Raw genomic sequence first — 71585 nt, forward strand, 5'->3', positions numbered from 1 at the left:
TTGTTTTCCACAAGTTGAAGAAACTTATTAATAAAGAGTCAGAGAAAGAGTAGGTGGGTGAAGAGCCAGAAGTGAAAAGAAGACTCCGACATGAGAGACATAATGACACAGGGCGAGGACATGCAGTCAGAGGCAGCTAAAGAAAAAGACAAAAAAAAAAAAAAAAAACCTGACAGTGTGGGAGAAGACCTGTGGGGCCGACTCGCTGCTTTTCTATTCAGCTTAAGCTACACTGGTTTTTGGCTTTGTCTCTGAACGCAGACATGTCACAATGACATTTTTTTTTTAAAAAAACCACCAAAACAAAAAAAGAGAAAAATGATCATTCAGCAAAACCTGGAACATCTATGAGTGTTTGTCTTTGGTGTGTCTTGGGAGGTAATTAAACATACACAAATTCAGCTGTTAAGCAGTGATTCCAGTGCCAGACATCCATCTTTCTGAGACAACGGTGCTCAAATCTCTGCTGCTGACGGACTAATTACACAACTCATATTTGCATTTTGTATTAGCGTTGAGTAAAAGAGCAAACTGACTTAAAATTCCTACCACTATGCAGAGCAAATATTTATTTGATATGCATTCTAACGGTTTCAACTGTTTAACTGGGAATAGGCCTGACACAATAGCAAATTTTGCTGGCCGATAAATTGCTCCTGTAATTATTGCGATAAAGAATAACATTGTTGTTTTGACTATATTCAAGACAGCTAATGGTATAATAATGGAAGTTAAACCTCTAAAAGATCAGTAAACTTTAATTTTGGAAAGAACCCTTAACACTGGAACATATTCTAAATATCCCAACTAAAACATAACAACCAAAAACAATAAAAAACTGAACTAAAAATTACGCAAAACAGAGACCATAAGTAAAATGAAGTTTGAGGTCTCTAAACAAAAAATATTAATCATCAGAATGGAAATGATCCGAGTTCATTTTAATTCATCTTCCGATTAATTTGTGAAATGCTTATTGGGACGAGCCGTTACTATTCAGTTTATTTTTTATTTTATTTTAGAAAACGTGCAAAAACTGCTAAGCCATTATATTGAAATGGTGGCAATTTTAGAAGCAAGTAAAAAGTGAAAATATGACCGAGATGCTCACATTGGAAGATGTGTTTGAGTATCACTCACCTGCAGAGCCTCTAAGAAACGAAAGGAGCCCAGCCTTCGACCCCGAGGAACCAGACAGAAGGTGGAGTTGTACAGCATCTCTCTGTAGTCATACCTGCACAACAATGGAGAAAGACCAATTATAGACTCACAAGACAAAAAAAAGAAAACAAAAGAAAAACATAGTAGAGTTCCAGAACGTTGATTGAGCACAGAATTCCTAGAAAGCATCCGTACTTTTAGCAAAAATCCAATCTCAGATGTCGATTGTTCTCCATGGTCGCCCTCTCACCCGCCCGTCTAAAACCTGCATGCTTTTCCTTCTCCAATTCAGCCCTCAGTCAACACCGGCTCTGATTAGGAAAGCTGCTTGGAATTCCTTCCCCCCTCGATAATGTATGTATGCAGGTGAGAGGAAAGGTGTTCTTTTTCTGTTCTGCCTTGTTGGGTTTTAGGTTGGGGTTCATTTAGTAGGACCGAAAATTTGAAAGTGTAATTTTTCCGAGTCTTATTTTGCCGCCTCCCGCCCACCCCCCCAACAGCCACACATGCAAATGTGTGCTGCGAAGTGAAGCCGCAGTCGCATTTGCAAGACATAACGAATGTAAAAGTAAGGAGCAAGCAGCTAGAGACACACTGCAGACTCCTTGAGCCATTTTTCCGAGCCTCTCTTACCTGATGTTTGTTTATGCAAACTCCAAGCCCTTATGCACCGTGAAAATGTCATGCTGTTTGCTCCTAGCACATCTCAGATAGTCGCAACTTCTTTCATGTTTTAAGGCTCGATCGGTTTACGAAGAGGCAGCATTAATTATGCCACTGAAACACTGAAGAGAAAGTAGACATTAAACAGCAAAACTGTTGGATGTTTATCACGGCTAATGTGGTGTGTGTAGTGATTCTGACATTTTTCCAGCAAGTCAAACATTTTAAGGACGCTTCTTCTGTCAGAACGTCTTCAGAGCTGATGTGACTCCACTCCAGTCGGCGTCAACATCTGGATATTTCTGTTAAAAAGTATAGATTGTGCAAACACGATTTTTAAATTCAGATATCGTTGCTGGATAGTTTAAAAATCACTCAGAGTATTGAAAAAGAAAAAGTTAGCGTTTTCATAAATTCATCGTAATACTCCTTGAAGGAAAAAAAAAAACCCCATGAGGTTATTTTTTACTTATTCTGATCATTTTTGCAGTAATCTAGCCAACCCAGATTGATTGCTGGGTTCTACATCAAGGTGTCTCATGTTTTTCCAGCTACACAGCGGTCTGAGCTTTGTAGAGAAGCGGATCACTGTGGGCAAGACATCAATTTAACATCAACTCGAGGAGCATTTATTGGCTTAATATATTGGTATTAATATCGTATCAGCTGATTTTAACAAATCTGTATGAGTCGTGTGTGTAAAATTGAAGTGTTATTGCGGTTTACGTTTCTGGACGGGAAGGAGGTGGGTTATGCGACAATGATGCTGTGGTTGTTTTTTTAGCTGATGTCAGTGGTGTGGTTGTTTTCTTAATGTTGAAAGGGTAAGGAAAATAACAAAAAAGATAAATATTGGCCACAACTGGAATTTTAATATTTTATCAGCCTGTATTTCCATATCGGTGAAACCCCAGTTCAAATCTTTAGTTTCTGAGCTGATGCTGAACTCTGCGATGTCCCACTTTTAAAGTTTTTATTTCTCTCATGCTGCATCTGTTGAGACACATAATTAAGCTTGCCAATAATTTTTCAACAAAAGGTCTAAGAGCCAAAGAATCAAACGATCAACTATTGTTAGAGACAGCACTACTGAATCTCTGCCACAGAGAACCACCAGGGAAACAGGATTCACCGCACAGTATGGAGACATTTCTGCAAATGCTCCAGATTACAGCTCCAACTTTCAAAAGAACAGAATCAGCAGGGGAGATTGTTGGAAACAGAGAGAAAAAAAAAAACATGTAAAATTAAAGCAGTTTGTGTAGCGGAGATGTTGCACTGGAAGACCGTGTGCACCGCTCTCGGTGTGGTCCGACATGTGAGAGAAGAGAACGAAAAAAAAAAAGGTTTTATCAACTCAACTGAAAACATTAAAAGGGCTGCAAACCTCAGAAGCAGCATGAGGACTGAACTGAACAGGGATGGATGCATGATATAATTGTTTCACTGCTGCCTGCAGGATTAATGTTTCTCTCTCCCGTTTTCTGCAGTAAGTTTAACACGTTTATTTTTATTTCAGTCGTGTGAACAATTTGTTAAATTCCTTAATCACAAAGTTCAGGAAAACAAAAATCATCAACTCAAAGTAGAAACATGTCAGTTGGTGATCAGTATACGTGGACAATCTCTGCAATACCCAAACTAAACTAACCATCCAAACTAAACAAACACAGATTTAGATCCATTTCTGGCCCAGATTTGTGATAAAACTCAAGAGTTTGTCGATGCAAACTTGGACAGGACCAGATGTTCCCCCTCATACAGTATGCTACTGTATGTCAGTGGAGATATTAAAGGCATATGTTCAGAACCCATTTTCCACTGGAGCCACATCCAGTACCTTCGGCTCCATTTTCCCCACTCACTGCAGCTCTTATGTCACACACATAAAAAAAATAAAAAATAACAGATGTCAGTGAGGATGTTTTCGTACACTATGCGTCTCGCAGTCATGTCGGATGTCGGCAATTAACACTGCATCGTATGAGGCAAACCCTGCCTCGTCCCATATTTTCGGCACGGCAGCATCCAGATGGTCGCTAGCGAGTGCAGGAGCTTTACAGCGCCCAGCTAATCACACTGTAATCACAAACTCTTTATGATCAGCTTATGCATTTGTGCAACTTTCATTTTAGGACATTTGTTTTGCTACAATCATTTTTATAGGTGGAACAGTAATGGAAACAGTGCCATGTTACATTACATGAATTTATAAACTAGAATAAACAAACTACTTTGTGGCACATTGTGAATGCATTATAATCTGAAGAAAGAATACATTATTGGTGAATATTTTAAGTGTTTTGAGGTACAAGTCTTGAACTCTTGCAACAGCAGAGCTGCTGCTGTTCGGTCTGCGGTGCTTCATTCAGCGTGACGGCGTGTGGTGAACATTCAAACCCCACTGAGGTTTAAACCCAGACCGACTGTCCAATCAGAGTGACCACACTGTGGACTTTCTTTGACCATCCAGCAGCTGCTGACTGGCAGGGAAACTGAAGTGCTTTTATATGACTGCTTCCTTTGTGCAGTAAGTGACAATTTAATGAGGGGGTGAGGGGGACCGGGTAAAAAAGCAAACTATAGCGTTCTGGTTGTTTAACTGATAATCAAAGCGATGATCGTTAGGTTTTCAGAGTTTTTTTCACGCACTGGCTGCAAATAAAATCAACGATTTGGGTTTGTAGAAATATAAATTTAATCAAGGTTTTGTGTTAAAAGAGCACTGCTGTGTGCAATACACTCCTGTTCAAGCTGTGAAACGTATCACTGAAATATTGATGCGTGACACACAGCAATCCCCAAGAACTGCTTAGATGCAATATTTGGTAGGACATAATATTTTAAGTGCCATGCATGCATATAATGCATGTCAATGATGTACTCGACATCTTGTAAAGACTTTAACTGCCATATTTGAGGTGTCGTTTTTATGACTGAGATGCTAAAACCTACAAAGGAGTGATAAATAACATGCAGCGCTCATATAAGCAATCTAAGCTCTAATGAAAGAAATAAAAATCAACCAAGTTTCCAAAGAGAGACAAGACAATCAATTTTCTACAACTACAAAAGAACAGATGTGTACATTCAGCTAGTGCTGCTTTTTAATTACAGCAAATGTAGGTTGGGTCAATAATTAAACAGTCCAATGCTGGAACACGTCTCAATCTTGTAGCTCGCTCTCCGTGAAATAAAGAATAAAGTTCTATTGGCAGAAAATGAGCAAATCTTCACATTTAATGCACTGAGGAACTTATATTAGGCTAGTCATTCATCAACAGAAGCAAACGGCTTTCCATACAGAAAAAGCATCAAGATTCAAAGAGAAAGGAACAACAAAATGAGCCGGGTCAAGAAGAAAAGAAAAAAAAACATCAAGCAGTATCCTAGCAACAAGGATGAATGGTGTGAAAAAGCAAATGCGTGGCTCACTTTGTCCGTTGGAGGAGACTCAGAGGAACAGTGTTGGTCTTCTATGATCTCTGCAAAGGACCGCACACACACACACACACACAACCCAAAAACTGAGAGGGAAGTGTTAACCAATGAGGCAATGCCACTTCTAATGAGCTCCAGGTTTGAGATGGATGAAGTTTTGGTGTTAAAAGTGAAGCCAATGCTGGAATACCTTTGACTACCTTTAAAGATGGTGAGAAAATAACATGAAATGATTCAATCACAAGTTTGTCTTTGCACAAATAAACTGTATTTTTGATTAGCTCAGATTAAAGACCAAGTGGTCACAAACTGTAAGATCTGAACATTTTTTAATCATCAAACATGCTTGCAAATGGACTGCTGTGACTGCGATAAGATTCAGGATTTTTTAAACACTCTTCAGTGTGGACGCCATCAATGAAGGAAGAAAAAAAAAGATAACTGTTTCAGTATGATGTTTAAAATATCAAGCAAAGAATTGGGATGGGTGATGCTGTCAAAAGCAACCAGTTTTTTACTCGCCATCGACTCATCATGGCCAAACGCTCCTGAATCAAATGGCAAAATTACTGCTTCACTCTGTAGTAAGAAAGTCCACCTAATAATTTACTTTTGTCTTAATGCAGAAAGGCATCTCAAACACTGAAATATGTGGCATCTGTTCCACAACCATTGTAAAAGAAATGCTTTACACCAACAGCTTTCCTCACAAAACAGCATGATTTTTCTGCCTCCAATATAAATATTTGACCACTCACAACAAGAAGACCATAAATATTTTCAATGCCGTTCTTATAGATTTCTATATCCTCCCTCTAAGAGAGAAATCAGACTTGGCAACGCAAAGCTTAAAATTTTATTTATTTTTTTTCCTAAATCAGAGATTGGCGCGATGTTTTCTGATCGGTGCAACGCTTTTAATCGCCATTAAAATACCCATTTAAAAACAAAGAAGCAACAGATATCACTAACTTTTATCCATGGTGACATTTTTACTTAAATATAGAAATAAAAATAGGTTGGAAACAGCATAATATTAACCACAACAATGCTGGTAATAATCATCTCCCGGCCTGGGATGAGTTTCAGAAATACTAAAGTAAGGAAAATGTGTTGGCGATTTATGCTCCTCTAATCTATTGTACATCTCAGGCAAGTCCTGATCATTTCAATTCACTTAACCACTCAATCTGCCACATATATAAATGTAATCAGGAACAAATCAGTTTTGCAGCAGCCATGTATCCGCAGCTCTGATCCGCCATATCTTACAAGAACCCAGCTTTTTTTTTTTTTCTTTTTCTTTTTTGCAAAATTACTTTCATTCCAGTTGTCAGATGTGCATTAGCTACAGGTATGATTTAGTCATTTTTTTCGTCTCTTACCAGACGTTAAGTTCAACATCCCTATTGCTTGATGTTGTACAGAATGTGCAAATGAAGTATGGTGCGTTTGTTTAAAATGACAACTCTCATAAATCGTAAACAAAGACTAGCTTTCCAAGATGAACTTAGTTCCCAGTAGGAAAATTACAGCAGCTCTAAAACCAGCTTCCTCTCTTTCCTTCCCCCTATTATTTCAGAGTGACTTCACATTTAATTTTATGCTCCCTCTTTACTGTCACAGTTACGCTACATTGATAGGCTGTTGCCAGGAACACGAGCTTAAGCCAGAGGAATTTCAGGCTGAAAGCCACCAAGTGAAAGTGAGCGTCATTAGATTAGGAAGGGAAGGAAGGGGAAAACGGCAGCTGAGAAATGTACACTGGATCCAAGTTAAGAAAAGCCGGGAGGCGTCTCTGGTGAGAATGTCACAACTCAAACACACGGATAGAGCTTTATTTCGGTCCAAGCCTGCATCAGAGCAACTTAAATTATTCAAGAATCCCCATTGATGTAGCTGTTGGAGCCAGAAATCAAATCCAACAAACTCACGAGGTAAAACTTGTGCTTCCTTTCCAAACGAATTTGAGCACTTCTTTAATTTACAAATCACCACAAGACAATTTTCGAGAGCTAGTGCTAGCAAATAGAAAGGTCTCCGTTCTGGTTTGGTCCAGTCTTTCCAAAGAAGAAAGAGCATCAGGTAACTGTGGGCAGCAATTCCTGAAAAATGTGAAAACGTGATACACAAGCCAAGGTTTTATAGGGCTTGCAGAGTCCTGGATTCCTCCTATAGGAGGCTCAGTTGTTGTCAGGATTCAAATTACACTGGGAGACTAGGTCTGGCAATGCAATCCAGCTGAAAGCTGACATAGGAGCATATAATCTTTAACGGTAAGAATGACTGTGGCTGCTATGACGCTTAAAATAGTTGGTAGCCTGAAGGTGGCATATCACAGATTAATGAATAAGGCCATCGTAATGAGCTTCACTCCACTATTTTGTCTTAATGGTGTACTTAATCATGGCTGTTTCACCTGCAGCTATGGAATTTTTTTTCTCTGGCATTTTATAAAATGACTTCATTATTTGAATTGTATGGCAGAACAGCTAAGGGTTAAAGAAAACAGTGAATCATGTTGATGAACCTATGAAAGGTTCCGACTCATTTTTCCATTGGTAAACATACTTTTCCAGATGCAAATTACAATTTTTTTTCCCATAGTTTTTAAGACATTCAGGGAATTTCAAGTAGAAAATGTTAACTTTGAAATTCTAATCTTACCTTTTGGTTCCATAAATCATGAAACAAAAAATGCTGCAACTGACTTCTGATTTTTTTTAAGTTTGGTATAACAATATGTCAGTAATGATTTTTGTTCAAACAATCTTAAAAACTAACTCTTGTATTACATTTTTTTTTGTCTGGAGATCCAGACAACAGTTAGTTTCAATGCTTTGCCAGTTTTAAGGACCAGTTCAACCCAAATATAAATATAAAGTGAAGTGTTTGGGAAATAGTTCCCTTTTAATGTTTGAATTCTGATATTCTTGAACTTTTCCAATCACTGCTAAGAGGTTTAAAAAGCATTACCCAGACTCAAATCAGAAGAGGAGCTTAGTACCAAAATAGCTGTAGTAAAAAATATATATATATATAAAAAACTTTACTCATTTCCTCAAGGTACCTTGGACTTACTCATCTCCCCGTGGTTAATGAGTTCAAAGAGAGCTTCATAAAACATTTATCAACACACAGACAGGGTCTACATCAGAACCACATTACCCGACCTCAGGTTAATTCAGTGGAATATTATTCTTTTGAGTCTTTTATCTCTCTACTTTATTCTTGCTTTCAAATCTCCATCCATTTTAAGCTCCCACTAAAAACCAGAAAAAAGGAAAGTCCTTTCCCCCTACAAGGCCTCAAACAGCCAACAGAGATATTGTACAACTAATCAATCACTTTTACACAATTGTTAAAGTACGGTATATAAAAAGTTTAAACTTAACATATGAATTTGGGAATGGCGACATTTAAGGGGGTGGGGAAAAATCCTGAATGTGAAGTCTTTCTAAATATCTCCCAAGTTTATGTCTGAATGGAACTTAAAGGGCAAAGTTCAGAGGTTATTTACGAGTGCAGAAACGTATCTGTCCAGGTCACGTTCCTTAGAGCTCAGAGGGTGGATGGATGGAGCGAGAGATAAACGGCTGCAACGTTACGTAATGAAAAATTTAGATTCAATGACAGAGGGAAGCCACACAGAAAAAGGAATGTCCTGCATGTATAATAGAAGAGACGAGGAAAAAGGAGGAGGCGGGATGCAAAGAAAAAATGAACGACAAATGACGTAGCATAAAGGCAACAAGAATATCAACATTATAACAGGAAAACAGAAGAAATAACATAGATTCATGTAAAACATTTGAAAATTTATTAGCGGAGACGGGGAGAAAGAAAAAACAAATAAAGTGAAATGTATTTCTAACCACAAACAGCAACATATTGATGTGTGGACGGCTTCCAATTAGTTTTTCTTTTGTTCATTGATCAGAAAATCTCATTCCAGTCAGCCTCCGCAGAGACGGTCTTCCTCCTCTAATGAAAACAGCAACCGAGACAAAAAGGAGGGTCGGGGAGACGGACCCATCTTAGATCAGACGATGGAGCCTTATCAGCCGAGTCTGCTATCAACGCAGCATCAAACCTGCGAGCTGCGTCTGATCCGATACTCATTGTAGGGACATGAATAAAGCCAACGCCAAGCTGCAGGGGATGGCATTTCTCTGGACTAACTTTCCTTTGTAACATTTCGTGATTATTTGTTGGAAAATATGCAACACAGAATGCTTTGGCATTAATTTTATATTTGTACGTTAAATGTGGTTCTAGGGAAGATTTTTTTCCCCCCTCAATGAAAGAGTGCAGATTTCCATAATAGTTTTGGTGAGAGACATAAAAACGGCTGATATTAGCTGTGTAGATTAGCTGGCCTGCACTCCGCTGCTTAACACACACATCACTTTAGCTTTATAGCATCCCAACTTAAAAACAGCATAGAATTGTACCATGAAAAAACAAGAGAGATGCTTTTATGTCACTAGCCTTATGTCTATGTCACTCAGACATAGAACATAAGGCTATTTAGCTTAAATGATTTCAGCTTTCATCTGTCAATATTTAGAAAAGAAAATTAGTTTAACCTTTCAGGGAAGTTGTACTTCTAAAGAAGGGGTGTACACCTCATTTTCTATAGACGTATAAAAAAACACCACTCTTAAACGTGTGAATAAATATCATTTTTATTTCATCACGGATACAAAAGAACATTTTGAGAAGCACATCGAACTTATAGATAACTGCGACGCCTCTAATGCTCTGGCAAGGCAGCAAAAGTAATCCGAAGAGGAGCTTCATTTTGCTGCAGAAAGTGTAAATTAGCGTCTTGCCAAGTCGAGCTGCCAAAAATGAAGTGTAAACACAGTCTTGTAACTCTCAAGAGGGAAAAGATTATTACTGTGCAATTACGAGACCACAGAGAGGGAAGCCCAACTGCTTCAGTGGCAGAAAGCGAGATTACAGGGTGGAGGCAGCACAACGATGATAGATAAAGTGAAAAATGCTGCCGTTTTCCCATACAATGTGAACAAATTGCAGGAGCTAGCAGAAATCGGTGGCACTTTGATCATATGTTGGCAACGCTCTTCAATATAGAAGATAAGGAGGGAGAGGAGAGGATGTGTTGGGTGTGTTATAAAAACTCTTCAAAAATATTAACACCGTTTTGGGAAAGTTCAACATTCTTTTGCTGTTGCAGCCACTTCAGAAACTTTTTAAATTATTAATGAAAAGGCTGGAGACAATCGTACAAGGAAGACATCAGAATGAGTCGGTGATTTTATTGTCAGTATATTTAAATAGGTCTTGCTTAATCAGCAAGACTTTTAATAGTTATACGTTTTAGTGATTAAGAATGTACCCAACAGACCAGTTTTTACACTCAGTTTTACTTTATGAAAATTAAAAAAAAAAAAAAAGTTTTCTCAGGAATAGGTTTGATTATTGAAGACTCTCTCTAGATTCTGAAAATGTTTATTCACTATTGTTTAGGTCTTCACAAACAAAGAACAAAAATGACTGTTTAGCAGAGACTACCTCAACAGTTACATACAGTTATTGATGCCATACAATGCAGCAGTACATGGCCAGCCCAGCACATCCTCCATAAACTCAATGTGCCAGACAAGCACAAGGTTTGAAGATCATACACAGTACAGCATTACTCCATAGAGTAGCCAAAAGCCTTTATATTACCTCACACACTGACCTGGAGCTAGATTTTATCAATCGATAATGAAATCTATTGTCACGACTGCTGCATGCTCATGTGAGCAGCCTGAATCACTATCAAACTGTGAGTCACAGCAACTAACACCATTCAGTGATAGCGATAGGTGTGTGTGTGTTTCCCCCCCTCGAGATAAAGCTAAACATGAAGTTTTAGTGAAAACTGCATCAGTGAAGGACAAATGAAGACATCAGACCATGATATATTCAAGGTTATCATTTGTGCTAGAGATTACCTTCCTCACACCGTGTTGGTTAAAGCCCTTATCTGACAAAGTGCTGCACAAGGAGGACAGCAAAAGATACCAAATCTGTGTGTGGATATATTTGTGTGCTGGTTTTATCCAAGGATTTAAAAACCACAACTCAGCCAAGAGCTACTAACAGAGTGGCTGCTTATTTCTCTCACTGCCTGGTACAGTTTCCAAGGCAGAATAATGATGTGTTTTCCAACTACTTTTGACAATCAACAGAGATAGTAAATCTATCTCCGCTGACATCAACTTTTGTAGCACCAAGTTTCATCTCTGTGCTATCTCCTCTACCACAGCAACTGAGGGATTACAATCCTACAAGCTTTGCCTTCGAGCCAGTCTTTGGTTCTGCATGTCGTGCTCACAACACACTTCGTCGTACATGGCCAGATAAGCCCAACTTCAACGATTCACTGATGAGTCAGCGCCATTAAACTACATCTTTGACCTTAAAGGCTCCATTTGCAGCACTTCTGATGATGAAGGTGGAGAAAGCTATGAAATATTAATAAATCTATCATTTTGAGCCCTTCGTTAATGCCACTAAAGGCATTTTACTTTGGGATGTTGGCCAACTTCATTCTAGACACATCAGCTAATTCCTTCACTCACATCATCGTGAAACTGAGGCAGACCACAGTACCTTGTGCACCGGTTTTAGGAAACCTGTCTTTACCAAATTACTCCTCTGTTCCCACACCTGCTTATTTTCAAACAATCTTGGCATGGCTGCCGTCTTTGAATTTGACAGTCTTATATCTTCTTGTCATGAAAAGTACAGAGATAAAAGCCGTTTTACATCATCTCAGCTTTTAACTATAAAGTTCCACCTTGGGAAAAAAAAAAGATAACGCTCCCTGTACAAGAGATTAACAAAGTTAAAGAACTGAACAACAACCCTAATAAATTATGTCACAAGCAAATTACAGACAGCCCCTCTCCCCCAAGTAAACCACGTTGGCCGACTTGCTGAGTAACATGCAGCCCCTCACCTACTAATACCTTTAATCCAAGAAATCCAACAAGCCAGCAACAGTTTAAAGAGACAAACCAGACCATCGCGAAAACTGCATCCAGTTTTAAAGCAAATACATTTAAAAACATAAGAGCCAATAGGAAGCTATAGTAGTAGCTTTTATTGAGGAGTTGCAAAGTTCAAAACATGACCAAAAAAAAAAGAGAACCCTTGGCACTTCTTGTTTGAAATATCTCCACTGTTTTTGCACTATCCTTTACTCTTGTCTGCAGTGAAGTCCCTGAGGCACTGAATTTGATGGCTAATCATAAAAAACTGCACTTTTTTTCACTGGCATAATGATTGAAAACAATTTTACCATCACGGCAACCCTTAAAGTCATTTCCCACTTCAATATTTACCTCATAAATAGACATAACTATACAAGTATCTAAACTACTGATCATTCCCAGAGGCTGGGCAGCGCACCAATATAGGTTTATTAAAAAAAACAAACGTCTGGTCTGTGTAGAGTGGTTTTGTGGTTTACCAGGCGTCTTCTATGCACGCTGTATCATTTAGCTCTGTGTAGAAAAGGCAGCTGGTGGGGTTATTGGAACCATAGCAAAGATACATAGGACAGTAGCTGGAAGGGCCAAGCTAAAGTAGTAATTAATGACTGTTGACTGAAGGGGTCATTTTACAGCTAATCTGACAAAAGACTGCATTGGTTACACTGGAAAAACAGGCATTCAGAAGATGATCTTACTGGCTGAAGAGACTGGAACAAATTAATGGATGGGTCTCAAATTTGTTTAAAGACTATCCTTTGAGTTTTGACAGCCACACAGATCAGTTTTATAGGAGGAAAGTCACTGAAAAATTATGACAAAATGACCAAGTACATTATAATCCCTTTTAAAAAATGAGAAACACACAAAAAAAAGAAAAAGAAATGCTGATCCAATGTGTTGGAAATATAGATAAGATTAATGGGGGGGAGAAGGCAGATATAGTTCATGTGCAGGAACTTAGATCAACTATTCCCCCCCATGGATTATCATTTTCCCCAAGCTTGTAAAGCCCGCATCAGGTTGGCTAGCAGCCCTCTGCCAGGGGCTTTGGCCAATACTGAGGATTAAAAATCCTCCAAGGCTATAAATATACCTAGCAGACTAACGTCAGCAGCCTGCCAGCTACTGCGCTCACCTCGTACGGCAGAATAGATGGCCATGTGTTTTTCCTCTTTTCTGCCTTTTATTTTCAATCTATCTCGTCACTTCTGAGAGGCCTTGTTTCCTTTGTGCTTCCATTTTCCTCCCCAACTTCCACTTGCGTCTCAGTCTTCTGAGACTTAGCTCCCCGCCAACTCCTCTACCCCCAATCTTTCACTTTATCCCATTCACGCTCTTGCACTTGGTAGTGCCTCCTAATTGGAAACAAGCTGTGAGAGGGCTTTCAGTCTGAGGTTAAAATTGCATCTGATCTGCCTCCTGCTGGATCTCCCAGCAACCTCTCTCCTCTTCTCTCCCAGCAGCGTTACAGGCTTGTGCACAGAGGCAGAGTACAAATATAAAAAACAAGTAAACGGAGATGAGGGAAGGAAACTGTTGACTAACTGTTGACTTTGCAAGAGATGCTGGCAGAGACGTAAACAAGTGGATCGAGGTCTCAGGTTTGCACAAATCATATTGAGGAGACTGAACTTTGTACTTCAACTGCTGGTAACTTAATTTCAATGAATAGCAAAGAATAAAATGATTCCCAGAGTGGGGAGCACAGTGTGGTATCTTCATGTAGCAACAACCAGTCAATCTATGGCGCATCAAAGTCTCGATTGAAAACTGACATGAATTTGACATGGTAATTATTGTGAGGGCTTACATTGACTCTATCATAACTTCCTTTTTTGCACTGTGAGAGGATAAGAGGGATTAGTTGCACAAAAGACCACAGCCAAGCACAGAAACAATTACTTCCTCCCAGTTAGATGCCAGACTGCACTGTTGGGCCCAGAGGGCCGTATAACAGGCCGCAGCAACTCTGTTGCAACCAAAACCTTCACAGAAAAAAAAATAAATGAATAAAATGGTGGGAAAGAAATACGCTACATATTTAGGTTGTTCTACATCTGATCTCCGCTTAAAGTAAGACCAAAACACAGGAACGCCGACCTAAATCTGTTAAAATGTAGGTTTTACACTGAACTATTTATGTTAATAGAAAATTGGAAATGGAAACATGTCAAGTTGAAAAGATGCACTGAATGACTTAAGGTAAAATCTTATTGCATAGACTGAATAATGTTGTCAAAGGTCCAGTCGTAAAACATCATGAAAATTTGAAGAAAAAAAAGACATAACAGTGCCAAATGTTTAATGACTAAGTTAGAGAAAAGTATGTCATACATAAGTTTAGCATAACAGCACAATATCAAATACAAAAACTCCAAATTGGTGTTTGTCATTGAAGCAACAGGCAGATGTCAAACCCTAAATTATTAATAAGGTAAGAAAGAAATACACTAAATGAGAATCCATCAGCGGACATGCAACATTTCAGTTTTTCCAACACCCAACAGGTGGAGTGGAGATTACGATCAGTTTTAACAATGTTGGCATGTTTTCAGAAAACAATCATAAGTGGGTGGCCTTCTACATTCCAACTAAAAATAACAATGTCATTATGTCAAAAACATAATGAAGTATCGTTGACCACATTGTTGCAGTCATGCACAACAAACACTACAAAGAAAATTCCCTGGAGAGAGTTGGTAGGCTGGGATGTGTGTGATGCAGAAAAGGTGAGACAGAGCTCTTTGTAGGTTTAAGTTGAAAGTCTAAAAAAAAAGACAACAACAAAAAAAAAAAGAAACAGGTGCCACAAATAAAAACAGGCAACAACTGCAGCTCTAGCTATGATGTGAATAAGATTCCCTGTCTGCCAAAAGACTTCAACTTCAGATCCATATGTTTGCATCGGCCATTTCCTGTAAAGCTAGATGCAGAACTGAGGTTTGTTCAAGTCACTGGTAATCAATGACGCCGTACGTCATGTGCTCTGGACAATCTGGGGTAGAGGTCGCCCAACAAGAGGACCACCGGTTCCAACATTGGTATCAAAGGTCTAAAGGATGTAAGTAGATATAAACGCAAAGCTTGGCAATGTCCAGTAGCCACATCTGCAGAGTGCGGCCATTCAGAAAACATGGATACATGATACTGTCAAAACAGAGTATTTTGAGGAGACACTTCAGGACACTGCTGAAGTGTTTGTCAAAATGCCATTCATACACTTCAAACTTTAGTCATCAAGCATGCTCTGGCGACCAGAGTCTGTGTGAATTTTGTTATTTTAAAGCTGTAGCAGTGGCAGAAAAAGGCATGACACAAAATGATATAAACGATTTGGTATGTTTCAAAAATGTAACATCGCATTGGGAATCAAAGTAGAACCACTAGTCAGGTTTAAAGAAGGCACACCGAGTAAGAAGCACTTACTCTGGCTAAACAATGCAATTAAGCTGGATTGTCACACATTAGGAATTTATATCTTAATTGCTCCCAAATGCTTCTTAATGAAATTAATTGTCATCTGAGTTATAGATAATATTTCTACATGAATTTTTTTAAAGGAAAATGGAAGCTTGATTCCCAATCATGGTATTTGCTGCTCTTCCCTTCTGTCTCTACCCACTTCATGTCTAAACACAGCAATTAAAGGGCACTTAAACAAAAAATAAAAATACAGCATAAAGTCAAAAGATAAATCATTACCTTTTGGCCCCCCCAGCATGTTGGGGTCAATCAGGACACTGGTCAGAGCCAGTGCATTCCTAGCTAATGCAATTGGGCTCGTCTGGGAAATGATTGAGCAAACAGAAGCCAGAGTGGCTTCCCCTCACTGGCACCAGAGCTTTGTCACTGCTAATCCAGTCCAAAGATCTCCAATCAAACACCACCAGTAAAAACATGGCACAGCCCTGGCCGACAAAAACTCAATCCCACTGTCCAAAGGTGGATCACAGAGTTTGTTCATCAGATTTGAGCTCAGAAAATGACCTGGCTGACACCAGGAAATTATTCCACAGCTGCACTTCTGTTCTATGGAGTATTCTCTTCATAAAAACAACAATCCTGCTTGCTCACAGGATTATATTGGTCTAAAAAAAAAAAAAAAAGAAAAGCAAATTTAAAGAAGTCACTTGTGCATCACCAGAACAGGCAAGTAGCAAATTAATATAAACTCAATAAAATCTCTAATAATAGAATATTTGTACAGGAAATGACAAAAATAATGGAAAGTCAGGATACAGAGAACACAGAAGCAGAGTCATCAATGACTGAGTCAACAGATCGACATATTGACTGAATGACTGTAATACTGCAGTGCCTCTGGCTGACATTAATTTTCTCATCAGTGCCTCACAGGCCTCCACTAAAGGTCCATAAATGAGTAAATGATGCGAGCAAATATTGGGGAACTGAACAAACAACAAACCCTTGTGGCGTTACAGTATCTTTAGGACATTCCTGGTCTGTTTTTTTTTTTTTTCTTATAACAAAAAACCTAAAAGACAGTCTTAAGCAATCTAAATTATACAGAAAAATAATTATGGGAACATTAATAAACCAAATATTTTGCTATTTTAATTTATTTTTTCACAATATTTGTTATTGCAAAGAAATGAAGTTAAACCAGAGGTGGGCATTTATCATATTGTTTATCATGAAGAGTTTTGATTCATTTATAATTTTGATAAATTTATCACGGTTAAGATAAATTTCACTTATTGATGATAAATAAATAAAAAAAAAAACTGACAGTACCATTGGAAATGTTATTTTTTGCTATTTTTTCCACCGTTTGTTCCATAAAGGCGTCCATAAATATTAGTAAATTTGGCAACATGATTAAATCAATTTACTGTGTGCAGTTTACTGATATAAATCATACTTTCTTTAAATAAGTGGTGACTTGATGAAGCCCATTTTAAATAGGAATGTTCTTCAACAGCAATATTCGTGCTTGTGGTGCTGAATGCAGTGCAGTCACAGCCATACAGTTAACTAAACAAAACAAACAAAAAAATGAGTAATACATTTATTTTTTTTATCACATTCTTTATTGTTATCGCAATACTACCATAAAGTATCGCGATAAAATTCTAAGTCCATATTATCCGCCCCTAAGTTAAACCTTCACGATCAGCAAACTGACTATTTTAGTGCAAGTTTTTCTAAAAGCACCAAATGAGACTGTAAGAGGGAAGAAAATAAAAATTATCTGAAAACTTAATGACAGAAAAGTACTCACTTGTCGTACTCTGCGTTGTCCTTATCGCAGCGTGCATCCTTGTGCTTCTGCCAGTCCTTCCCGTGCTTACAGGTGGTGAGGAGGACCACGTCCTGTGAGTTATGCACATGGTATAAAGCATTCCTTGTGTCTGACCCTATTCCAGTCAGGTACCTCTTCCCCTTAAAAACAAGCACGTACTTCCTGTAAGGGGGGATCGTGTTATGTCTCAAATAGCCCCTCTCTCCACCTGTCCTGGGGTGCTCCTTCGAAAACAGGGGGATAGAAACATCAAATTGAGGCCTGAAGTTTTCCGTACTTATGCTGGCTTTGGCCAGCATGGCAAAGCCAATGTCAAAGCCGAGATCTTCTGTGTAATCTGGCCATGTGCCGGAATATAAATTGAAGATTATGTGGTTTTTGCCCTCGTTCCAGAGAGGAAGGCTTTGGATTTTCGCCTTCAGGTTGTGCACGTACTGAGGTGAAAGCTGGTCCCGATCCAGAGTGTCCAAGCTCAGGACAAACAGGCAGGCCTGTGCTGGGTCTGGCGTGTAAAACCTGGAGCCCTCGATGGAGGTCAGAATGTTTTGATAGCTCTCCGAGATCTTTTCTCCTTTCTGCTGCGGATACACGTAAACCTTAAATCCGTTCCTCTCACACAGAGAGAAGTCAAAGCAGGACTCCATTCTGCATCGTTTTCCAGTGTACAGGAATGAGTTGGTGTCCCTCTTTTGCCTAGGAGATATGTGTTCGCTGAGGTCATCGCTCCGATCCTTCTCAAAGGTGCTGAAAGACTGCAGGTATCCCTGGAGGCGCCGCCACCGCGCCCCGGGGTGATAACCGGCGAGGCTGCGGTCATCACGCCGGCTGGGACCCCGTCGGGACAGCGGGACTTGTATCCCCCCGAAACACAACAGCAGAATGAGACAGGCGCCGGCGGAGAATAGGATTAAGTATCGTTTTTTGGCCTGCATGTGTCCGGCGATCGGAAATAAGGTGCGCGTCTGTGAATCCGACAAGTTGCGAAGTTTGGGTCTCACCACCTCCTGTGGGAGAGCTCCGCCATCTTCCCCCGGGCTGCAAGGGCTGCGAGCTTTCGTCTCCCTCCTCCTGCTTCAGTTGCCTTTCACAAGTCCGGGAGCTGATCCAACGCATGTGGGCGATTTTTAATGTCCATCCACCTCGTCTTCCTCGTCGGTCGTGATGCTGCTGATAAAATGACAGCTTTTCCCAAACTACCGGATGGACTCAAATCTGGACATCCTAAGTCGCACTCTACTTTTCTTTGTGTAACGCCACCTTTGCTGAGCCACAAGGGTTATTTTGCCACGAACTATAGTTTCTATCTTATCCGGATATTAACTAACAATATGAAATACGAGTACATAATTGAGTTGAAGCAGGAGAGTGAGCTAGACTTGTTGCCCAGACTGTTAACTATTGTCTGTACTCCAGTCTTAAGGTTTCACTGGAGATTATAAGCCAAACTAGTACAGGAGCTTTAAAACATTCAACATATCATAGGAGATATTACGCCAGTTTGTTCATATAATGCCTCTAATACCGGTTCCAACATTACAACAGATAAACCGAGACAATACATTTCTAAAACCGACGTTCGCTAGCTTGTTAGCAAGCTAACTATACTAGCTTATCTGTGAAAACAGTTCCAGTTAGCTTGTTAGCTAAGCGCTCGGCATCAGAGATCTATACCGCTGGCTGGAAAAGGCAGCAAAACCAAATCTGTCTCCTTCCGCAATAAAAACAACCTCTTTCCTCGGATGGGAAACGTGTCATCTACCTCGAAGCCGGTAAATTAGCATCTACCTTAATTTTTCCAGTCATGTAAAGTGCTGAAGTGGTGGCTCATGCACTCACAAACAGGAGGAGTGCGGCGAACGAGACGAGCCAAGCAGCTCAACACGGCTGGGCCGTCCCACTACTGTGACCACCAGTACCCATTAGATGACGTTCCTCCACGGCGCACGGTGCCTTCCCATTGGGTGCCGTCACATCCGAGGCGGGCGGGGCTTCCACCACTCTTTTACTTTCAAACACGTACAGGTGCGGCTCAAGAGTATAGAAATTGTAAAATATTATATATTAAAAAAAAGTTTCATTATTTCAACAGTTATGATCCAAAAATAAAAATATTTATTATTGTTTAACTAAATAGAGAGCGATATATTACATATGTTATCTATTTCTGATAGAAGTTTTAATGGAGAAAGTGTATGTAATGTACGTAATCAAGTGGAAGATTTCTGTTTTGACTGCCCATCAGACAGCCACTGACACACTCCTACATATTTGTAGGTAGGCCACAAATATAAATTTCTATTTTCATTACTTTTACATTTGAATTTTGAGGTTTGTCGAATTTATTGAGCTCTAGCTGTACAATCTATACTAAAGTCATGTGACAAAATTTTGGCAGGTGCTCTTACTTTTACTGGGATAAGGCCATTAGCTATTAACATGTGTTAAATGAAGAGTGTCATCAAAGTAATGTCAGCACAATTATTGTCACTTTCTTTTATTTATTTGAATGACATCTCTTTGTTTACCCAGTATATTCTGTTTGTGGATGGAGCGGCTCATCTAAGGTGGCATTTCTCAAGAAAATGTCACCAATCACCCTGTATAAGTTCCATCCATCAACCAGCTTTCATGTAGCTCTTGAAAAATGACACTCCTGCAGCATGATCCTGCAACCACCATGTTTCACAATCACATTCAAGGAGACATGCAGTGTAGAAGTCCCTCAAGCGTGGCTGTTTACATAGAAAACTTTATTTTCGCTGTGCTTAAATTATTTATAGGTGGTCTTTACTTAAAAATTGGGTGACTTATGAGGCTATGTCTTATATTTTTGTGTATCTTGTAAAAAGATTTGTGGGGGGAAAAAAAACATTTTCTGTGATGGACTAGCTTTTTTTTGCTGCACTGTCATCATTATCATTTAACTGATGGCTCAACTCAAGTTTATATATTATTTCTGAAATTCAGACATCATCCCCTGAATTCTGATGCGTTTTTAGTCCCTCTGAGCTTTTGCTACTGTACAGGTGGATCCTTATGCTTTCATTCATCCTTCAAAATACACTTCATTTGAATAACCGTAAATGTCAAGTCTGAATATTTGCTTGTATGCGAAAATAACACATACAAGCGGAAGGAGACAATAGTCCACCACTATTGTCCAGTCCTGCTGATATGAATTGGCTGGTTCTTTTCTGGGAGGTACACCCAGACCCTGGTGTTGTTTCTCGGCTGCTGTGGTCCAAAATACCAAGTGATTTAGTTGAAGCTTGTAAAGAGCACCTGCATTCTTTGAGAGATGCACGTTAGCCATCCAGACTCCTTCGGTAATCCATGGCCCCATTGATCAAAGAGTGTGAGGTGAGTGATGGTCACCTCTGCGGCCTACTCCCTTCTTCTTCTTTGTTGGTTTGTCCTCTCTCCATCTCTCAATCTGCACGAGCTTTCCATCACCCCTTCTTCTGTTCTTCGTCGTCTTGCCCTTGCATCTCCCCCTTTCATCCCCTCCTATTTGATAGCTCTGAATAAATGAATACTCCTCACGTCCCGTTATGTAGATGAATGTTTGTTGCTTTTGTTCTGAGCTCTTTTATTGACGGGCACAATAACGGTAGAATCAGAAAATTATATTTGGATGCGGTAACAAGATTTAAAAATAAATAAATAAATAAATAAATGAGGACAAATGAAAAAAAAAAAACAGACAGTCAACTGGATACCAGATGAATACAAATGGGTAAAAACCGTGGAGATTTGTTTTGTCCAACTATCATCTGCTGCCTAATGAGACTGTGGAGATGCGGTCCCCCTGCTGATGCATTGTTTTTGCGGTGATGAGCTCTGGCCAGATTCAGAGCAGCAGGGGGTGGGACTGAGCCAGAGCAGCGCTCCCACTGTGTAACACTTTGCTACGATGCCAATATCTAATTTGAAGGCACCCGGGTCAGAGCAGTGTTTACCGGTGACACCCCGAAGGTGACATGTCAAGCTAAGCAGCTAAATTGAAATTTATTTTACCCTTCTAATGCTTTCTGAGTTCACTATTTGCAGACTGGTTATTAACATTCCAGCCCCATGCAAGCTGGCACACACACACACACGCACGCACACACCCATACCCACGCATACACACACACATACATGCTGCTGTGTAAAAAGCAATACGCATATACGCATGTGTGCTCCCCCTTTCATGTTGAGCACAGCCTTGGATGCGATAATTTAAGGTCCCCCCACCCCCTAACTCTCAGAGGAAGCCTTGGAGAGGAGCAACATCCATCTGTGTTGACACTAACATGCATAAATCACTTCTGAGCATGTCAAGATGAAAAGTGAAATGAAGGCTGCATGTGGCAAATATCTGTGTCTCGAAGCTGCATGACTAGTCATAAAATAAGATTATCAAATATTCTGCACATCCATGTCATTTTCATCACATGGGGGGAAATTTTGTATTTATTAATCTCAGATTCTATAACAGGGACAGAAATATTACAAAAAACCCCAAAACATTTTCATAGGGAGAATTTTTAAGGCTTTAGGGTATTGGTTCATTCGGAGGCGTTCTTGTTCACAGTCTGATTTATGATAACACATTCCAGGAAACACAAACAGTACCTTGAACCAGTATTTATACCTCTTGAATTTATGCAGCTCAGCATGTTTCAAAATTCATGAGCACGAAGCGCGATCACACCTGTGATATGTTTTTCAGAATCTGTTGCATTACAACCACACACTGCGTTTCGTTGGTAGTGCTTGTCAGTCAAGTGGTCGTGAATCGTGATTTCCATAATTTTCTCCAAATAATCTAAAAAGTGTGGCATAGATTTGTGCGAAGTCCCCCTGACTCTGGCTAAGTAGACGCACCATATGTTGCATATACTGGCAGGTGTGTCCCTACCATTTCTTCACATGCTGAATTTTTTTTTTTTTTTAGTTAATTTTCATTTGAAAATTTCTTAACCTTAGTCAGTGAACAGTCATTTCTCAGTTGGATGTTAGTATGGAATTTTACTGGGGTATTCTCTGATATTTGATTATGATTGGATCTAAACAATTCAATCTTAAATCTGGCTGCATGTTCAGGATCATTATCCAGCTGGCAGGTGAACCTCTGGCCAGACTATATGGTTTACTTCCAGGACTGTCTGATGTTTGTGAGTCAATCTGCCCGTCAAATCTGATCACTTTCCTTGTCCGTAGTTTTTGCATTTTCCATAAGGCAAAAGAAAAAGTTGTTCAAATCGGTTCCTTTCTGATAAGAGCACATTCCTTTATAAGTTTGTTTAGTCCACTGAATGGGTTGTAGCACACCACAAACAGCACTTCTTCTCTTTCAATAATGTGTTTTTTTCTGGTCAATCTTCCATGAAGGCTAGGCTCAACATATTAGCTTTTAATCTCTGCAGCTCCTCCAGAGGCACCATGGGTGTCTTGTAAGCTTCTCAGAGTAATAAAAATAACTATCTCATAGGAGAACAATCATGTTTCTAGATGTGCCATACTCCTTATTTTTTAATTTAATATTATTCAGAGAGATTTTCAGTTTCTGGGATTTTGTCTGATAACCAAAATCTAGTTTATGTTTCTCTGTAGTTTGACCTCTGACCTGTCTGCTGCTGGTGGTCTTGGTCTTCATGATACAGAACAGTTGTATGTATACAGACATCAACTTACAGGTGAACTCTATTTACTCTAAAGGTGACATATGGGGGGAAAGGGTTGCACTGGATTTTATTTTATTGAATCAGAGTAAATGGGACTGAATAGAAATACACAGCACACCTTTTCAGTGTTGATGTTGTGCAACATTTTAAAAACTTTTTACAATTTTAATCCCCCATCACGTTTGAGGTTTTTAAATTAATATCTGTTACTTTAAGTAAAATGACAATATTTTATGTGTCCATATAAGCTGCTATTTGACCCCAAAAAAGTAAAGCAATTAGTGCAATTATGAAAGACCATATTGATGATGATATTTAGGTCAGACTCCAGAGGACCCATGGGTAGTCATAAAAAGATACAAAGAGGGATTTTACCTTCAATAACCAATTGCTTCTGCAGATCTATACTTGTTTCATGGTACTAATACAAAAAACTGCAACACATCTATTGTAAAAACAACCCACCTGAGCCTCTGAAAAAGAAATGAGGTAAAAAAAAAGAAAAAAAAAGCAGGTCAACAAATGAATAAAACACATGTTGGGAAAGGATAGGAAGCAGGATATAAAAAAAAACAGTCCAAGAAATGTCAAATATCAAAATCCAATCTGGAAAAAAAACAAAACAAAAAAACAAAAAAAAAACTTTAAATAAGGCGGCTGATAAATAATGTAAGGACTGCCAGGCTATAAATACACAGAGATGTGCAGTATTTAACAGTGTGGTAGGTAGATAGGTAGGTAAGTAGCTAAGTAGGTAGGTAAGTAAGTAAGTAGTTACATAGGTAGGTAAATAAGTAGGTAAGTAAGTAAGTATACTATAGTTAGTTAGTTAGTTAGTTAGTTAGTTAGTTAGTTAGTTAGTTAGTTAGTTAGTTAGTTAGTTAGTTAGGTACTACTTACCTACCTACTTACTTACTTACCTGCCTACTTATTTACTTAGCTATACCTACTTACTTACTTACTTACTTACTTACTTACTTACTTTAAGTAAGTACTTACTTAAAGTAAGTAAGTAAGTAAGTAAGTAAGTATTTACTTACTTACTTACATTAAGTAAGTAAGTAGGTAGTTAAGTAGGTAGGGTAAGTAGTTAAGTTGGTTGATAGGTAGGTAGGTAGGTAGGTAGGTAGGTAGGTAGGTAGGTAGGTAGATAAGTAAGTAGGTAGGTAGTTAGTTAGATACTACCTACCTACTTACCTATCTACTACTTACTTACTTACCTACCGTATTTTCCGCACTATAAGGAGCACCTAAAAACCTTCAATTTCCTCAAAAGCCGACAGTTCGCCTTATAACGCGGTGCGCCTTATATATGAAAAAGTTTTAAAATAGGCCATTCATTGAAGGTGCGCCTTATAGTGCAGAAAATACGGTACTTACTTACTTACATACTTACCTACCTACCTACCTACCTACCTACCTACCTACCTACCTACCTACCTACCTACCTACCTACCTCTGAGGTCCCACAGATAGCCATTGCCTTTTCAGAGCAAACCTCCCCAGTCGGGTCGGTTTGTTCTTTGGCATTGGATGGAAGACCTTTCCAAAACAAATCGTCCTCGTCATCCTGATAGTTACCTTCATTAGAATCCTTCCCTGGAAAGTAATGATCATACACTTTCTTCAACCCTGTGGTTACAGCATGACCAAGGCCCCAACCAACTGGGATAATCAAGGGAACAAGCGCCTTCGCAAAACTTAACATTGTTGCTCTACACAAATGTGAATCTCCAAGAAGAGTCTGGATCTGACTGATGCTTTGAGATTCAAGCATTCAATCATCAGAACTTCTTTGTCTACTGTGATGTACATGATGTCATCTATGACCTCATCAGTGAGGTCACTGGACTTCTGGCACAAGTCTTGCTTCTGATCGTTGCTATGGAAACGATCAGATCAGTTCTGCATGACTCAAGCTGACATAAATACTTAAATAAAAAGTAATATTTTTTATTTATTTAACATGAAGAGATTAATAGATTTGTATATGATTTAATTTTTGCATTTGTGGTTTTCCATACCTGCTGTGATATAAATGGTCTTAAGCCATTTATCCACTATTATTTGCAATTGTTATTCAGTCATTATGATTATTCATGTATTATTCATTACACAGTGCTAGGAACAGTCTGTGACTTATTAAATTTATTTTTAAAATTTTCACAGACAATTTAATGCTGTGACTATTTTACCAAACATAAGAAACAAAAGCAGAAGAGCGATCTAGAATAGTACTTATACATAATTTTATTGAGGTCCAGAAGCTAGAAGTTCTTGGCTTGCATCATTCGGGAGCCTTGGGGATAAAAATGCTTCATGATTACATTTTCAGAGGCAGATTTCAAGAACAACTCGAGTAAGAGTTTGGATCAGGTGCTATTCCAGGATGTAGACGTGTGTAGGAATCTCCACGATGTTAGTAAAACAAAGTAGCATGCCTTAGTCAGTGTGTGTGTGTGTGTGTGTGTGTGTGCAAGCAAAATACTAACTACCTTTGTGTGCATGGTAATGTATGCATGAGTGTGTTGGAACATCTCAATCACAGAGCAGAGATCAGGTTCAATTACATGTGCAACAACTTTTAGGTCTCCGTAGGCCCAGAAACCATTTATATGCTAATAAGTGTGACAGCAGTAATGACTTGCAATAAAAAGACATCTGCTGCTTGATCGAATCCAATATTAGAGCATTACCACAATCAGCCTCTGCTATTTGTCTTGAAATCACTTGTTAGCCCCGTAACTCTGTGTGGGAAGTGTTTTGACATCTGGCAGAGGTGGGGTGAAAACCTGTCTGCCGCTCTTCTCTCCTCTCTTTGCAGTCTGCGTCGGGGCTGGATTTATGTTTCAATTGCCTGAAGAGAAACTAAACGTAGGCGCGTGCTCCTTTATGGTGGAAGTGGAATGTGTTTTATTTATAGGCATGTAAAACGGCTGTAATGTTCTCCAAAGATCCTAAAAAGTTAAACCTGTTCGCCCTGACCTCATTATTCATGTCAAAAACACAATGCAGTGAATAACTATTTGAGATTTATTCTTCTCTTTTTTTTTTGTCATAATTGAAGGTTTCAGATCATCAAACAAATTTAATAGTAGCTTCTTTATGTCTAAGATAAGTAACCAGACCAAATAGAAGGTAATTTTCATTTATTAGAAAAAAAAAGGCATTCCAATCAACCTATATGTGAAAATATAATTTCTTGTATGAATTAACTATGATTGGCCAGATTGTTTTAGTTAAGTTTCACTGCCCACATCCATACCCCATTACTATTTGCTCAAGAGGTCACTAACTTCCTGACAGCATGGAGTTTCATAAAGTAGGCTAAAAAAGACCTGAGATGGAACACATTAGGCACCGATCTAAAGAAATTCAACAGAAGATGAGACACAGAGACACTGACATCTATCGGTCTGGGAACCATTACGAAGCCATTTCCAATGCTTTGAGACTCCAGTGAACCACAGTGAGAGAGGCATTATCCACAAATGGAGAAAACATGAAACAGTGGCGAATCTTCCCAGGAGTGGTCGGTCTAGGAAAATGATTCCATTATATGACAGTGACTCACTCAGATGACAGAAGAACCCAGAATAGCATCCGAAGCACTGCGGACCTTACTCGCCTCAGTTAAGATTACTGTTTGTTATTCAGAAATAACACAATTGGTAAAGAAGGCATTCATAGGGGAGTACAAAGGTGAAAACATCTGCTGACAAAAAAAATAAGCGAAAACATCCATTATGCATTTACCAAAAATGTTTTCAAGATTGCCAAGGCTTTGGGGAAACATTTTGTGGAGCGGTGAAACAAAAGTTTAACTTTTAGGAAGTTTTGGGTCCTGTTACGTTTGGGTTAAGCCAACAGACAACAGACAGTCAAACATTTTACTGTTGATGAGTGATGTTCTGGAGCAACTTTTTTTCTCTTCATAACATGGAAGACTTACTGCTATTGACTGATTTATGAATAGTCCTCTCTATCAAAAAATTCTGAAATGCAATATCTGACCCTCAGTTTGTGACCTTGAGCTCCTCCTGCACATTTGCTTTATGCAGCAGGACAATGACCTGAGAGCTTACGCTACGGTTTGATAACTAGAATAAATAAGAACGTATGTTTGACTGAATCGAAATTATGTTTTGCAAAGTGCCACGTGGCGACATGTGCTGTGAATTGGTGATATATGTATAAAACTGAATTGAATTGGATTGAATTGAATTGAATTGAATTGAATTGAATTGAATTGAATTGAATTGAATTGAGGATGTCTTTATTTGATGTTGAAATTACATTGATGATCTGAAACATTCAAGAGAGACAAAAAAAAATCAATACAATCTACCTTTCCACAACACTGTATATAATTTCTCCCCATGTCATACATGGAGATAAACGTCTGCAGTATCTGCACAGGTGATTCTTTTCTGCAAATCATAAGCATTAACTGAAAAAGACTGTAATTTGTTTAGTCACGTAAGCGTCATCGACTTGCAAACATCCACACCTGACGCTTACCGCCAACAGCTACCTGCTGACATGGAGAGATAGGGCGCGCTTCCTGCTTTATTCCATGAAGAGCCCCCCTGTGAGCAGCTGTCGCTTCAAGGGCCTGAAAGAGATCAATGAGGGAGAAAAGCAGTGGGACCGGAGTACAAATTGAACAGCCTTTAATCACCTCACACAGTTCACAGCAGTGTGAAAGTTCTAACCATGAAAAGGTTTAATTACAAGTCAAGCCAAATAGAGTCAAGTTGGTGCTAATAAATGGCACAGAGTGACTCAGGGGACCGGCGGGGCACACCTTGTTGCATCTCTGCATATCCATCTTGTTGCTCTCACTCACACAGGCTTTGCGTGACGCTGTTGCGTTCATGGAACCAGACCATTTTCTGAATCCATGCACTCGTGCGATCATAGTACCGCCAATCAGTGGCTGCTGAACACGGCTAAATGACATTGAATTTTTACATTTATGAGTCACTGAGGCAGTCATAATTATAAGGCACATTAGGGAAAGCACCGCTGTATGACACTGGTCGCCTTGCCACTCAGTGAAGTGAATGAGATCTGTCAGTGGTCACAAACATCAGGGGCATTAGGTTTCCTTCTAGCTGATGACTAAATTCATTCTCATTAGCAGTTTGATATATTACTGGGGGCAAAAAATATATATACTTACCATTTTGTCACATAGCAACCACAAACTTCACTGTGTTTTATTGGGATTTTGATGAGATGTAGTAAACAAAAAAAGTAGCACATTATTGTGATGTGGAGAATTTCCTTTCAACTGTACAATTTTGAACTGCTGTCTGTTGGTCTACCCAATTAAATCCCAGTAAAATACACAAGTTTGTGGTTGTAATGTGGTTTGATGTGAGATCCCGTAGGAACGTCTCTGTGGGAAAAGACGGCCCTATTAAAGCCCACAGTTGTCTTCATGTGTGTGTGTGTGTGTGTGATTCATTAGATCTAAATTGTGTGCTGTACAACTTTACAACTCTCCAATAAAAGAGCAACAAAACCAACGAAAAAAAAAAAAACACCTTCAGAATCATCACGACGGAAGGAGGAAATAAACAAGGTGTGTAATATAAGACCTCATTAGTGTAAAACCTTTCATGATGCTTCCAGGAATCTCATAAATCTGACCCAGGTGCTGCTGAGAGAGTGACCTTGGTGTGATGGTAAACAGGCAATAAATCCAGCTTCTGCGAGGAGGGGGGGACAGAGTGTGTAAGTTTGCGGACAGGCAGGTCAATAAGGAGCCAAGCGCTGAATCTAAATGCACATCTGACTCTTTCTGTCTTTCTCCGGAGCCCCTTAATATTCAGCGTATTGAAATAATTGTGCCCCAGGAGCTCCCAGGGATAAGAAGCACCTAATTTGGGATTTTCTATTGCAGCTCACCTTGCCATATGTGACAGACTGTCAATTTTTCATCTATCAACACTTTCCACTGCTGAAAAAAAGTCGAAACATTAAAGACCGTCTGCAAAAATACCCCGAAGCAGAGAACCCTTTGCATAAAACCCCCCTATAAAATATGTTTCAAACTGGAGTTTCACTACAAAAAAAAAAAAAAAAAAAGGTGAATTTTGAGAATTTTCAATGTTCCAGCCAGGCCACACCGAGGGAAAGAAAAATCCTTCTGTGACTCAGACAGTTAACAGGTCAAACAAGCAGCTCTGACCATATGACTGTCATTAACCTTGGGTTCACACTGCTTAAAGGAAGTGCCAGCCACTGTGCTGAACATATTGGCAATAAAACACAAGTTCAATCTGAAGTTGAGGGAAACGCGACGGCCTGTTCTTGCTCATCCACGCTGACTGCATGATGTCAATACAACCACCCTAGATGCAGGGCGTGGGGAAGTAAGTTTTACTCTTAAAGCTAGTCATTGCTCAAGCCTATGCTTGTTCTAACCAACATTGAATAATCCAAACAATTTCTGAATGGGGACAGTCCACTCTGCTAATGCATGGAGGAGTTGTCAGGTGGAAGACAGATGGTTTCACACTCCTTCCCTGTGGTTTTATCTGTCAGACAGCAGGTTAGTTTAATTTCTGCTCGGGTCTGATCCCTGTAAATCACTGCATCCCTGTGGAGCCACATATCCAAATTCACAAACCCCTTTGACTGATGGACGGAAGCAGCAACGAGACAAGCTGAGGATGCAGTGGATCTCTGTCTCCACCTAGAGGAGTGTGCGCTCATTTCACCCTGTGTATAGATCTCCAAGGGATGAGGCGTCCAAAAGAGAGAAAGAAAACGAGTGAAAAATGGAAGGAAAATGGAGAAAAAAAATAAATTGAAAATTTAAATATTGTTGTTCAAAACATCCTCATACAACAAGAAAACAGAGCTGCGGTATATGGAGGATAAAAACCGTTATGCTTTTATTTCTTATTATGTCGGTTTTGGTCCTCCATACAAAACAACTACATGACGTTTGCCTAAAGTACTTGCAGAATATATATTGCTATATAATTAGTCACATGTGTAAAACAAAGCATCAAGGAGAATTTATGTTACATTCTACTCTTTCATGTAGTGTTTCATTTGTGGGTGGAATATTTTAACCAAAACTTGAATTAAGTATTAAGGCATAATTTTAGGACTCAGCCTTAGTCGTCAGTTAGCTTTGTTCCAATCGGATTAATAATATGAGAGAGCAAAAACAGAAGATACAATTTACATAATACAATTTTAAATACGGTGAAAGTTTACTTCTGGAAGGGTACCAGATGCTCCCGCCCACCTCCTGCGAGCTCTGTGAGGAGAATTCAACGCACCCAGCAACACAGTCATGTGACTGGTCATGAGGAAGTAAACAGGGCAGCTGCAAAGGGGTAAGACATTTTAACCAGACTCTTAACGCTTACATATTTGTCACCACAATTCAAGTTTAAGTTCAACTAAAGCTCGTCTGACATACAATAAATACACATTTTCATGTATTTATATTTCGCCTGCCGTATCGCCAGTGATTAAATGCATTACTGAAGCTAAAGGCTAACTGGCTAATAGTAACAGATGATGGAAAAGCATAAAACAAAGTAAACACGCTTCTTAAAATATCAATACTTCACGTGTATGAGTTTTTGTTAAAACACCTTCGGTCTACGTGAGTGTGTGCAAATGTTGAAAGCAGTTTTCTTAAAATAGCATCATAGTTATGCGTTGTGCATTGGTCCTTATAAATTAATACATAGCTATTTGTACTAATTTGCTTATTTTAAAAAGAGACAGAGTTGTACTTACGTGCATGTTCATAAATTGGTTCAAGTCAACTTAAAATTGCCTGAAGTTTTTGTCAGACGTCAATCTAATTTTAGTTGAGCACATGTGAAAAGAAGAAACTCCTTGTATGAAACAAGTTACCAAAAAGGAACTACCATGGAAGCAACAATCACACCAAATAAATACTAAGTAAAAACATATTAATTGATAGAAAACCGGAATAAATGTCATATAAAATGTAAATTTGCAAAACACACTCCTAAACTTTGAAAAGAAAGAATGAGAGACGGATATAGACAGTGTAAACCATTACGTTACTAGATGCTAAAAGATCAGAAGATGTGTGCTAACATGGAATAAAGTAATATACATCATAAAATTTCTATTTATGCATGATACATTTTTAAATAGCTGTAAAAATCAGACTCTACATCCACCGAGAGCTGCAAATCACTAAACAGGTGTAGTAATAGTAATTCTTTAAACATTTGTTAAGGTTATATGAATTTATTCAAAATGTTTTTCATCAATATCTTGCACTAGTAATCAGTCAGGACAACATAACCTGATCAAAAAGTCTAAAGCAATTTTTTAAAATGTTTTTTTCCTCCATGTAGAAATATCTGGAACATTTGGAACAAAAGGAAGACCGCTGCTCTCTCCAGCCACGATGGTGGACTTCCTAGCAGACAATAACCAGTGTGGCCAGGCGATTCTCCGAATAGTCTCCAGAGGAAACGCCATTATTGCAGAGCTCCTGCGTCTTTCTGACTTCATCCCAGCAGTGTTTAGGATGAAAGACAAAAGTGACCAGCAGAAATACGGGGACATTATCTGTGACTTCAGCTACTTCAAGGTACGAAACAAACCACTAAACTGAGGTGCATGAAGTCGCTTTAAGGTCTCGGCTTGATCTACGTTGTCAGTAAGAGAGAACGATTGCTTGTATTTGTGTGACGTGTAATTCTTTCTTCAGGGTCCTGAGTATTACGAGGGGAAGCTGGAGGCCAAACCGGACCTGCAGGACCTAGACGAAGAGTTCAGAGAGAATAACATCGAGATTCTGTCGCGGTTCTATTTGGCTTTTGAGAGCGTCCACAAATACATTGTGGATCTAAACAGGTAATTCATTCATTTGTTTTCCAGATGTATTTGGAGAGGCATTGCTTCACTTGTACAGTTTCAAGTCTATGTGTAATATTTTGATTTAGGAAATGAACCGTAAACTGTATCTTCAGTCAATTATTTCACCTCGAAATAACGATATTTTTTATTTTTGCCAACTTGTAGCCCATTTCACACCCGGGTGTTGCAGTTTTGGCGTCCATGTTGTACATCAGCTTACTTCTCTACATAGAAGATAATTTTTCATGAATTATAAAGATTACAAGTCTTCACAAAAAAGGAGAACTATCAGCGCACATCACCTTGAACACACCATTCCCACAGTGAACCACGGTGGCACCATCATCCACTCCACTCCTTTAAAGATTGTTTGGAGTGAAAATTTTGAATCCCATTTATTCTTTTCTTTCTACTTTATCATTAGACTTAATTCTGTTTTGGTCTATTACATTGCAGAGAGACACTTTGATAGTTTATGTAAACACGTGTCCTTCTAATGCTGCATCTCTGCAGGTACTTGGATGACCTCCATGAGGGCGTTTACATCCAGCAGACTTTGGAAACTGTGCTCCTAAATGAGGACGGGAAACAGCTCCTTGTAAGAGACGGTGATGCTTCTCATTTGGCAATCCTTTACTGTTAGATGCAAGCTGACGTAGCTGATTGTGCTCTGTCTTAGTTCTCACATCAAAGTAGAGTGTTTTGATTTGGCTTAACCTTTACGTTTTTTTTTAATGCCCACCCACCCAGTGCGAGGCTCTCTACCTGTACGGAGTCATGTTGCTGGTTATCGACCAGAAAATTGAAGGAGATGTCCGGGAGAGGATGCTCGTCTCCTATTACAGATACAGGTGAGAGAGTGTGACTCACACAGCGCCCCCGCCAACAAACCTCCCTTCCCCCCTGCGGAGATACAACATTCTCCGAGTGAGTCACACTTACAGTGACACGGTGTAATCCTGCTCACAGCAGAAGCTGAGTCACTCACTTGGCTCATGCAAAGGTTATCCCCCTACAGTGGTTTCTCAGAAAAGAAACAAACAAAAACAAACGCATGCCATATTGAAGCTACACCGTTTTATGTAGAATATTTTGACAAAAACATCTAAGCGCATTAGTGCCACAATGTCTGGTTTGACTAAGACCGGGTTTGTTGGCGCTTCAGTGCCGCCCGCTCCTCTGCCGACTCCAACTTGGACGACATCTGCAAGCTCCTGCGCAGCACCGGCTACTCCGCCCAGCCTGGAGCCAAGCGGCCGGCCAACTACCCGGAGAGTTACTTCCAGAGGGTTCCCATCAGCAACACTTTCATTAGCATGGTTATCGGGAGGCTGCGCTCAGATGACATCTACAACCAAGTGAGTAAACGCGTCATAAAGCATGTATCGAGTGTATAAGTGAGAGTACGCTGTAGATCTGATGAGACTTTAACATAAGGTATTGATTGTAGCCACATGTTAGTAGGATTAATCAAATTTTTGAAGAATTTATGTTTGGATTTTTTTTTTTTCACCAATGATCTCCCTTGGTTTCCATAATTCAGAGTTATACTGGCGCTCCTGAGCCCATTTGACAAGAGTGTTTTATAGCTTTTATTTATTTGGAGTTTGAATTCAGGTCAAATCTGTGATGTAATATCAGAGCCAGGCTAAGATTAAAGTCGTAATTTTATGAAAAACGCCTACATGAAAAATAAAAAATTGAAATGAGGAATGTTGAGCATCTTGTGAAGTTACACTCTGGTATAGGCTTTACAGATGATACTTTAAAAAGTACTTAATCTTTTGGCACATCATCATCGAATTATCATCAGTAGCAGGACTTTGAAGCAATTGTGCAAATAATCGTCTATTTTGGAAAAACTGAGCTGGTCACCTCAGACCGTGATAACTAAACTATTTTTTCATTAGAACAACTTATTTTTAGACTTTTTTTTTCCTGGTAAAAAATGTTCTTTTTTTTTTTTTTCTACTAATATTATAACTACATTCTTGTAGCTAAACAAAAATGCTCTTAGCCTGGCCATAATTATCCATTATACATGTTGAAAATATATTCTGTAATTTCTTTTTTTTTTTTTTATAAAAGAAAGCAAGCAAAACAAACAAACAAAAAAGAAAATTGATTGACATTGTAAGTCAGGAATGGTATTAAAAACCTGAGATTTCACTTTAAGCCGTATCGCCCAGCTCTGTATTCTTGACCCGATCCATGACTGTGTCCTCCTGTCCCTCAGGTGTCCGCCTACCCTCTACCGGAGCATCGCAGCACGGCGCTGGCCAACCAGGCCGCCATGCTTTACGTCTGCCTGTTCTTCAGCCCCTCCATACTGCACACCCAGCAGGCCAAGATGAGGGAGATAGTAGATAAGTACTTCCCTGACAACTGGGTGAGATCTCATTTTCTGTTTTTTAACACGAGGAGTTTTTTTTTATATATATATATATATAAACTCAACGTTTACAGTTTGATGTTGCGAATATTATGTTGTAGGTCATCAGTATCTACATGGGGATCACGGTGAACCTGGTGGAGGCCTGGGAACCATACAAAGCTGCCAAGACGGCGCTGAACTACACCCTGGACTCGGCGAACATCAAAGAGCAGGTGATAAAAACAGTGCTCTGTTTGGGAAAGTACGGAAAGCGGGCCGGGTGTCACTTTAAGGAACGGGAAATCAAAAGACGGAACGCAATCAAATCTATTACTTTAATAAAGATGCAAGATGCTTAATTGTCCTGGAAACATTGCCGTTCATCGTATAACAGCCACTGCTTCGGACAAATAAATAAATCTACTTCTTTCACTTCCATCACTGGTTGTAGGCCTCCCGCTATGCAGCCAGTATGGAGAGCCTGAGGCCGCAGGTGCAGCAGCTCTTAAAGGAAGGTTTCCTCAGAGAGGAGCTCATCTTGGACAACATTCCCAAACTACTGAACTGTCTGAGAGACTGCAACGTTGCCATCCGCTGGCTGATGCTGCACTCTGCAGAGTCGGGTGAGCATATTGAACAGGTGTTTCTGGAGAAAAGGAAGTAAAAGGGTTTTCTGTTGTTTTAAAGATATAAATCACTTGGGTTTCTTGTTTAATTTGAGTTATTTAGCAGATTTGAATGAGTAAAATCATCAGTCTGTATATATCCAAAAGCTGGCAGAGACTTGCTTTAAGAAGCTCGCAGCTACTTTTGTAGCCAAAATTGAACTTCCAAGCTACCGATTCAGGGGAAATGCAAATGTATACCATTTCTTTTGACTTTAAAGCTATACACTATATATATATATATATTTTTTTTTTGCTGGTCTACCACCTAAAATCTCAGTTTATTGCTTTAACCTGACAAAATGTGAAAAAGTTAAAACGGTTGAAACACATCTTTGATTCACTGTATGGGAAAAGTTTATGTAAAACAAAACAAAACAAAACAAAAAAAAAACCAGGCATGTTTTGTCTTGCAGCATATGATTTGAACAACAAGCGGTTGCGACAGATCAAAGATCAAGTGCTCAACGACTCCAAGTACAACCCCAGGATCCTGTTTCAGCTCCTGCTCGACACTGCTCAGTTTGAGTTCACACTCAAAGAGGTGAGGGGAAACTCTGCAAAAAAATTTTTTTTTCTCCTTTTAAGTATAACATTAAAACATCCGTTATTTAATTAAGAACAAACGTTTGGAACTACATTTCTCAGTCGTTTGTGTCTGTCCCCGTTAGCTCCTAGCTTACGGCGGAGGCAGCATAAGGCGTAGCCAGTTTATCGCAAGCAGACGACGCAAATTTAACTGTTCTAATCACACATAAGGCCTGACTAATCCGTCTTGATCGGCGAACCATCTGCGCGGTCCCTCTTCCAGATGTTCAAGCAGATGCTGTCAGAGAAGCAGATCAAATGGGAGAGCTACAAGAAAGAGGGATCTGAGAGAATGACCGAACTGGCCGAAGTCTTCTCCGGGGTCAAGCCTCTCACCAGGGTGGAGAAGAACGGTGAGTTAGGACGTGGTTTCAGCTGCGTATGGATGGAGAGGCCACTGATTGTTAGCGTTGGATCAGAAAAAGCTCCAACTTTTAAAGACAATAATGTTGCTGCTGCTGGATAGGTTTGGCGCTAAAAAAAAAAAAATAATAAAAATGCCAGAAGTAGCATGAGTTCAAATGGAGGCTAATTATTTAATCTGCGTGTTGCACAATCCTCTGCTAACCTTCACAGAGAATTTACAAGCGTGGTTCAGGGAAATCTCAAAGCAGATCGAGTCTTTGAACTACGAGGACTCCACAGCTGCCGGGAGGAAGACGGTGCAGCTGATCCAGGCTCTTGTTGAGGTGAGGAGGATATTTATATTTCACCGAGGCGTTACGTCTCCAGATTAGATCAGTTCCGACGTCATTGTGCTATCCCTCGAAAGTAAGATTCATTTATTTTTTTTTAGCATTAGCTTCTTTAGAGATGAGACAGATAACTTAAAACAGAAACTGCTTTCTTTACCATAAACGTTTTGTTGCAAAATTAATCGTAAAACAGAAGCAAATAATTAACAATCATAAGAATGAAAACAAAAATTCTTAACTAATCCCGTTGAGCTGTCAAAATGCTTTTTGGTCTTCACACTATATCCTGGGTTTGGAAAACACTGTATATTACCATAAATACAATCTTCACCTTGATCCATAATGGTGGCAGCAGACAGAGAAGTGGTCCAATGACGAAGGAAGAAAAAAGAGGAAAACAAATGAACAGCGTCAAGATGGGAGAGGGTGTTTAAAACATATTCTCACAGAGTTAGTGTTGTTATTTTAGCCAAAGGCTGCTAAATACTGACCTGTAGCAGGTGAATTTCTATGTAGTAACTTACTTTGAAATTTTTACTCATTACTCATTGGTTGACATTAGTTTTCATCTATGAGCTTTTTTTTTTTTTTTCGGCCATTCATTAAAGGGTGAAACATCCAGATGGTGTTCACATCTTCAATAGATATTAGAGGCTAATAAAATACACGTGAAAATACATTTTTACAACAGGGAAAATAACAAGAGGCCATAAAACTACCACAGTTTTAGTATTTTGTCTCTCAGTCTTTCAAATAATAATAATAATAATTTTTTTATGAGTCCAGGTCCAGGAGTTTCACCAGCTGGAGTCCAACTTGCAGGTGTGTCAGTTTTTGGCCGACACCAGGAAGTTCCTGCACCAAATGATCCGCACCATCAACATCAAGGAGGAGGTTCTGATCACCATGCAGATAGTTGGAGATCTTTCCTATGCGTGGCAGATCATTGACAGGTACTTATTGATGACGCATTGTAAAACGTTTCAGAAATATTGCAGAGCGGCATAAATTGAAGCGAGATTCAGCACAGCATCAGTAAATCGACAAATAAATAATTATGATGTGAAAAGTTGTCTTTTTAGCAACTGATTTTTATTTATTTATTTATTTATTTTTTGTATAGCACAGTTATTTTGTGTTTCCAGATTGTCTAAATTAAGCCAAGAACTTCAGTAACCATAATGGCTTAACTTTCCTTATCACAAACCGTCCTAAAAAGTCACCGAGCTCCAATTATTTAGATTTTTGTTCTTATTTGTGCTCTTACTTTTGTCTGCGTGTGGCAGTTTCCTCATTCTCCTCCTGACTTTCGTTTTGTTCTGCAGCTTTACATCTATTATGCAGGAGAGCATCAGAGTCAACCCATCCATGGTGACAAAGCTGAGAGCCACGTTTCTGAAGGTGAGGACCGTTTTGTACGTCGGCCGCATGCAGGCGCTCAAACATCGGATGACGAGCAAGGATAAATTATTCACGCCGTTGTCGTGAGGTGTGCATGGTGGAAAATGATCATCTTGTGGGTTTTGTGTGTGTGTGACCAGCTGGCTTCTGCGTTGGATTTGCCGTTGCTGCGCATCAACCAGGCCAACAGCGCCGACCTGCTGAGTGTCTCCCAGTTCTACTCGGGAGAGTTGGTGGCTTACGTTAGAAAGGTACCTAGCGATGCAGTAACTTGCAGAAGTCTTCAGACCATCTGGACTTTCTCAAATTTGATTTATTTTGCATGTATTTGTTTGGGATTTGTTTTTATGCCACAAAAAGAAACGATGCACTGTTCTTAACACACTTTACAAATGAAGTTGTGAAAAGTGTTTTGTATTTTGTTTTCAGCTCCCATGAGTCAATGTAGAAACCTTTTATCTTCTGATTACTCCACCAGCTTTGTATTCATAGCGACCGAAATGTGTGGCATTTCTTCTTTTCAAAATAGTCCTCACTCAATCGGATTGGATGGAGAGCATCTGCTAACAACAATCTTCTTTTAAATTTTGTCAACGATTCTCAATTAGTTCATTTTCACATATCATTATGCTTTGATGAAGCATTTCGTAGCTTTGTCTAGACTGAGACTAAGTTAAACTCACGTGGTCTGTGAGACAAAATCCAAATAAAACACCCAGAGATTTGAGGTTTGCAGAGTACTGAAATCTAGAAGCACTTTAAGGATTTGCCTCCTGTACTGTTAGTGACTGAATTGTGATTGTTTCTTGAAACGTCTGCTTGACAGCTTGCCAAAACTGTAAACTTTTCCCTACAGCTTAATGCACTTTATAGCAAACAACATTAATGTTCTGGTTCTGCTCTGGTTGCTGTAGGTGCTTCAGATTATCCCAGAGAGCATGTTCACCTCTCTGGCCAAAATCATCAAACTTCAGATCCACGATATCACGGAGGTGCCCACGCGGCTGGATAAAGACAAGCTGAAGGACTTCTCCCAACTAGGAGCCCGATACGAAGTAAAGCCATCGCCGCGGTTCAGTCTCACTCCTCCTCCAGTGCTCACTGCATGCCAATGAAGTGGAAGAAAACTCCTTTTATCCGGCATTAAATTAAGAAGATAGATAAGAGGCCCTTATGACTCTCTGTTTTGATGTTGATTCATCTGCTGGATGGGAGTCGAGGGGAGAAGGGGGGGCGTCGTGATCGCTGGCGTTTCGGAACATTTTTTCAGTTCCCACTCGCGGCTTTTGATGTAAAGAACAAATTAAACGGGAGTTCTTTGTGTGGAGACGGACTGCGGCAGTAGAGTTACTTGAATTGCTTTTAATTAGAAAGCGAACGGCAGAGGTCGCGGCTTTCGTTTTTGAAATGGCTTCAAATGAAATGTGATTTCTGCGGGTAACATGAATGGGTCCTTGCAAACGAAAACAAGAGAGTAAATAATGCGACTTAGGTAAAGTGTCTCAGTGATGGTTATAATAGAACGACTCTGTCTCACACTGGCCTGATTTGAGTTAGATGTGTCAAACTAAAGGCCCGGGGACCAAATCTGGACCACCGCAGCTTTTTATGTGGCCCTTTAGACTCTAGAAGGCCACATAAAACCGACTTTCAAGAGAGAAGTTGTGTCCTTAATTATTATTTTTATTAGTCAAATCAAAGCTGCTTTTATCTGTTTGCTACTGAATTATATTAAAGTGAAAATATGTTCAATACGATTTCATTTTAAGAAGTACTCATTGAATGCCGAGACAGCTATTTGTTAATATTTCAACACTTTCTTAATGGGTTTCATCAATGCATTCTGGCACATTCAGACTATTGAGAGCATTCATGGTCTTGCTACGGCGCAAAAAGAAAAATAACTCTTTTATCCTTGATTTAGCAGATTACTCCCGCCTCTCAAACCCTCAAACATCTCTCTTCTTAATGTCATTCCAGGTGGCAAAACTCACCCATGACATCTCTATCTTCACGGAAGGCATCTTGATGATGAAGACCACCTTAGTGGGAATCATCAAAGTAAATGTTTCCCAACTCAATTTCCACAAAGTACAGTTTGTATAATTGGCGTCATTGACGTGTGGCGTTACTTTAGGTGGATCCCAAGCAGCTTTTGGAAGATGGCATCAGGAAGGAGCTGGTGAAGAGAGTGGCGTATGCTTTGCACAAAGGCTTAACCTTCAGCCCCAAGGCTAAGGTGAGGCATCGGATCTGTTTTTCTCTGATAGCAACGCCGCTCGGAGCCTTTGGCAATCTTCGGTTCAGATTACATCGATAGTCAGAAGTGAAGATCGTTCTCCGGGATGCTTGCCAGAAACAGATTACATGCGAAACATTCTTTCTTCTGGCTTAACTCTCAATGAAGACATGTTTTAGTCATTTTGCCGCCTACAAAGGTAAACGTGAAATGTTACTGAATACGAATACGTTCTCAGCCCAGCGAACTGATGCCGAAGTTGAAGGACATGGCGGCCACCATGGACGGCTTCTACAGGTCCTTCGAGTACATCCAGGACTATGTCAGCATTTATGGCCTTAAAATCTGGCAGGAGGAAGTTTCTCGCATCATCAACTACAACGTGGAGCAGGAATGCAACAGTTTCCTCAGGACTAAGGTCAGGCTTAATACACAATATGCTTCTTAAAGCTTCTATGACAACCCCATGAAAGATTTACTAACAAATGTTTATCTCTCTTCCAGTTAGAGTGGTTGTTATCTATTCATTTTGTTATTAATTGTCCCATTAATAGATTTGTTTATGCTGCTATGCAGATCCAGGACTGGCAAAGTGTCCATCAGTCCACACACATCCCCATTCCAAAATTCCCGTCTGTGGATGAGTCAGCCACCTTCATCGGCCGTCTCTGTAGAGAGATCCTACGAATCACCGATCCAAAGTAGGTCACATTCTGATTACAAAACTTCTACAGTCACTTTCTATATTCATTGGCTTCATGGTTGGAGATTTCTAAAAAGCCTGAAAATAAATTCACCTTTTGTTTAGAGTAATCCCACATTGAACATTCAATGAAAATGCAACCTTCAGTTTGAAGGTTTGATTGAGAGTTCATTGTTTTTACTAAAACCTCAGGTGGCGTAAATATTTTGTATCCCCGTTGTTCACAAAAGCAATTTGAATTACTTACAAGGATCTAGAAACTAGGTTATGTCCAGACTTCAGGATTCCCTTTAATGCTTTGTTCTCTACAGCTCACAAGTTTTCTATGGGTTTTAGGTCTGAAAACTGAAATAACAGAAGATTGATCATTTCTGTGTGGATTTGGACTTCTGGCAAATTTTTTAAATCTTTTGGTGTTTCAAAAGCAAACCTCACATCACTGCCATGTATTATAAGATGGCTCACAAAGCCTTTGGAAAAGAAATAGTCAAACTGCACCCTGTATTTCAACATATTTATCCTTCGCTCACGCAAATCCTCCTGGACAGTTTGGGGCCTAAAAGATAAGGAGCTTATTTTATGTCAATAATTCCTTAATATTGATGAAAAATTCCAGTTCCACTGGCAGATCATTTCTCTTATCACTAGTACTTGTTCACAAATATTAAAGAATGATTTACTTACAGCAAACTCCAAAATCTTGTCGAAAAGTCACTTGTAAGTCAGTCTTGTCTTATTTCAAGTGTAAGATATTTGCACAAGAAACTAGACCAGAAACACTTAGTAAGATGTTTTTATAGGGTGACATGTTACATCGACCAGCTGAACACCTGGTACGACTTGAGGAGCCACCATGAAGTGACCAACAGCAGGTTGTTCTCTGAGATCCAGAGCACCCTGGGGACATTTGGTCTCAACGGACTCGACCGACTGCTCTGCTTCATGATCGTCAGGGAACTTCAGGTAATCAAACTCACATCCCAGATCCTTCTTACAAATTCACTGAAGCCCTCCGCTCACATAGGCTTACTAATATTCATTCTCCAACCTGATTGTGTGTTCAGAACTTCCTGACAATGCTCCAGAAAACCATCCTTAAGGACAAAGCGGCGATGGATGTTTTCAAAACTGTGCTAGCTGCTGTCAACCCAGTACAAGGCATTGTGGGTAGGTATTTACTCAGAAAAATTTACAGTCAGATTTTTTTCTTGTACATCTTCCTTATTATTATTATTATTTTTTTTTGTTTCAACAGCTAATGCCAGCAAACTCTATGCAAGCGCTGTGGCCAAATCACAAAAGATCTGGGGTGCATATCTGGAATCCATCATGAAGGTAGCAACTTCCTGTTGACTGAGTGAATGGAAAATAAGAGGCACTGTCAATTTTCTGTCAGAAACGCAGAGCTTTTAAATGTCTGAATTGTTGTAGGTTGGCCAGATGCAGATTCTCCGGCAGCAGATTGCAAATGAGCTGAACTACTCCTGCAAGTTTGACTCCAAGCACCTGGCAGCTGCTCTGGAAAATCTCAACAAGTATGTGTGTTCTCACCACCAAGCAGAGAATATTTTAATCGTGTCTCAGCACTAAAATGGCTTTCCTGCTGCCAGAGCTTGAAAGAAAGGATTAATTTCAGAATATACATACAGTATTAATGCAGATAGGGCTGAAAGGATTAGTTGGATTATTTTCAATTAATGGATTATTTGAATAGTCGACTGGTTGACTCAGAAAAGGTCATTAAATCAGGGCTGTCATGAAGTCAAAACTATAAAAAGTATGTAAACATTTTAAGTTTGTAAATAGGTTTTAGGAGTTTTAGCTTCATCTGGTTCAGATTTTCTAAAGGAATCCTGTTATTGCATTTTAGGCAATAAAATGTTTATTATCTTATTTAAATGGGTAGCTGACTTACTTATTATTATTAAAAATATTTGCATCTTGTAATGAATTTCTAAAAATGTCTAAAACAGGCTTGGGTCATGATAAAGAAATCTGTGGAATGTGCCATTTTTTAAATCTGGTCAATCAACATTTGTGTTGGATATAAATGTAACGTCAGAGAATGTTTCTCAATATGAATATGCTTGTATCTCACCAGGTCTCTGTTAGCAGACATCGAAGCCCACTACCAAGATCCAACCCTGCCCTATCCTAAAGAAGACAACACTCTTCTGTACGAGATCACTGCCTACCTGGAGGCCGCTGGCATTCATAACCCACTCAATAAGGTTTGCAAAAACAAAAGTTTCACTTACAATTCAGTGATTTTGCCATTTTCACATGTTTCATTTTGCCTTATCGGTTTTTATCTTCCACAGATATACATCACAACAAAGCGTCTTCCGTACTTCCCCATCATCAACTTCCTGTTTGTTGTTGCTCAGTTGCCTAAGCTTCAGTACAACAAGAACCAGGGTAGCTCCTTGTGCAGTGTTTCTTTTTACATCTTATTAGTGGCCTGTTTTGTTTTAGTCCATCACATAAAGTCTCAGTAAAGTACATTGTAGTCTGTGGTTGGAACATCACAAAAACATAAAAAAAAAAAAGTATGTTGACTTTCCTGCTTTTTGACTGACTTCCTGACTCGTTTTCTTGAAGGAATGAGCTGCAGGAAGGCTACAGACCCAGTTGACTGGCCACCACTAGTACTCGGGATGCTCACGCTGCTCAAGCAGTTCCACTCCAGATACACGCAGCAGTTCCTGGCTCTCATTGGCCAGTTCATCCGATCTATCATGGAGCAGTGCACAAGGTAACAAAACGGCAGAAAACGTTGACTCTTGGGGAAGTTTCTGGTTGTTTCTTAGAGCTTCATAGCTGCACATTTCGGTTTCTGTTTTATTCCACAACAGTCAGAAAATCCCAGACATGCCTTCGGATGTGGTGGGAGCGCTGATGTTCCTCGAAGACTATGTGAAGTACACGAAACTCTCACGCAAGGTAGGGCAACAATCAGTTTGTCTTACACATCCGAAAAGACGGCAAGGATCTGTAAATGTTAAAAAGACGTATAATTTTATGTCAGTACATATGTGTTTCACAATGCTTGTCTGTAATGTATTAAGCAGTCAAATCTAAAACATTTTGACAGCTTATTTGTGTGATGGTAACATCTTTCTCCTCTTTCCTCTGTATTCTAAAGGTGGTTGAAGCTCACGTACCCAGTTTTATTTTTGATGAGTTCAGAACAGTACTGTGAAGATCTGGCTATCTCATTTCATCTTAAGGTCCCTCCACTTGCTGCCTGGGGTTTTTCTCCATTCCAAACATTTTGTGTTGTAGTAATGGAAAAAGTACAAGTGGTATACATATCAACAACAATTTTGTTGTTAGTTAAAATCTTTCAGTAAGATACTGTACTTTTCCTTTCCTGAAATATAGACCCTTTTAATATTTTTTTATATGTCATATCAGGAGAATTGAAGGTGTTTTAATAATGCCTTATGAATGTAAGCCTCCTCTAGTAGTTTACTTACATTTCATGTGTTAAACTAATACAATCTGCACTAATTTTGAGTTGTACAATAAAGCTAATGTGGATTGCCTTTATGTACTAATAATTTGTGCCATTGTTTACTGAAATTTGCCAATAAAAAGGATTCTTGATAATGTCCTCATTAGTTTTTTATGTGATTCTCTTATTTTGAAAATAATTTACCCGGAAATGAAGCGTTTGCCGCTTTTGAAGGGGTTTTTCATCCCTGTTTCGTCATTTGGTTTAAATGTGTGTTTTCTAAAAACTTAAAAAAAAATAAACACAGTAAGACGCTGTTTCTAAACTTAATGAAATAACTTTGCGGTTAGCTGTGTTAGCCGTAGCAGGTTGCCGCGGACGTTAGCAGGCTAGGCTAACCTGAAGTCGCCTCTGTTGTCACCAAAGACAAACGTTGCAGTTGAAAATGTCTCTGAAAGCTGTGGACGGAATACTGTCCAGCTTGAAGTCATGTCAGACAGACCTCGGGACAGGAATGGACATTGTGACAGATGTTGCTATGGACCTAGCGGAAGCTCAAGGTAAATATCAGAGACTCTTTGTGATCATTTTTTTTGGTACAGTAACAGTTTTCTCCAGCGTGTTTTTGTTCTTGTACCGTTTTTAATTAACGTATTTATTGTCAGGGATAGAATTTTTTTAAAGACATTTTTAAACTATAATAATGAAACTGATACATGTTCATACACTACTACTATTACAAAAATGAAAGTCATCTCCTCTGATCTTCTCCCCAAACCTTATTATTGTGTATTAGGAGGATCCAGATGTAACATTCACCTTTTAATCTCATATCTGTATGTTTGCATTCTACAATCAATATATTTTTAGGAACGTTTAACCAAACAGTATATATATTCTGTGATTATTTCTTATATTTTTTTTCACAAGAATTATATGAATACCTTAATATTTCGACTAACGGCATCTTTATTATCTAGGTGATTATGGGACAAATAAAACTTAGTGTAATAACTTTGATATTAGTTTTGTGCACAGCTTTGGAGCTGTTAATAGTACTAAAATTCAATATGATCTCTTTAAACATTTGTATTTGGTTATCAAAATGATCTGAAATTCAAATCAGATAAAAAAATGTTACAAATATTGAAATAGAAACTTTAACTAATTGTGTTTTCTAACTGCCAAATTGAAAATAAGCTACTAATTCATTTGTGTCTTATCAGAGATTTAAGACGCTTGATCTCTGTGTGCAGTTATCAGATAACATTTACTTACTTAAATAAAGCAGTTTAATAATTCCCTCTGTGTGTGTGTGTGTGTGTGTGTGTTTTGCTCAAGATGAAGAGATGAACCCTGGCATCAAAGAGATGGAGGCCATGATTCTGCAGTGTGCGAAGCTGGACAGGGAGATAAACTACTTTGTAGATATTGTACAGCAAGCCACAGCTGAGGTGAATCACAATGTGTCACAATCACAATCCTCCAAATGGAAAACACTTCAGCACTACTTTTAATTCACCAAGATCAAACATAAGAGGGATTATGGAGAAGAAGACTTTAATTAATGAAAAGTACAACGTAAATGTTTGATTCCCAAATACATCATTGGAGTTTCTGTTTTGGCATTTCTTTTTACTTGATGTTTTTCACATCTAATAAATCATTCTGAAGCTTTAGGTCAATTATATTAAACTTCTTTTCCGGTTTAATAAGCTAACTAACGTGTTTCTTTCTGTAGGTTACTCCCCAGCAGCCAGAGGCCATGTTCAGCCTGTCTGCCAAAGTGAAGGAGCGGTTTGCAGAGAGAATCGCTCAACTCTCCAACGCTGACCTGAACAATCACCAGAAAGTGGCTGCATTCAAGGAGAACATCAAGAACGCTCTGCAACAAGGTTAGACTTTGTGCTTCTGTTGGTCAGGTATTGATTTATGTGCAAAGTATTTACACCCCTTGAACCTTTCCGCCACTGTATCGTGTTAAAACCACAAAATTCTGAATGTTTTGGTCGGGATTTTATGTTTTATGATTTTATGTTTGGAATTGTGCCATACACAATTCCGAACCTACCAAAACATCTCTTTTTTAAACTGAGGGTGTTTTGGCCAACATGCAAAATGCTGTTTGTGCTGAAAAACTAACTGTACATCACCTTAAACACATGCGAGGGAGACGCCCAGTGACTTGCAGCTGCAACTTTAACAAAAGATAGTACATACACGAGGGTAGTCTGACTCAGGTTGCTGAATATAGAGGGATATTTAGCTTTTATTTGTTTTTTTACCATATGGAAAATGGGACTGAAACTAACAATTATTTTAGCAATCCATTCTTCTTCTATCTTTTCTTTTTTAGAGAATTTGACCCACATGAAGCTAAAACTATCACATTAGAGGACTTCTGGGTGGAACATATTTACAATGTTTGGTTTTTTTTTAATCTTAAATACAAAAAGCATTTATTTTTTGTACCGTTTTGGTTTAATTTACCTCTCTGAGTTAGTATGTATTTCAGCAAATGGGTTTTTATGAGTGTGTGTAATCCAGTCAGCGATTATAATCGATTACTAAACCAGTTGACGATTATTTCAATAACCGATTCATCACGATTCATTTGATCAATCGTTTCAACCCTAATAGAAAATGTAACTGCAATCCCATGTTTGTGATAAATGTTTCATGGGAAATTTACAGACTTTGTGCATGGGTATTTATTTTGGAGCAAAATCCATCACCGCTGAAGTGCTTCATCCTGGCATATTCCGTAAGGCTAATCCTGTCCAAGCACGGCTCTTTTGCATACTGGGTGTCTTCCAGTCGTCCTGTTGATGTTCCAGTTCACCATCATCGACTCGCTGTGATTGGACACAAGCTGCGTGCATGTTGTGTTTTCTCCAGCCGATCAGGACTCCGCAGAGGGCATAGAGGAACTCGACGAGGACATCGCCGTCACCCAGAGCCAGGTCAACTTCACCTGCCCGCTCACACAGGTAAATCATTCCTGGATGCTTTAACACTTTCTTTTCTGAACTTCCCATTAGAAATCACTCACACTTTCCAGTTTCAGCAACTGAATGTGTTTTTTTTTCTCTTTTTTTCTTTTTTTGTTCTAAGTTTTGTTATTCAAAGTAACCTGCTGTGTATTATCTGCATTCAAGGTGGAGATGGTGAACCCGATGAAGAATAAGAAGTGCAACCACCACTACGATGAGGAAGCCATACTGAGTCTGATCAAAACGAAGTACAGCCAGAAAAAGAAGTGCCGGTAAGACACTCTCCCTGCGAGGACGCTTAGAGAGTCGAGTCAGGTTCAGCGCTGGTAAACAACTCGGCAGGTTGGCATGGGACCAGCAGCAGGCTTCCTTTAATTGGTTAAAAAAGAAACACGGATTCCTCATTGTAGCGCTTTGATGTTGGAGTCGAACTAAATGTGGAGCTCTGATAAAATCCCAAAGAAACTCTTCCATTCTCCATTCTCAAGTTTTTGATACGTTCTCAATAAATACTAACTAAATATAGCTGCTACAGGATCCATCCATCCATCCATTTTCTTTACACCCTTGTCCCTCAGTGGGGTCGGGAGGGTTGCTGGTGCCTATCTCCAGCTATCGTTCCGGGCGAGAGGCAGGGACACCCTGGACAGGTCGCCAGTCTGTCACAGTGCTGCAGGATCATCTCAGTAAATAAGAGTAATATTGAAAAGAGCAAATATCTGAGTGACTCAATCAGAAGGTGATGAAAGATTGATGAAAGTAGTTACTGTAAGCCCGAAACCTAGAGTATTACAAAGCTTGAATGTCGTAAATGAACAATGAAATTATTTTTAATGCAGAAATGTTGGCATACTGAACCTGGTTGGGCCTCTTTTTGCATGAATTCCTGCATCAGTGCAGAGTGACATGGAGGAGGATTTTAAAAAGTCCAACTTTCTTTATGTTCTCCCTTTCTTCGCTGAAACTCTTCAGTGGGCTTTTCTTCACAATCCCCTCCAGGCTGCAGTTATCACACTTCTGTTTGAGCAAATTTTTCTACCACACTTTTTCCTTCCACTCAATTTTCTTTCAGCATCCTTAGATGTAACACACTCTGAGTTTTATTAGCAAAGATGAACCAAAATGAATGTTCAAAATAAACTTCTTTGCGACACGAGTCTATGTAATCTCTGACTTTAATTTCTTGAATAAAGTTACTGAAATATCCAAACTTTTTAATGATCTATTTTATAAAGATGCACCTGTATACGAGGTTGGTTTGCACTCAGTTATCTGACAGAACATGTTGGAACACAATTTTCAAGTCGGCATACAGAGAGCACCTTGTGAGTTAAAAGTTGCTTTCCGTTTGAACATCTAAACATGTGGTGTGTGTCCTCCAGCTGTCCTGTGGTTGGCTGTGGAAATGGAGACGTCAAAGAGTCCGACCTCATTCCTGACCAGATGCTGAGAAGGAAAATCCAGAACCAAAAGCGTCAAAGCAACAAGACATGACGCTCTGCTTTGTATTTCTGTAACCTGTAGCTTTGAGAGCAGGAATTGTTTGTAATGTTTTGAAAATATGTTTTGGGCTTTTTTTCTTCTAGCAGACGGTTGATGTTCTGACATTTCATTGCTTGTATATGAACGTTTCATATATTTTCTAAATAAATGATAATAGCTCAAATGACTTTTTTCTTCTTTTTTTTCCCCCCACCTGACGCAGTATATTAACTTAACCATCAGAGGGCGCTGTTTCTCCAACATCAGTGTAGAAAACAAACTCCAGCATGGATTCTGAACTCTTAGCCTCAGGTTTGGACCTTATCATACCTCTGACTTTTTAAGAGAATCACAACTAAATAATAATAAAAAAAATACAGCTTCTTAAAGGAAAGCGCTTTATTCTCTCAGCAGGAACAAAAGGAAATCCTGAATCAGGGTTGTGAGCAAGCCATAAACAAACTGTTCTGCCACCTCCTGTGGGAAATGCTCTTAGGTGATTACATTTCTCCTTACATGCTGAGAAGGACCATTGTTCCTCAGAGAAACAAACAAAGGCTGCGTTGAGATGAAACTAGGTGAAGCTAATCTTCTTAATACCCTTGCATCAGGCATTCTTAAAGATCTCTAATAGCTCTGTCCATACAAGGCCCGAATCGCACGGCAGTAAGAGCACTTCACCAGAGGAGAAATCACCCAGCAATGAAAGCTCTGGCTGATGTTGACTTTTTCATCTCGTTCTCGTTTAGGGGTAATTTAGAAATCATTTTCTGTGGAAAATGGGGAACTCGTATCGGCCCGTTCATTAACAAGCGCTGTGTTTGTACCGAGTTTTTAATTCAGGCATCTAAAATGGAGGCATTAAAATGTCTTAAATTCATTTAAAATAATGTAAGTTTCCCTTGAATACGTTAATCACAGATATGGTATTTTGTCGTGGCAGGATTATTTAATCTTTTATTATTATTATTATTTGCAGGACTTTTCCACCAGGCAAACGATTGAGTCGCCCGCAGACATCTTCATTGCATTCTGTGAATTTAAGTGGTTGAAGCTACTGCTAACTAGCTGCTAATAAACTGTTGCGAGCTACCTAGCTTTTTGCAACTATTATAGCATGGGTAAGTGCAAATTTATTGACAGTTGGCTTGATGACATTTTTGGCACTGGCTCACCGATAGGAGTCTAGGTGCATTATGTGCAAAAACATTTAAAAAAAACTTTTAAGCTAGGAACTTTAGGGATTAAGGTTAAAGAAAGCCTTATGCAACGTGAAAATTACAAAGCTGCTAACAAGAACCACAAACAAATCCCAGAAATTTCACAATTACTCCGTTTTGACTTTAATACAGCAGGATCTCCAAACCATTCCTTGTATTTGTGCTTTTTTCAGTCTTAAATTTAATTAAAAAGTCTTAAATTTGACTTGCTGAATGTAGATATCCTTTGTTAGCTATTTAGAAGGATAATACTAATAATAAAAAAAAACATCAATACATGGCACAGGCAGCTCGGTATGGCTGTGTTTTACCTGGATTTTACACTTATCTCCTCCAAAAAAAAAAGAAAAAAAAAAAAACGCTCAGGGCTGAAAATGGCTTTAACTGTAAGTCTGGGTATTTGGCTTGGTCCATGGAGAGTGAACCTTTGGCTCTCTCAAAGTGAACATATTTTCACTAAGTCTTGGCACAAGAGGATTGGCAGGAGCAGGGATCGAGTTGGACGGACTGGGAAGAGACTGAGGCTCAGATAAGCTTCGAACAAACACAAAGTTCTGATGTGATCCAGGCGCACCCTCTGGGTCATTTCAAAAGAGTTTCAGCCCAACATTAAAAATGTAACGTGGATTCTTGTGCATTTTGACATGAAGAGTAACAATGCACATGAATTACACTCCTGGTAAAGATCAATGAAAAGCCTTGAGATGAAGTCAGTTTATTGCAGTTGTTTGATTTACACAAATCCAACATTTCATTCAAGAACATTATTGGTAGGTTTAACAACTCTTCTGTAATAAATGTAGTTTTATGTCTACTTTTTAAAAGAAAATTGATAAATGTTTCTAGGAACTTTTAAAATATAAACCATAACTTTCTTTTCTGCCTTGCAGGGTATAATCTGATGTTATCTTAATGCCACCCAGTTGCTAGTGACGAAAAGACAAAAAGTACACGCAAGGTGAATTTATTTTCATGCTCTTCATCAAGAGCGCCAATAAATGTGTAGCACTCTCCCGGGCTTCCCGTCTAAAGTGAATAAAGCCGGTTTTACACTAGACTGATACTTGAAGTGCTACATGGGCTTTACTGGAACCGATGTGAAGAGAGGGCACAGAAAAGAAACAATTACAACGACCCTGTTTCTAAAGGTTTATTGGTTCATACCAGAAATGCATGAGTCCAATTATTTGTTGTAAATATTTTATCTCTGAAAAATTGTCAAAACAAACCTGCATGGAGCGTGCAAATTCTCTCTATGCATCGACGGGTTGTCTCCGGTTTCCTCCCACCGTCCAAAGACTTTCATGTTAACTGGTTTCCCCAAATTGTTTTTAAGTATCATGGTGTGGATGCATGGCTTCTCAGCATTATACTGTGGTAAAATAGTTATTTTGTGCAGATCCTTTCAGTCATTGATCACCGGAGATGGGCAGCAGCAACCCTGTAAAGATAAGTGGTATATGGATGGATGGAAATCTCACGTGCGTTGATGGGGCGGTTTTTAAGCAGAATGTGGCTTAGCTGTGTTTTCTGAAATAAGCTGAAAACCGTACGGGCCGTGTGCCGTTACATGTACATTGCCATTAAATTAGAAAGCCATCGAAAAGTTGCTTTATTTCAGGAATTCATTTCATAAAATAAAACTTATAAAGACCCATCACACACCGCAATAACGCAAGTGATCACTTATGTTAGCTTTAATAGCTTTGGCTTGCAGCCAGTAAAAATCCAGCAGTATGACAGTAATAAAAATTATCTTTAATACAGAGATGTTATGTTATGACCATGTTACGGCCTTCACCATTATGGGGAAGACTGCTGAGCTGGCGCTCTGCAGCTGGCAGTCGTTGATGGCCTCCATAAGGAGCGTGTGACACAAAAGGTCAATTTGCAGAAAGGCTGAGTGTTCAATGAGGCCACTGAGCGAGCACGTCAATAGAAAGTTGAGCAGAAGGAAAAAGTGTGACATGAGCAACAGGTGTCCTGTTAGAGTCCAGGGAAGATTGTGAAGCGAAGTCCCTTTAGAGATTCTGGGGAGATTCGTAAGTCTCAATGCTTCAAGGTCCGCCACAAACTTATAGCAATGTGTCTGTGCTTAACTTTTAGGTTTCACTTTTAAATTAATTAACTGAAATAAATTGACTTTCAGATTAATATAGTGAGAGGACCTGTATGGAGGTGATAACATATTTTTTTTTTAGCTGATGAACTCTTTTTCCACCCTGTGTGAATTAACCTTTTCCTTTTTACCTAATTTAAAAAAAATAAAATAAAGTGCTTTTCATAATTTGGAGGCACCTTCTCCTGAGGACTGTCCAATCATTTTCGCTTCTTTTGCTCTGTTTAACAAGCTGAACATGTGATCTAATGAGCTAAAGTGTTACCTAAACGATGCAGTTACACATGATGAATGAAACTAATAGAAACATGATAAATTAAAAGGAACTGGAAACTGCCAGAGTACGTTCCTAAAAGGCAGATTTTTCTTTCTTCTTCCAAGAGTTGAAGTGTTTTCTGGCTTACTGTCGCTTTAAATGACACCTCCTCCCAGCAGTCGGTGGATCCTGAGCGAGTTTCATTGCAACAAACACTGGGCTTCATACAACAGGCAGCCTGTGTCTGTGCAGCACCCTGAACCAACACGGCGCAACAAGCCGCCGCACAGGAAGGACAAAAGCTGCCGCTCATGGTTCCTCATGTAAGCGCGGAAGAGACTCGGAGCTGCTGAACTACAGGTGAGATTGCCGCAGGTGACAGAAAATGACTTAATCTAACAGCTTGGCGTTACACCAGCAATGTAGGTCACAAGCAGCGTTTTAATGTGCTTTAAATGCAGTCAAAAATGTCCCGTAACCTCCTTCTGCCGGAGAGTTCAGGAGGAAATGTGAGCCAACAGGTGATTCAGGTCACACCTGTTGGGAACGAGCTGGAGTTAAACTTTGCCTTTAATGTCCTCACTTCCGTTTCCTCGCAGATCTCAACAGTTGGTGATCGTTTGTGGGGGAGCACAGCCTTACAGCTGGACATGGATCGCCGGTGCCCCTCGTCTCCGTTTTGGATTTAATTCTGACTCTGCCTCCTCCTCTTTCCGTCTCCTGCTGAGGTGTGAGCGCAGAGAACAGGTGGATCCTGTCTGCGTGCCTGTGTGTGTGTGTTTGCACGCGCGCGCGCGCGCGTGCCGTTTTAGTCTCGTCTTTATGGGGAATCAGGTGGAGAAACTAACGCACATCAATTACGCGGAGGTACCAACGTCGGACCCGAACGGCTTCGATCCGGATGGCGACGGAACGCGGATCGGCGTCTCCTACATTTTCTCTAACGACGACGACGACCAGGAACAGGACGACAACCTGGACCACTTCCCGCCGGACAGTCGGCCGGTGAGCCACGAAGAGAAGCCCTTCGACCCGGACGACGAGCTGGAGTGCGTCGTCTACTACCGAGACGAGTGCGTCTACGAGCGGAGCTCCGGAGCCGCGTCCGTCTCCCCGGAGAGCCTCCTGGCCAAATGCAGACCTGGCGACCTGCTGGAGTTCGTGGCCACCGGCCAGTACCCGCACTGGGCCGTTTACGTCGGCGACTTCCAGGTGGTGCACTTGCACCGCGCCGAGGTCAAGAACAACTTTCTGACCGACGTGAGCCAGGGGAAGAAGGGCAGGATAGTGAACGGCCTGTACCGGCACCGTGCGCTCCCGCCGGAGGTGATCGTGCGCAACGCCATGGATCACGTCGGAACCAGAGACAGGGACCTGTGCTGGAGGAACTCCGAGTGTTTCGCGGCCTGGTGCCGCTTCGGGAGGCGGGAGTTCAAAATCGGGGGGGAGATACGGATCGGGAAGCAGCCGTACAAGTTAAAACTGCTCTTCTCCGAGAAGAAGAGCCACGTGTTGGAGTTTCAGTGCCTGGAGGACGTGATCATGGAGAAGCGGCGGAACGACCAGATCGGCAAAGATGCCGTGATGCAGGAGCTGGCCAACCATCTGAATGCCACGCACGACCTCAAAGAGGAGTGCTTCGTAAACTGATGGGTTTGCCTTGGACTTGACGAAGGAGATGTTGGACGGGAGGACATGTGCTGGTGTCGAGGGAGAGCTCTGTTACCTCTTGATGAGCCAGTCTAGAGCGGCTGTATCACTCTGCCACAGGATGTGCAGAAGAAAAGGAGGGAGGAGGTGGAAAGTTTATCTTCACAAACTTTGATATCTGGAGCAGCACTTGCTCCATTCTCAAGTGCTTTAGCAAGGAAGCTCTCAAGGCTTGAGAAGAATATTCAATACCCTAATTTGCACTGGCAAGTTAAAATAACACAACGGCCCCCACACACTCACCCCCAAAATAACCTAAGTTCCTCTCTCCTCTCTTTAAATTACCTCAACCTCAAGATCCACTGAGTTACTGTGATGAATTTGCATGAGATCTACTTGCAGCCTTATCTGTTAGGAGAGAAAGTAAGATTTAAACGACCCTTGAATCTTAGCACACTTGTGAGGGACCCCCTCCCACGTTACCCGAGACCGAGTTCTCCAAGTGGTGTGCTGCCCGTCGTGAAACTCAGGTGCCGGATACTGATGCAGAGTGAGAGACTACCTGTACCTTTTATCACCGTTTTCTCTCAGTGTTAAGGATTCCCATGCGTTGCTTTATAGCCAATCATCTCACAGCTTTACCTGTGGACTTTCCTGTTCATAGCCATATTTGTGCACCTTTAATGATTCGCCACTTTTAACAGTTTATTTTTCTTGACAAAACTAAAACGAAAATCATGTTTGTATGAAGGCTTATGGAATAAATTTATATTTGAAGATTAACGTTTTTTTCCTTGCATGGTTTCTTTTTGTCCCCCCCTCTAGAAAGGTGACATGTGAAAGCAAAGCCAGCCCAAGGTAGAAGCAAACCAAGCGGCTGTCTTGGACCGCTGAAGTGTTAGTTTTCATACAAGTCAAGTTCACAGACATAATCTCATTGTGCATAAGGAGACATATGTGGTAATTGTGGGGAAAAAAAAGTTGTGATCAAAACACGCAAGTGTATGTTTTATTTGAACTTTATACGCATTTTGTCATCGTGTGTCGGTGCAGTGGCTTAAAAAAAAGTATTCGAGAAAGAAAAAAATATTTTCCAAAATATTGGAACAAATATCTGAAAAGTGTGGTGTACATTTATATTCAGCAGCCCCCTTTTTATTCAGAACAAGTCACCTAGCTAGTTAATAAAGTCAGCAGAGTTTTAATCAGAGAATCGTGTGGCAGCACATAAAAATGCATGCAACATTTCATTTGTAAAAAATAGTTTAAAACAACTTAACTCTCTTCCAATTCACAATTATGCAAAACTTTGTGTCAAAATGCGTTCTTGTTGGTGGTTGTGAAACAGTTCCAGACTTTCAGAAGGTGTATGGATGGTTACATTCTAGTTGTGAATCACAATAATATCTCTACCAGATGATATTGAGTGAAAACATGTTGAAATGTGGCGCCTGAATGTGACTCAAAGCTGCCTGAACTGTCCACAAGTAAAATGGCAAACTATACTAGCGTTAGAGAGGCTAAAATTAAAGCTCCGTTGCCAGTTTTTATGTAAATGTTTGCTTTTCTCAGGCAGCTCCCTCAAACCACTTCAGCATCAGCTTCTTTTGTATTCCAGCCATATGATGGCATCTTGCTTTGTTTACATCCCTGCTCCCGGATAAGTCCTTATTTAAAAAATTTGCCCGCAGGCTAAAATGTTCTCCAGCCTTACTTGTCATTCAGGCCATTACTCTGAGTTACAGAGTGTTTTTATATTTAATGAAAGGGGGAAAAAAGTACTTTTTGTTTCTCTACACAGAAAAAATTTGTTTCAACTCGAACTGCTGATGAACACTTTTCTAAAGTTCTGTATCTTACAAGAGATATCGTTGAGGGTAATTATCGCTTATGTTGTTTCCGAAAGGTTGGGACAAAAGTGCCATCCACAAGCATTGAACGTTTTCACATTTTGTGACTTTGCAACTACAAACGTCCAACTGTTCACGTCCCTGAAGTAATGCTGAACTGTGAAGTGAGAGGTAAATGATAAGTGGTGCTCCGTCTTTTAGCTTATAAAGCTGGAGAATATGCTACGCATTAGCGACCAGTCAACAAGAAACAGATTTGCAGTCACTGCAATTGCAAACCTACCCCAGCGACTTGCCACACTTTTCAGTTTTATTTGTAAAATAAAGATGTCATACATCACTTTTTTGTCCCCCTCCTTCTCCTCCCCTGTGCTTCAGAGGAAGCTCATGATCGCAGCTCTCACAGGCAGTCAGTAACTTCTGCCTGTGTGCTTTCCTCAGGTAATATATGGAAATAATGCTGTAGTCATTTTGTGGCAGGTAAGGTCCCACCGGACCGAGAGCAGGAATATAATCAACACTGCTTCCAAACAGGAACGCTGCCGGACACATTAGCATCTCCTCAAATCTCTGTGGTCTGCTGCGCTGATGAAACGTGAATTGTATGTGATGCATATTTATGATAACCAGACTCTCTTTTTTTTATTTTGCTTCCTCTCTCTCTCTCTCTCTCTCTCTCTCTCTCTCTCTTGTAGCACCAAACAGAATTGGAGCGACACCGGCTGAAGCAGAGTATTATAAGCAGCTTCCAGTGCAGTTGTGTAACTGTGAATATTAACTCTTTTTTCTTTTTTCTTTTTTTTTCCCATCATGTGTCAGAAACAGAAATGGGATTACACATACATTAATTAGATTTACTCTGCATAAATTTGTACCTCTTCAGCTCCATCTATGCACTGAACATACAGCGTGAGGCGCGCTGTTATGGTGTGAAAAATGGTCGAATGCGAGCAGCTGTGCATGCATTGTTGTGCAGTTTCCTTAGAGAAACCTCAAAGCTGACGTGCGGGGTTGCAAGTTTTGGTATCTCATAAAAAACAAACAAAAAAAACACATCTTTGGGTTATGAGTTTTCAAATGACTGTTGCAATCTTCATCACCTTTGTTCCTAAAGTTCCATGACAAGTTGGACATTGCCAAAAAAAAGTGTTGAAAAGTAAATTCATGTGAAAGCGGCCACACGTGACGCAGACCGGGCAGGGAGTCGGTTGTCTTGTGGCATTGCTAATGATTTAAAACTCCACAGGAGACAAGCAATTGAACTAGTCCCTCTAATCATTAAAGCGGTCTCGCAATTAGTCCCACTATTTTGAAAGGGATCATGTTGCGCTCATTTACAATTTTATCATTTTATTTTGTCGGGTCACAAAGCTGACCAAAAGTGTGTGTGCGTGCGTGTGTTTTTATACACACTGCATATTTTCTGCAATGGCATGTTATTATTCTGTAAAATAAACTCCTACTTTTACATTTCACAAAATTATAAAATATTTTAATCCGTGCCACACTGAAGAACTTGTGTGTGTGTGTGTGTGTGTGTGTGTGTGTGCGCGCACAGTGAAGCCGTTTAATATATTTTTTTTCTTTTTATGTTTCGAATACATTAACAAAATCTTGCACAATCCATTTCTTTTACCTTTAATAACATTATTTACACAACTACAAATAACTTTACCAATAATTATTGAACACAAAACCTTTAAAAATACACATCAGTTGGTAGGCAACAGGATCTTTTTTTCCCCCCTCAAAAACTCAAAACTTGACAGCACTGCCAAATATATACAGACACTCTTTGTATCGCAGTGAAAAATTACATAAAAAGTACATAAAGTTATTTTTCCAAACACCAGAGCTCACGCTGCTAAAGGGCCTCCTGCTCTGTGTATAAACCTGAATTGTAATCCATTTCTAAAGCTTCTCCTACTGTGATTTAATATGTGTAAAACCTTGGGAAGCATTTGGTTTGGGCTCTTGGCTCAGGCGTGCCAGTCTTTTGGCCAGAGAAGGCTCCCTTTGTTTCCTTTGGAGTGCTGGAGGAAAGCCCACACCCTTCAAGCGAAACTGGCAACGTTTCAGCAGCTGGGGACAAGCCAGGGCTCAAATCAAGCCCACCCCGTTGTTTACAAAATGCTGCTATCAGAACAGACTTCCTGCACACCAGCAAAGTGCGTCTCAACCTTAGAAGAATGTGCTTCTGAGCAGATTCCATCAAGAGGAAGTGGTGGAGTTTAGAAGGCCTGCTGCAAATGACGATGTATGTATGTCAGATAATCTGTCGTGTCTGCGGAAGCTTTTCACTGGTTCTCATTCCATAAAATCGTCCATGCCGATCATGTGTTTTAGGAATAGTTTAGTTTAATAGTTTATAAAATCAGCTTAAAGTACTTCACTGAAGTATTCAAACAAATTACAGCCTTTGTCCTCAGTCTATACCAACACAAAACAGTGAATCATTTTGATGTGGGAACTGATTTTAACTAGGCGTGGGCGTTAATCACATCGTTTATCAGTTATCACGATACCTTTCTTATCACGATAAGAACTTTGATTTATCGTTGTCACAATAAATTGGAGTTAACGATGTTTAAAATCCCCAAACACCGTCGTTGAGACAAATAAATGTTCAACGAGAGCATCAATATGTAATGTACAAATATGCTTAAATGCAGATATTGTGAGCAGCTTAGAGACACAAATCACACGTTTTTCATGCGTCTTGTGTCAAAAAGAAGGGTGTTTCTAAGAGCAGTAGTTGTGTTTTTGGGCTTATGAATGTTGTGGCAAACAATAACAGACATACAATTACCTGAGAAAAGAGACAGAAATAGTTGTTTTTGGTACGTTTTTCCGTTATCAGGATAAAACTTTAGGTCCATATCGCCCTCTTCTACTCTTAACTCATTTTTACAAATAGAAATCCTAACAGTGCGGCCTGCATTTGTATTCAGCCTCCTCTGTAAACACTTTGTAGAACCTCCTTTCATTTTCATTGTTACAGCTTCAAATCTTCTGACATCTGTGGGCTTTGCACATCTAGAAACTGAAACCTTTCTGCATTTAACTTCACCCCCATCATCCCTTAACCTCTGACCATCTTCTGTCTATGGTGAGTAAAATAGTTTCCACATCATGATGTTGCCATTGCCACGTTTCTCAGTGAAGATAAGTGTTTTGTACTCTCCCTACAGTGATGCCTTCTGGTTTCCAGATGATCACACAATCTCCCTCCTGTTTGCTGTGTCCTCTATGGTACACAGTCCTTCTTATGACTTTCTTCTTGCATCACTGTGGATTTCTGCAGCTCCTCCAGGTTTCCCATGGGTCTGTAGTCTGCTTCTCTGATTAAAACCCTCCCTCCTCTTCTCTCAGCCTTCGCACGTTTAGGTAGACAAGCATGGTTTTAAATGCTAGCAGCCGCCCCACACTTTCTCCGTTTTCAGACGGTCAATTCAACAGCTTTTCAGTGAGATTAACCGCAAACCTCTCCGGTAACTTTCTCCCCGACCTGCCCGCTGTGTGCCGTGGTCTCCATGAGGCTGTTTGTTCTCTCGTGTTCTGAGACTGATGCATTTTAGCAAGGGTCTCTGCCTCCTTGTTTCTTAAACAGTTTGCTGCTTAAATGGGGGGCAGAGTGCAGTGGGGGGTTTTTTAAGCCTACTCACCTGAATCATTTTTAGACGTGACATTTCCATTTCCTGTCAGTCGAGAGAATGACAAAGCTCCACATCTAAGTTAAGATCTCGTTTCCACCCCCAGTGCTGCAACTTCCACCGGGCTTTCTTTAGCTTTACTATTTTCTCTGTGATCTCTGCATCATATCCTCCCAGAACAACATCCTTCACACTGAGTTAATGCCGTAAGTTGGCTGTGTTTTGGTCTCAGTCTGGCGTTGTGTTGTGATTCTTTCTTGCCCGGATGTCGGATATGTTGTTTTTCTTTTCGGCTTCACAATGGCTAAGTCCAGTCCCTCCCCGCATCCTGAGCGCAGCCCGTCTTCGTGACGGCGACATTCCCACAGTCGACTCTTAAAACAGCTGTTTTCTTCGGCTCTGCCTGCTCCACTACAATCAAACGCGTTGCAGATGCAAAAAACCTGTGATTTCCTCATCTTTGTTTGGCAAACACAGTGGACTGTTAAAGTGACTGCCTTTTGTTTCCAAGAAATCGTGATGTTTCAAAGGAAGGAGCAGGAAATAGCTGCTTGAGAAAGTACTAACACCGGGTCTCATATGGTAGAGTGTAAATCCTTGAACCAATCAGGCCTTTTCCTTCTAGTTTGAGCTTCCAGATCAGGTCAGCTGAAGTTGTTTGGTTTACATAAACCAAGAGCCGGAGGGGACAGGAAAACTTATCAGGACTTAAGAATAAACAAGTAAAACTGCAGAAGAGACAGAAAGTATGAGCCATGTCCTGGGAGAGAACAACAGTGGCTTCTAAAGACTCACAGTTGAACTGAGATGTTGCCTTCAGGCTCTCTGACCTGCTTGTCTCTTCTATTATTCACAGCGGCCTGATTCAGCGATCGACGTTCGTCTTATTCTGAGTCAACACAGGATTTCCTGCCTTTTATCCCTAACTGGTACAGACTTGACGATGTGAGAAAAAAAAAAGACACTCGAAGAAGCACGATTTCAATTTAACAGCAAGCCGAATTCGGCTAATTATACAGTTGTAGGTCCTTTTTATATGGATGATGTTACATAAGTGAAGAAATTGCTCATTATTTCTCTTTCTCCCCCCTCTCATTGATGTTTTCATTTCTTTTTTCAATACCGCCTCTTGGAGATGGATTTCTTTACACAGAGGGTACTGACACCAAGCCTCACATATACTGTATTTTCATACACAAATCATGCTGCTTCAGCTTTCCACACACTGTCACCTCTTATCTACAAACTTCAGGGAATATTTTTAGGATTGTGTGTGATGATTTTTTAAAATATTTTCACGGAAAAAGAATTGTGATTTCAGTAGGTTTGCAGTTTTCCTTATTTTTTCCTATCCCATAGTGTTGGTTTTAACTTTTCCCAAAATTTTATCTTTGAACTGACTGCTGTTTTCATTGTTACTTTCACTGACTTTTATTAAGTAGTGTCAGGGTTGAGGGGGCTGATATGCTTTGACAAACAGGTCACGCTTATCAGATTTGTATTTATAATTAAGAAAAAAAGACATTTGCTTCTCGTTCCACTTTGACGTATTGCTCTACAATATGTTTGTCTGTTTCCTAAAATCCCAATAAAAACTTTGAATTTTGTGGTCATAACACGGCAGGATGTGGAAAAACTAGTGTGAAGAACTTTGTGTAATGGGCTTTGGGATGCCAAGATAAGATCAGATTCATAATAGGAAAAAAAATAAATGTGCAAATTTATTGTGCAGCGCATGCTTGCCTTGGCAAATGGGGCCATAATACCAAGGGAGATCTTCTTACCCGATCCCAGGGAATGCAATTAACACATATCAGCCTTCTGCTGCTCTGTAATTTTCATTTCATGATCCTGCTCCTCTAACCGTCAGGGTCGATCGTTTGTTTTCTAATGCTGCAAAACAGGAAACCCATTTCTGTTCCTTCCGTGTTACTTGTTCTTAACCTCCCCACGTTCTCCCACTTTTGTTTGCACGTTATCTGTGACTCAGGTGTTTCTACTTCTGCTCATTCAGCTCGCTGTTGCCTCTTTAGTCTGAACGTCTGCACGTGTTTGGCTTGCGTCAAAAGCACGTACTGTGGCTTTCGTGGAGACCGCTGCTGATAAGTATATCTACAGCAAGATGTGTGGTTTGGTTTCTGCAGGGCTGGGAAGGCAGCTAACGATGAGACAGCTCTCTAAATGCACATCGAAGAGGTTTGCAAAAAAGTTTTACAGGGAGAGCAATGCAGTTGGTAAACGAGAACATGTCCTCCCTCTCCGTAGCAATCCATGCAAACCGAAGAGCGTGTGCTAGTGCCACAGCGATCAGATGTGAGATAGCGATTCTGTTCACTTTCAAAGAACATTGCCGTCTCTAATGTTCATATAAATTTCATTTACATCCATTCTAGCAGCTCCGCTTCCTGTTCCCTGAGATTCTTTGGCAGCTCTTCGGTCTTCCCCATGGGAGTTGTGATTTGAGGTGGAGAAAGTGATTTGTTACACGCATTTAATATTTCAGCAACTCAACTTGCTAAGTAAAACACATGATGTTGCTTAATCGCAACATTATGTGTTGCAATTGATGACTTCAAGACCGTAAGTTATATATATATATATGTGTGTGTGTGTGTGTGTGCGCGCGTGCGTGTGTGCGTGCGTACATGTAATTAATCTTTATGACATGAGAGCTTTACTTCTTGAATTTAACCATCCAATTTAGTGTCAATACTTGCTTCCTTATCTGTTGTTTTGCGGAAAGATGGGGATCCATCAAATAAAAAGATAAACCAACGTTGACCTAAGCAAGGATACACTTTTTTTTTTTTTTTTTAGGAAAAAACCCCCAACATATCTTATCTTCCTTTACTGTCCCACAATTTTTAGAAACTGCTTTTGCTCATCTGCAGCTTGCACTTTAAAAAAATGAACAGGACATATTTAGTAGGAAATCTGCAGTCAGTCAGTCTTCTGAGAGCAGGACTACCTGGCACATCTAAGTTTAGGCTGCGGTCACTTGTGCAGAATGAAAAAAAAAAAAAAGATAAGTGACATTTGCTGTGCGTGCAGCTGAGTGAGTGAGTGAGTGTGTGTGTGTACATGTAAGCAAGCATAACCTTTGCTGTTTGCTCCCTCACACGCGCCACGCACGCGTGCCAGCTGTTATTAAATTGCCGATGTTTTACCGCCGCTCTGATGCAGGCGCATCAGTGTGAGACACTCAGTCATAATAAATCAATTAAACCATTCCTATTTACGCCACAGGACTAATTTGAAGATAACGCTCTCACGCTGTCACGAATGAGCCTCCACATTATCCTCGACGCGAGCTAACCCACCAGTAAAAATAACTCTAATTTCCTATTCTCCCCCTCAGCCCCCCTCCAGCTGATAAACATCCCATCAACTTTTGTCGGTGTTTGCTATGAAAGCAAATGCTCTCAGCTGCAACCCAAACAACCTGCTGGCTTAATCAAAGACATGGTGGTAACAGGAGCAGCGGTGTCGGCGTGCCTGAGACTGCGAGAGCGACGCCATGCGCTCGTGCGTATCTGCGAGGTCAGTGCGCGCGAGCGAGCTTAGCGGGTGACAGAGTGGAGGAGGTCTGGGCCCTGCAGGCGACGAGATCTTGGCTGCTGATAATGAGGCACCGTTGGAACTAATAGAGGCAAAGCCAATTTAGACTCACTCAGCGGCTGTCTGATATTACCACATCGACCAGATGGATGTGAACTCGAAGACAAGTCGCTGGCGTATCGCCAATGGGAAGCGTAGGGCGGAGTGGTCTAGACAGGGCCGTGGAAACAGGCCCTGTTTGATTAAGCCAGCAGGAAAAAGAGAAGAAGAAGAGGAAGAAGAAGAAAGAAAAACAGCAGGCTAAATCTGAACTGACCCCGCGTCCACTTGAAGAGGCAGCTTGGATAATCCTTGTAAACATCCCTCGTTGGCGTGTGACTGTGAACGCCACACACTTTTGTGAACACAAACCAAGACGACGTCGGTGCTGCACCTTTTGCTTCCCGGAGATTTGTCACAACAACATATTTTAGCGGGGTAATTGCCGAATCCCAGAGATGGATCAGTTTCCCATGTGTGCCGCAGTTTATTGCCTTATAATTATGAGACTAATTACAAAGATGTATTACAACCCTCGCCCCGTGAGCACGTATCTATGTGTGTACACATAATTCCCCTCCGCACACATCAATCAGAAATACTGTAGCTAAAGATTAAAATCTCAATATGAAGTAATGGCTGCTCGGCTGCCTTCAGAGCGCGCGCGTTTTCTCCGAAGCTGGGCTAATGCCTCGGCTTTAAGGTCAGCATTTGAGATTTATTGTCAACAAAGCTCCTGGTTCCATTTTTCAACAAGGCACGCTGAGACAAAGGAAGCAATTAAGACGTGTTTTACTGATTTTATGACTTCCCCATCAAGTTTTTTTTTTTTTTCTAAAGAGAAAAAGAAGTGCCTTCTCCATCACCACTGCAATTACAGGGAACTATTTCATCGGTATTGCAGTGTTTCATCTTCCAGGGTCTGTTCGTGCAAATTAAATTCTCCAGCACCTGTCAGCAGTTTTGACAAGAGTACAGAAGCACAGTAATTGTAACAAGCCTCTTCTTTGTGGCATCAGTCAGAGATGTACAGTAAACTGATCCAACTCCACACACTGGCATTTAAAGATGCCTCTTGCATCTTGCAAATGCTACTAGGTCTTTGTGTGTGTGCGCGCGGTGTCTTTCAAAAGTATTTACACCTCTTGATGTTCTTTACATTTAGTCATGCTATAGTCACAGATTTAATTGATTTCTTTTATATTTTATAAGGCAGACACAAACAAAGTTGCACCAAATTAAAAGGGTGTAATTGTTTTCAATTTTTGCTAACAAATAGATTTGAAAAGTGTTAAAAAAAAAAAAAGTAAGTGAAATAATGCGTTCAGGTCTTTTAGGCTGCATCTCTACCATTTTTGTACATCTAGAGATTGAAATTGTTCGTTGTATAAAATCCTAATTCTTATTTGTAAAATAGCCCAAGCTTAGATAAAGAGCATCTGTGAACAAATGTTTTCAATGTGGACTTTGACTAGGCCATTTTAACACACAACTACACTTTGATCTAAACACCTAAACATTCAAGTATTTTGCAGCCTCTCTCAGGTTTTCTTCAAATCTTATATTTATTCTACAGTTCAGTATTTATGGATTCATGTATTTTCCTTTTATTTGAAACATAACTTGAAATCATTCATAGAAAATGTTTTTTTTTTTTTTTTTTAGAGCATATCTAAAATAATACAAAAAAATTGAGTTTGGAAGCTGAAAAATCAGCTACAGTCATTATCCCCAAATGGAGAAAACAAGAAGCCGTGGTGATCCTTCCTGGAAGTGACCAGGTGTGCGTCCCGTTATATGTGGCGTAAAATTGACACAGCATTTCTGAAAAATATTTTCATACATTCAAACAAGTAAAGAAGGAAAAAAGGACAGTGGGTGGAAATTTATTCGGATGAGGATAGTGTGACGTCTCTGGCATAGCTGGACCCTTCTGTGTTTGCAAACCGTGAGAGGAAGGACAACTGTGCACCAAATGATTCATCCCCAGAACAGCTTGAAGACGAATTCTAAAAGGCATGTGGAGCAAACACCGAGAGGGGATGTCCACGCTGTGAGGAAGGAAACGAGCAATTCTTTTCTCCATCCTCAGATGTCACAAAATGTATGACCCCTGAACTATTTCTGCTGGGGGGAAAAAAAAAAAGAAAAAACAATGAACACAAACATCTTCATTTGTTCACTCTCTGCAGGTTCCCACCAACCCCCCAAAAATATTATTTTATATCGAGTTTTCAGATTTTAGACTTTAAAACGCAGAACCACTCAGACAATCAGCTTTGCATATAAACTATTGTGAATCAACAATCCTGTCTTCTCTTGCTTTATTTGCTTCCCTCTCCTGTTCTCTGTGAATTTTGGACTTTGAACTCTTTGGCACCTGTCTGCGTTGTTTGCTTTGCAGACTTGACCTCTGCAACGAGTAAAGATGTGGACATTTTGTGGATTGTTATGTTTCTCCATGCTTCTGTCCCGCGTACACCCATCCTCTGCCCAGGGCCGAGGATGATACAGACCAAAGGAGATAACCAAGACCGATCCGTAGACATAAATATGCTCTCATTAAGCTTCAGCTGAAGTTTATCAAAGAACCTCCCCCCCCGGCGGCAAATCCATTTATGCCCTTGATCTATGGCAGCCATGCACTGATAAGTAGTAAACTCTCAGTTGATAAAGACTCCCTCAGCGTTGCGCTGGGATCTCAGAGGAGGAGGACGAGGAGAGGAAGAGACGATAACTCCATGTTCCTAAACAACAGCTTAACTTATCTCCCAGCGCCTTCCTGTGCAGGATGTCCCATTTGGCTCTGAGGCAGCGTCGTTATCTCGTAAAAAGTGGCACTTTGGATGTTTGTGAAAAGTGTTATTCTTTAAATGTTGAAGTTTTGCGTGGCAGCTTATATAAAACGTTCTTCGCTGAATTGGTGTATCTTGTATTTTATCTGGTGTTTTTTTTTGTAAAATAAAATAAAGGTTTTCTCTGTGTTAAAGCTTTCTAGTGCTTGACCAGACATCCCATTGAAGCTGCAATATTATCTGCAATATCGATCACATTTATTTGCACCCACGATTAAGATATGTAAAAACAAACAAACAAAAAAATTGGTTTTACAGCCTTTTGATAATCTCTCCTTGGTCAATCTTCTTTTCAGCTTACCTGAAGAGAAGAGAGCAGAATATTCATCCTTATGGATCAACATTGTGCTGATGGACCCAGTAATTAACTATTTTCAACTTTACAGATAGAATCTGATTTTTACATAAAATTGGCATTTAAAATGTATTTCACAACCTAACGAGGTTCCCATGACCTGTGGGAGAGAAAACGACTCAAAGCGTCACAGCGTCCTTAACGTTTTAGTTCAGATTGTTGAAGTGAGGTTCTGCTAATCACATTCAGAACCCAACGAGTCAGCTAAAACAGACAGCACACACCTCACTAGGCGTCAGCTCACGTCACTTCAAAATTTAGTTTTCAACATGCTCACGATGACGTGACATCATTCACTTGCAGGAAACTAAACTAAGGCTTTCTAAAACCTCCATTTAAAGTATCCAAACTAACCCTTTAACTGTGGTGATGGGGTGCTTTCCCACATAGTTATTTGTTTTACGCCAGACCCTGTTGGTTTGTCTGCTGCCCAAAAGCTCAGACTTAGTCTCATCTGACCAAAACACGTGTTTCGACATAACGTCCCAACAGAGTCCAAGAAACTCCATGTGGTTTACGTTTGTGATGGTAGAGCCCTATCCACTCCTATAAATGTAAAAACATATACATTTATTTTACTGAGATTGTTAAGGGGCTCTATAATCTGTCACATTTCAATTTAATGTAAAAGTTTTAACGTTACTAATGATTTTTACACATAAATATTGGCAGCGTCGTATTTGAAAACGGAGTTTATTCATGATGAAGAGGGAGGAAAAAACAACTGAAGCAACCTGTTTGCAAAACAAGACACATCGTTGTGGCCACGGAGTACATCTGAAATCTGAATGCGGATTACAAACCCGAACAAATAACCCAGCAGCACTCCCACATTCGCCCCGCGACGAATCCTATCTTGTTTTCTCCGCAGTAGCTGTATGGAAGAATACAAATATTCAAATATGAATTTGGCTTTTTTTTTTTTTTTTCACCACAACTGTCAGATGAATAATTCAGGCCTAATCTTCGGAGAGTGGCATGAATTGAACATACAGTACATCGCTCAGATGTCGGCCATCTCCCTCTGCTGCGTGGTTCGGCCCCTGTGATCAACACATGACCGGTTTGCTGCTCTGGCCCGCCTCTCATTGACTTTTAATGCTTGGTCTACGCGCAAGGTGTGATCGTCGGGATGCCGAGCGGCGATGCAAGAGGGTCGGGTTGAGCATAATCAAAAGATGATCCTCCAGGCTTAGCTCTCTCTGTCTTCCTCTTGGCCTCTCTATCCTTTCATTAATAATATCACTGGCCCTTTAAGCCCTTCATGAGTGTTGGTGGAGTGTCTGGAAGCTCTCTAATCCCTGTGTTGCTCTTTATTCTGCCCATGACGCTCATCCCCTCTGTGTCAGATCCTGAAACCTTGTTAATCCCCTGGTGGCGGCGCGCACGGGGCCCCAGCTGTCGCATCCCATGCTGCGCTGCTTCTTGCCCTGCTAATTTGTGGCCCTGCTTGGGATGCTATTGATGTCACCCGGCCCCATCCAGGCTAGTAACTTTTCTTTTTTTTTTCTGCCTTCTTTAAATTCTGTCTCTCTTTCTCACCGCTCCCCCTTTGTCTCTTGGTTGCTCAGCTGCTCTTTCTCTCGGCCGATGATGAAACTCACAGCTGGCTCCAAGTGAAGGGCTTTTTTTTTCTGACTGTAGTATTAAGAGTTGATGTCCTTGCGCCTTAACGGCACAACTTTACAAATCTGCCACAGAGCCCTTCTTCCTCTCCACCAGGAGTCTGGCGGAGGAGGATGAGATGAGCGTTTCAGGGAGGGCAATTTGGACCGAGCAGCACACAGACTGAGCATTTGAACGATGGCACATTAAAACCCTAAAGTTTAATTAGGCGTACTTGACAGTGCAACAGAATGCAGGGCAGAGCTTTCTCTGACTTGTTTTAATAAGGGGGAGGAGATAAGAAGGAGCAGAGAGGATGGGGAAAAGAGGCTGCCGGTTCATGTGGTTGATTAGCACTGTTTGTCCAAGATGTCCAAAATTCAGAGACCTTAAACGCCTTGTATCACGTGAATATGACTATGGCAGAGCTGAGGAATGGTGTTTTGTTCAGTTTTTGGATTTGCAGTGCAAACATATTGGCTTGTATGGGAGATCTTTACCCTCAAAATTTGATTTCTGGCACAGCCAAGAGGTTCCTGGAAATATCAGACAAAAGTATCTTCCAGCTAAATAACATAGGCTACCTGAGTAAGGCTAAACAAATGATTAGCACTACTGTGACCAGCATTCCTATCCTTTGAACTTTCTCATTCTTTGTCACATTATGGCCTCTAGCTTCACCGTGCTTCACTGGTATTTCGTGTTTGTATTCAGTCATCCTGAGTCAGGACTAAAACAACTTTTCGATACGATTGTGTCTGTTGGGGTTCTTCTCTACAAACTTTATATGAAGTGATTTTTGCCCTTCTTTGCAAAACAGCTCAAGTTACGTCAGACTGGATGGACGCTCTGTCTGTGAAGCTTCTCCCATCTCAGTCTTTTATTTGTAAGAAAATAAGTAAAGCATTTATCCTTTTCATTCTTCTTCACAACAATGTTTTGTTTCAACCAGAGGCGCAACTGCACATTATTCAGGTGGATGCGAAAACATAAACATTGAGAGACTACTTTGGTGAGACAGTAGCAGCAGCGGCCGCTAACAGAGGCGTTTACTTATTGGAGCGGCTGTCGCCGAGGACGCTGCCAGAACCCTGATTACTTTTGTGTTTGAGTTCTTTGTTATATAAATGAATAAAGGTATTGTATTGAAAACTAACATTAAAGACTGGATGTTTTTTGAGCAACGTCTTCCCTTTTCAATTTTACACCGGCAATAAAACTCACTCGTGTATTTCGAGCATCGACTCTTATTCGGGTTTCTCTTTAGATAAGTGTTTATACACTACATGTTTACTCATATAGTTTTTGTTTTGTGCTTTAAATTTGTTTTTCTGTATTCTTGTTTTTTGTTCTGTTATTGCATGCTTTGCTGTGTTTCACTAATGTTTTCCCCCGTTTGCCTGTCTCACATACTGACAGACAAATGCATGGCGAAGACCGGCGTATCCACCGGCGTTCCATTTAGATGATGTTCAAGTGTTAGCTTCACATGTTGAAGCTAACAACAAAGATGCACAGAGGTTTTACACTATAAAAAAAACAGCATCTCTAATTTAATGTAAAATACCAGCAGCTATGATACAAATATAAAATTTACAATATAAATATGGTAAAATCTGTATTTATGCAGATTTAATGAATTTCTACAAATTTTACAGTGTACTTTATTTCTGGCCCCAGTTTCTAATCATCTCACTTGCAGCTTATTTTTAACTATTTTTCCATGCAGTCCACAGTGACTGATAAAATGACCCACGCCACTCTGTCACTTGTTTTTTTTTTTTGTTTGTTTGTTTTTGTAAAACATACAAACTAGTATCTGTTTATAATAAACCAATAAAACAAAAATAACTGAAATAGTTAAATTCAACTCATATTAAATATTTTTTTATTCCAAATTAATCGCAGAATGCCGGCTTACATTACAACAGCAACCTAAGAACTAATGCTTCATTTTTGCTCCCCCAGATCATTTATTCATAGGCTGAAAGTCTGATTTAGTGTCAGTTTTGAAAAAAAAAAGTCCTTGTCATATTATGGGCCAATGTTGGATGCTATAGTTTCTTGTTATCTGCCAAGTCTTGCCTTCCTTTGTGTTTCTTGTACAACAAATTGGGTAATAGTTTCTTTGCTGCATGTTTTGTTTATTTCAAGATTTAGAGATTAATGTTTGGCTCTGGGTCGAGTCGCCCCTCTCACTAATTCATACTCATATTTTGCACATTAGCAATTTTCTGTCAGCCGTCTTCCAGATTGTACCAGTAAACACACCATGTCATATTCACGGACTAACATTATGCATCATTTCATATGGGATGCTGGTCACACTGCCCACTGGGCATTTCATACTTTTGCTGTTTTGGTTGTTATATATCCAACTTTTTCAGGGAGAAAAAGTTGGATATATAATGCCGCAGGACATTCTGTGTGTTTTGGTTAGAGGTTATTGTCAGACATATTTCACAAGAGTGAGCTTGTCCAAATGGGGGTCAGATCTTTGAATAGATAGGACAAAGTGTATAATATAAGGTTTTTAGATCATAAAATACACCTGAAATAAATCAAACACAAGATCTGTGCAGTTAGTTTATCTTTTATTTACAATATTCATCAAAGTTCTTGCCTACAGCCAAAACCTTGCTCTGTGCAGGAGTTTGAGGTAGAAGGGAACACAATGGAAGTGTGTGGGTATGAAATGGAGAATGACTAAGCAAAGGAGCAAAGCTTGTGGCATCCAATACACCCTCAGTCATTTGAAATAAGTGCATGGTGCCAGCATCATACATATCAAAGTTTGCATAGCACAACCCCCGCCCCCCCTCCCCCAAGACACCTTGTTGGAGAATGACTCGGTCCTAACTTTACTCCCCTGACAATAAAAAGAGTGAACTCTGTAGGGATTTCCGAAGTTTGGAAAGTGAATTCATTCGCATTCCCTCTGAGGAGTCAGAGTGAAACAGAGACCGACAGGATGAAAAGACGATGAAAGCGGTGGAGAGAGACCAAACAAACGATAGCGGTGAAAATTGGAGCCAGCGCTCCGAGCTAAGACACTGGGAGAGAAGCACGGGGAGCTGACCCCATTCCCAACTTCTTTCACTGTGGCCTGATCGATGTGACATGCGTTGCGATTGCTGCTCTTGTGTCTGGGGCTGCCATCCTTCCCTTTCACTGTTGCCTCTGTACTGCCAGTCATAATCACAGCCTCTCTCTCTCTCGCTAAAGCGCAGGGGCCAGCAAGCACCACGTTGCTCCTCTCCCGCTGCCGCCCCCGCCCCCCCTTCTCTCTTCTGGACCAAGTGTCACGACGAGAAATAAAGAGAGAGAAGTCAATGATGATTTTCCAACAGTCACTCACTCCCCCGTGGATTTTCTTCACTTCCTCCTGTGAGGGACCCAGGATTATCTCCAAAGGCTGTTGGTTTATTCGAGGTCAGGATAAATATTCACAAATCCTGCACGCCGTTTTCAGAACTGAGAGGGCAAAAAGTTACAGACAAATTTATATGCGTGGGGTGAAGTTTGTGAAGAGCGATACATCACATTTCTTCTGGGAAGACCGAGAGACACAGAGAGAGGAGAGGTTATTGAGTTCAGGTCAAAGCGACACAAAACACATTTGGAGCTGCGTAATAAGTGATTGCGTATTTGCTGTGCAGCGACTCTAAAAGTTTTTCACTTTGTTTAATTGGTGTGGACACTCAATTAAAGCCCTCCCCATGCTTGCTTCCTCTTCCT

General features: G+C 40.1%; 4 protein-coding genes across 5 annotated transcripts in view; 3 read left to right on the forward strand and 1 right to left on the reverse strand.

Annotated features, from left to right (window-relative positions):
- LOC103135121 (exostosin-1b-like) overlaps positions 1-19455 on the reverse strand; it is a 36325-nt gene extending 16870 nt beyond the window's left edge. Inside the window, exons 1-2 of the mRNA XM_007547766.2 lie at positions 17524-19455; positions 1141-1234 (exon numbers count right to left, since the gene is read on the reverse strand). Coding sequence (XP_007547828.1) covers positions 1141-1234; positions 17524-18476 — 1047 coding nt within the window. The 5' untranslated portion in view covers positions 18477-19455. The remainder of the gene's footprint in view (positions 1-1140; positions 1235-17523) is intronic.
- Positions 19456-30485: 11030 nt separating this feature from the next.
- On the forward strand, positions 30486-44371 carry washc5 (WASH complex subunit 5). Of its 2 annotated transcripts, none has more exons than XM_007547873.2 (29): positions 30486-30574; positions 31583-31821; positions 31942-32087; positions 32604-32688; positions 32841-32941; positions 33256-33448; positions 34327-34479; positions 34584-34697; positions 34916-35087; positions 35546-35673; positions 35941-36070; positions 36294-36406; positions 37199-37365; positions 37738-37813; positions 37954-38064; positions 38728-38868; positions 39794-39874; positions 39951-40052; positions 40291-40470; positions 40629-40753; positions 41556-41718; positions 41820-41922; positions 42011-42090; positions 42187-42290; positions 42857-42986; positions 43077-43173; positions 43357-43510; positions 43611-43698; positions 43901-44371. In XM_007547873.2, exons 2-29 carry the CDS (start codon positions 31636-31638, stop codon positions 43955-43957), a joined length of 3480 nt encoding a protein of 1159 aa, XP_007547935.1. In that variant the 5' UTR covers positions 30486-30574; positions 31583-31635; the 3' UTR covers positions 43958-44371. The 2 variants fall into 2 exon arrangements, with proteins under 2 accessions (XP_007547935.1, XP_016526345.1); XM_016670859.1 differs by lacking the exon at positions 30486-30574 and adding an exon at positions 31356-31426.
- A 46-nt stretch (positions 44372-44417) lies between these two features.
- nsmce2 (NSE2 (MMS21) homolog, SMC5-SMC6 complex SUMO ligase) lies at positions 44418-48874 on the forward strand. The gene is made up of 6 exons (XM_007547971.2): positions 44418-44772; positions 45554-45666; positions 45954-46107; positions 47111-47202; positions 47371-47477; positions 48588-48874. Exons 1-6 carry the CDS (start codon positions 44658-44660, stop codon positions 48697-48699), a joined length of 693 nt encoding a protein of 230 aa, XP_007548033.1. The 5' UTR covers positions 44418-44657; the 3' UTR covers positions 48700-48874.
- Positions 48875-52476: 3602 nt separating this feature from the next.
- Positions 52477-54715, forward strand: lratd2b (LRAT domain containing 2b). The gene is made up of 2 exons (XM_007548087.2): positions 52477-52642; positions 52882-54715. Exon 2 carries the CDS (start codon positions 53105-53107, stop codon positions 53930-53932), a length of 828 nt encoding a protein of 275 aa, XP_007548149.1. The 5' UTR covers positions 52477-52642; positions 52882-53104; the 3' UTR covers positions 53933-54715.
- The last annotated feature ends 16870 nt before the right edge of the window (positions 54716-71585 follow it).

Source organism: Poecilia formosa, unplaced genomic scaffold (genome assembly GCF_000485575.1).
Source record: "Poecilia formosa unplaced genomic scaffold, Poecilia_formosa-5.1.2 Scaffold0, whole genome shotgun sequence".
Lineage (NCBI taxonomy): Eukaryota > Metazoa > Chordata > Actinopteri > Cyprinodontiformes > Poeciliidae > Poecilia > Poecilia formosa.

Excerpts from the sequence above, each read along its gene's own strand:
- washc5 (XM_007547873.2), top strand. The coding sequence starts at position 31,636 with ATGGTGGACTTCCTAGCAGACAATAACCAGTGTGGCCAGGCGATTCTC. Across the intron at positions 38,869-39,793 it reads AACTAGGAGCCCGATACGAA|GTGGCAAAACTCACCCATGA; the intron begins GTAAAGCCATCG and ends ATGTCATTCCAG. Across the intron at positions 43,699-43,900 it reads ACACGAAACTCTCACGCAAG|GTGGTTGAAGCTCACGTACC; the intron begins GTAGGGCAACAA and ends TGTATTCTAAAG.
- lratd2b (XM_007548087.2), top strand. The coding sequence starts at position 53,105 with ATGGGGAATCAGGTGGAGAAACTAACGCACATCAATTACGCGGAGGTA.
- nsmce2 (XM_007547971.2), top strand. The coding sequence starts at position 44,658 with ATGTCTCTGAAAGCTGTGGACGGAATACTGTCCAGCTTGAAGTCATGT. Across the intron at positions 44,773-45,553 it reads GGACCTAGCGGAAGCTCAAG|ATGAAGAGATGAACCCTGGC; the intron begins GTAAATATCAGA and ends GTTTTGCTCAAG. Across the intron at positions 47,478-48,587 it reads AGCCAGAAAAAGAAGTGCCG|CTGTCCTGTGGTTGGCTGTG; the intron begins GTAAGACACTCT and ends TGTGTCCTCCAG.